The sequence below is a fragment of the Esox lucius genome, chromosome 17, assembly GCF_011004845.1.
Source record: "Esox lucius isolate fEsoLuc1 chromosome 17, fEsoLuc1.pri, whole genome shotgun sequence".
Lineage (NCBI taxonomy): Eukaryota > Metazoa > Chordata > Actinopteri > Esociformes > Esocidae > Esox > Esox lucius.
In genome coordinates, this window is record NC_047585.1 from 38,759,568 (window position 1) to 38,829,972 (window position 70,405).

Genomic DNA, 70,405 nt, shown 5'->3' on the forward strand with positions numbered 1-70,405 from the left:
GTAACTGTTGCCAAGTAAAGAAATAGTGGTTGCTATCCATGTCAACTCTGCCTGCTCCTAACACACTGTACTTCCTTCGGTCAACACTCATTTCAGTTCGCTGTTACCAATGACAGGAAGGAGTTGCAGAAGACACGTTAGATCAACACCCTCATCTCCAAGTCTACACCTGCCTCTGGCTGTACGTGTTCCACTGTATTTAGTGTCACTTAATGTTTATTTGTATTTATATATATTTATAACTACACCTCTGAAAAAGAGAGCACTGCACCTTTTTCTTTCCTTTCCAAAAAGGTTTTGAGTGAGGAACAGAAGCATTTAATTTGCATCCATCCATCTCCTTCCGCTTATCTGGGGCCGGGTCGCGGGGGCAGCAGTCTAAGCAGAGATGCCCAGACTTCCCTCTCCCTAGACATTTCCTCCAGCTCTTCCGGGGGGACATCGAGGCGTTCCCAGGCCAGCCGGGAGACATAGTCTCTCCAGCGTGTCCTAGGTCTTCCCCGGGGTCTCCTCCGGCGTTCAGGAGGCATCCGGAACAGATGCCCAAGCCACCTCAGCTGACCCCTCTCGATGTGGAGGAGCAGCGGCTCTACTCTGAGCTCCTCCCGGGTGACCGAGCTTCTCACCCTACCTCTAAGGGATCGCCCAGCCACCCTGCGGAGAAAGCTCATTTCGGCCGCCTGTATCCGGGATCTTGTCCTTTCGGTCATAACCCAAAGCTCATGACCATAGGTGAGAGTAGGAACGTAGATTGACCGGTAAATCTTCACCACGACAGACCGATACATCGACCGCATTACTGCAGAAGCTGCACCGATCCGTCTGTCAATCATTCAAGTGGAGCAGTTTAAGTATTCAATTTGCAGCGGTCTCCTAATTTTAACCCTTCTGTTCCTCACTCAAAACCTTCCTTTTCGACATTTTTGTAAAGGAAAGAATAATGTGTAGTGGTCTCTCAATGTTCTTCCGGAGCTGTATTTGAATGTGGTTCTGTGTACTGTAGAGTCTGGCATTTGAATGAAAAATAAGAATTGGTTCTCAAGTGACTTGGTTCTGTCATGTTTAAATAAACCATAAGTAAATGTGATATATTACACAAACCAACAACATAGCTTTTTTTATTGCACACATAACATTCATGCATAAGTAAAACACTGACAATATGGTATAGTGAAGTCAACTGTACCAGTTACATAGAAAACACAATCAGGGTATACTGTATGTATAGGCTAAATCCAAATGAGGTTAGAGATCAAGCCTGTTCACATAATCAAACAACAAGCATGAGATAACTCCTCTCAGCGGTATTTACGCTAGGAACTGGGTACGTTTTAGCATTAAGAGAGCTTAGTAGTATGAAGGGTTAGGAAAACATACAACATATTTGGATAAGTGAGTCGTGCCCTTTCGAACGGTGTGGTAAATAAGCAGCAGTAAGCAAGGCACACTAACATTTTGCACTGGTTTATTATTTTAAGGTTTTCATCGGAATGGCCGGCATTCAGCAAATTTCCTGTGGAAAGTTCTCCACCACTTGGTGGAATGTTTCCCTTGATGCATGCTGTCAAACATGAGGCCTTACTTGGCCAAATACAAACGTTTTACCGTTATAAGTTGGGGGGGGGAAACTGTTGCAACAGACGGGTGCCGTTTGTGTGTTAAGCTATGCTTTATGTGTGGTGTGTGTGTGTGTGTTTGTTAGTTGAATTTGATTTCCATGCCCTCACATTTCCATTCATATGTATGTACGTATGTGTGCCTGTTCCCATTTAAGAATCCTGCTGGGTACACAAAAACTGAACATGAACTTGTGGGCAATTTCATTGGTCTTCACATTGATTTATTTTTTGCTTAGGGCTTATGTATAGACTAAAAGTTGCAATTCTCGCACAGGATATAATTAAGGTGAGAGGCTGTGTTAAAGAATTATATTTAAGGGTTTGGGTTAGGTTTTTGGGGCTAAGGGGAGGATTAGGGGGAAATGGGATGTAGAAAAAGAATGGACAGAGATTCCTAAAATGCATACATTTTTTGTGGGCGTACGTAAGAGCATGTTTTGCACGTATGTAGTATATGTGCTGTTTGTTCATGCATGCGTGTGCATGTGCTAGCAGGAATATGTGCTCGTCTCTGGGTGGGCTTATCTCTTCTCCTCCACCAGCAGCTGAAGCCTGTCCTCTCCATAGCGAGGGGTACTCTGTCCAGTCTCCAAGGCCTCACAGTCATCTGTGAGAAACACTAGTTCCTGTGGAGAGGTCAGAATCAGGCTCAGGGGAACAGTATCTCCAGGTGTAGAACGTTTCTGTTTACATTTCAGTCACATTTTGTATAAGGTCAAGAGAAAATGTGTCTATCCACTCCGTATGGTCATATCCTATTACAGGTAGACCAGACAGCAAAAACAGATCTGGAACCAAGCTATAACAATTGCATTTTACCACATGCAGGGAAAGCTAAGACAAATACATGTTCCTTTAATATTCTGTCAGTGATCAGAGCTGAGCAAACATACCCTATAACAGATTTTGTTGATAATTGTATATAGGTTGGTGACTTTGAGCTTCAACAACACAATCCTGGGTCGCTCTTGGCAGGACTGTGTAGGATGGTTCAACAGAATATAGAGGAAGTCGCGGAGCTTGGTTGTGATGCACGAATTCTGTAGGGAAATTACAAAGGCATTGGAAAACCCAAGTATTATATTTATCTCAAAGGTTTTATGAGAAAATGTATGCACAAAATCATGTTAAACCGCTAAATTAGTCTGTCAGTGTCAATAAACAAATGTTGATATTGGCATCCAGTCACATTTTGGAATGCGTTTCTCAGATGAAACTTCTCTCACCAGCAACAGTTTTAAATGAGATAGGAGGCTACAACTTACGTGCACGTCTATAAACATCTTGGGCAAAACTTCAACGCATGTTTTCTGCAACAAAAAAGTTATTTCGATACATAAGAACATAATGTGGTAACGGCTTTATCAAAATTATGAACTTGAAATAGCTCACCGCGCGAGTATAATTGTGTAACTTTTCCAAAAGTTGCATTATTTCCTTGCTCAGTTCGAGCATTCGGGAATAGCATGTTGGAGGTGTACATTCCGCCAGCCAAATAAAACTGAAGACACAGAACAAACACGCGGGTCTCATCTTCCAATCGTTGTTGCGCTGGTCTTAACGGGCTTCTTCAAATTCAACTACGCAAGATTCAACTGTGTAAATTCAACTGTGCTCGGTTCAGAAATATTTATCGTTTGTAGAGCAACAAAAAAAATGACGATGACGTCGAAGATTAAGTAAGGGCAACATGGCGGGAAATGAAAAACATATCGCCCTCTTATTGATTTTTGGAAACAAGAGGCAGTGGAGTCTATTTATAAACAATATACAGAATGGGTTGCAATCCACATGTCACAGAAATGTACTGAACACACTTTGGAAGCATTTGTTTGGTTGATGAAGGATTATCATGTTAATTGGTAACTTGATCTGTTAATAGTTGGTATAGTAAATGGTGAGTGTTGTGAAAATTGGACATTTAGGCTTTTTAATGGTAATCCTTGGCATATATCCTATTTTCACAATATGCTACTAACCCTATAACCGGTTTGGTTTAAATCAAGTGATACCTTTTGGATCGCCAAACATTGTTGCCGGTGTAGCATGCCATGTACATCGGAGGAGCACACTAATATAGCCTACTACTCCTCAACATCATTTTAATTGATCTATCAAAATTGCATTCATTTTATAACATGCAGTACTGATACGGGTGAATATACGGTTAAGGTATTTCATAAGACATGCATAATTTGTCCTAAGAAAAATTAGCTGCCTAAATATAAAGCTTGCACCTATCTGGCTAATGTACCTTACCTGTTGACTACTCGGCATAATGAGACTTATCGTCATTCAGTTCATTGTCATCATGATATCACTATCACACGGCTGGGACCTGTTAGACCACACAGTGGAGAGTACGTGTCCCTGTCCCAGGTACAATCACATCCCCAAACGCATTTTAGATCTGGGACCAGGGTGTGGGGAACTTATTCTTGGATTGCACCTCCGTCACTCGGTTGTGTCGTTGCCATGGTCACGGGAGTTCAATATACGCCGCAGCCACATTGATGACGAGAAATTGAATTGAAGTTAATTACTTTAACCAGACTTAACTGACAGGTTATTTTCAGTTTCTTCTAAGTTACACTAAAGGGGCTCAAGAAATACTTCAACATTGCCAATGTAGGCTAATATCAAGTTGAATACAACGCTGCCATCATCATCATCGTCATATTATAAAATGTACTTAGACGGCAGTGTTTTCATCAGCATGCAACGTCAGTCAAGAATAGCTAGTAATGATAACGTTGATTAATTAGCTAAAATTCAGTGTGATTGGGTGACCAGACGTCCCGTTTTGCCCGGGACTGTCCCGGTTTCAAGCTGGGTGTCACGGGTCCCGACAAATATCTGTAAAACACAAAAAATCACTACCAAATTGACCAGGTTTTCACCACAATAATATTAATACTGTAATGTTTCTCATCAAAGCTCAAAGCACCCCTCCGTTACACCAACCACAAGCACGCATGAAGACCAACACGCGTGCATTAAGCGCATACATGTGCGCGTGCATTAACGTGCGGTTACACCTCCGGTTTAGTGGTTTGAAAATGTGGTCACCCTAGTGTACTTCCTTCAATATTCATTAGATATTTAACATTAAACTGCATCGAAAATCTATTTTATGTCATCAACATTTTAAATAAAAGGTTTAGCTACTAATTGTCTTTATTTGGCTGCTGTGTCTATATAATGTTAGTGACCATGGCAACAACACTACAGATTGACAGGGGTTTAATCCATGAATGGGTATGCCCAGAATCTAGTGTCAAGTCTTTGCCTTGGTCCTCTGAATTCCCCAGTAAACTCAAGGTCGGTCCATGGGGGCCACCGAACCCTTCTTCAAATTAAGGAAGTTTCTCTTCTTCCTCTTACAGTCGGTGGTCCCCTGCGTGCTCAGGGGATCAGGCGGTGAGCGGAACACAAACACCCTCTCTCCAGTAGTGGGGATGTCCACCATCACCGCACCGCTAGCTGAACCAAAGGTGGAGGCTGCGGTTGTACGTTGGGAGTCAAACACAGTTTCACTGTTCACCGATGCACCTCCCACTGAAATCAGAACAGAGTCTTGGAGCTGCTCCGAGGCTGGGGTTCGGCTCGTTCCAGTCACAACTGGTTTGGAAGCAAGTTGTTGTGGAGTGAGTAGAGTAGCTCCCTCCCTCCCCTTTTCCTGGACCAACACTGGCATGATGTCCCTAGGAGCCTCAGGTCTGGGATTCATGAAAAGCCTCTCCAACAGACTCTGCCTCTTCTCCTGGAACCTGGAGAATGGACAGGAAGAGCATTACATTTGCTTAGGTTTTATAAAGTGTGTGTTTACAGTCTTACAAGGGGTTCATGACTGCATTTTTGTTTTTTTAACTAACATGCATGTTTCACTTTGTTGCTATGTGTCTATTGCTATTTAATTCAGTTACAGAAACAATGGCGGTCAACTCAGAATCCATGTTTAAATTGTATTATTATCCATATTTATATTCCTTTAACTTAATGAAATTCATACAGACCAACCTGATGTCACTGTCAACATCTCACCGACACCATTCTGAGTAAATGGGGACTGAAGTGAAGCCCTGGATAAAGTGTGTCCACGCTGGAAATAAAAGATCAGAGGCTTGTTGCTACTCACTGGTTTTGCTCCAGGATTGTTGAGTGGGCTGAGACATTCCTCCCAATCATTTCCGCCCTCAGTCTGACCAGCAGTGATTTGCCCGCTCCCTCTGGCCAACTGGTAAACAAAACCCGGAGAATGGAGAAAAGTTTAGTTAAGAATACATCATGAGCAGTGTATTTTAGTCAAGTATACATCATAAGAAGTGTATTTTAGTCTAGTATACATCATAAGCAATGTTTTTTAGTCTAGTATACATCATAAGCAGTGTGTTTTAGTCTAGTATACATCATAAGCAGTGTGTTTTAGTCTAGTATACATCATAAGCAGTGTGTTTTAGTCTAGTATACATCATAAGCAGTGTGTTTTAGTCTAGTATACATCATAAGAAGTGTATTTTAGTCTAGTATACATCATAAGCAGTGTTTTTTAGTCTAGTATACATCATAAGCAGTGTATTTTAGTCTAGTATACATCATATGCAGTGTATTTTAGTCTAGTATACATCATAAGCAGTGTATTTTAGTCTAGTATACATCATATGCAGTGTGTTTTGGTCTAGTATACATCATATGCAGTGTATTTTAGTCTAGTATACATCATAAGCAGTGTGTTTTAGTCTAGTATACATCATAAGCAGTGATTTTAGTGTAGTATACATCATATGCAGTGTGTTTTAGTCTAGTATACATCATATGCAGTGTGTTTTAGTCTAGTATACATCATATGCAGTGTGTTTTAGTCTAGTATACATCATATGCAGTGTGTTTTGGTCTAGTATACATCATAAGCAGTGTGTTTTAGTCTAGTATACATCATAAGCAGTGTGTTTTAGTCTAGTATACATCATAAGCAGTGTGTTTTAGTCTAGTATACATCATAGTGTGTTTTAGTCTAGTATACATCATAAGCAGTGTATTTTAGTCTAGTATACATCATATGCAGTGTGTTTTGGTCTAGTATACATCATAAGCAGTGTGTTTTAGTCTAGTATACATCATAAGCAGTGTATTTTAGTCTAGTATACATCATAAGCAGTGTATTTTAGTCTAGTATACATCATAAGCAGTGTGTTTTAGTCTAGTATACATCATAAGCAGTGTGTTTTAGTCTAGTATACATCATAAGCAGTGTATTTTAGTCTAGTATACATCATAAGCAGTGATTTTAGTCTGGAACATTGCATGTTGTACTACTTAAGCTAACCTACAATGTAATCTCCCTGGTGTCCTGAATAGACAGGCCAAGTACGAGAAGGCCTCATTCCAAGAACACTGTTCACACCAACGATCAGTCCAACAGAATCTTGGGAAGCCCAACAGGATGCTGATAGAAAATGTCCTGCACCCCTCGCAATGTATCACAGGCACATGGGAATTAGCTTTGTCAAGCTTAACTGTGACAAAACTGAACTATTACTACTTGGTACAAAATCCACACTAACCAAAGCCGGCACCCTCAACTTCACTATTGATGACACTGTTGTATATCCTTCCCCTCATGCACGCAACCTCAGTGTCATACTGGACTCCTTGCTCAGCTCTGAACAACACATGAAACAGACAGTCAAATCCTCATTCTTCCACCCCCGCAATATTGCCAAGTTAGTCTTCCCTGTCCCGCACTGCCACTGAAACTCTAATACATGCACTCATTTCTGCCTGTCTTGAATATTGCAATTATCTCCTTTCTGGCATTAACTCTTCATCTCTCTATAAACTAAAACTAGTTCAAAACTCAGATGCAAGACTTCTCAAAAACTCCAAATCATGGCAGCACATCACCCCCATCCTACAAGTACTCCACTGGCTCCCTATCTCTAAACACATTGACTTCAAAATTCTTCTTCTCATGTATAAAACCCTCCACCAACTTGCTCCACCCTATCTCTCGGACCTTATTCCCCAATACCATTCCTCCAGGTCACTCCGCTCTGCCACTGCTGGCCTCCTCATCATCCCTTGATCCAAGCTGCGGAACTTTGGAGACAGGGCTTTTTCAAGGGCTGCTCCAAGATTTTGGAATGGACTTCCACAATTCTTCCGTGTCTCTAAATCTGTTGCCATCTTCATCCACCACCTGAAGTCTCATCTGTTCAAATAAGACTATCCCTAGCCACTGCCCTATGTTGTTCGATGTCCCCCCCCCCCTTTTTGTTTTTTTAGCTACCATTTTCTCATTGCTCTATCTGTAGTTGTCTGTTATGTATGTATTGTAAAGCGTCTTTGAAAAGCACTATAAAAATGTTGTGTATTATTATTATTATCATTATGGCAGGAAATTTACTTTTTGGTTCACCAGCCACTGTGGATGTCCAAATTTTACCTGCCACTCAACATTTTTACCATGAGAAATGACAGAACACAAACACATGCATGTTTCAAAATCTTAAAACAACATGTATTGAAAATGCATTTCAAAGAACAAACATTAGAAAAAGGTTTGTGTGTGTGTGTATTTATACACACAGTTCCCATATTAAATGAATTTGTCTGCTGTTTGTCCGATGAATGCAGACAACAGTGCGAACAGTACATTTGCTCCGTTTGTTCGTCATACACTAGCCAATCCCGCACCTTTTCGGTGTCATCCTGTCGCCACTTTTCAGAAAATAAAAATGTCTTCTTTGCTTTGACAAAGTAAGTTTTCTTTGGCCGATATTACTTTTAACACTGCTGGACTTTTATCACAGCAACATGCCGACAAATGTCTGCTATCATGCTAGCTAGAAAGAAAGCCAAATGCTTATCTCCGCCTGTAGCTATAATCATTTACCGCAACACCAACGCAACGAGCAGATAAATACGGAGCCAACGCTCTTGCCAACTAACTAAGTGAACCATTCATGATATGCATGGTTGAATATCCAATCAGAGAGAGTTGGGGAGAATCTGGACATTCATTTGAGTTGATTTGTGTTCTATGTGGTTTTAGTGGAATAGACTATTTTATGTAAATCCATGGCACCCGATTTCGGTATAATAATTACGAATTGGCTAAAACGTAACATATGTTACGAATGCTATTAAAACGTATCATATGTTACGAAAGCCAGACAAACATATCTTATGTTACGAATGGTACGGAAACACATGATATGTTATGAACGCTACTAAAACGTATTATACATAACAAGTTTCACAAAACATCCAAGCCATGTTTCAAACATCCAGGCCGTGTCCTGCAACGTTCAGCTCCACAGACAGGCCACCTACTCACTGCTCCATACAGGGATAACGGGTTTGGAGGGACAAGTAAAGAGCTTACTCTACGCTACAGGCCAAGCCCCAATGGGCGACGCCCAACTCATAGAATTAACTATCGTATTTTAATGTTACAGTTAGGTTAACATTAGTTATCACAGCACTGGAGTTAAGGTTTGGGGCAGTGGCGTCGTTAGGCCTGGGCGTCCGGGGCTATAGCCCCAGCTCTTTTATGAATAACCCCGGATCTGAAATTGACCAAAAATTATAATAAAAAATACCCCTGATCTATTCATCTATAATTCCAATACAAGGAGACTAGTAAAACGTAAAAATAGACAAGAATCAGTCAGGAAGTATAAGGAAGGAGCAATTGTCTGAGGCCACCACCTGCACAACCATTCCCTTTTTGGGGGTTGTCTTGCTGTTGCCTCTCCAGTGCACCTGTTGTCACTTTCATTAGCTCCAAAACAGGTGGCATTGATTCACAATCACTTATGCAGATTGATATCCCGAAAATTTAACATTCATGAAAAGTAAAAAAAACATACCCTGACAAACTGCAGACTTTAAATTTAAACACTGCGGAACAAAACACTCTCATTGCCAGACTAAGGAGCTTCTCCATTTCTTACCTTGGGTTCTGCTGCTCTGTGGACCCCAGAAGGGTAGGCTGCTTGGGACAGAGGGCATCGATGAGGGAGAGCAGCTCCGACTCTGGGAGAGTGGGGAGGAGCAGACGGAGAGCCTCCAGGAGAACCTCAGTTGAGATCTGGCTCTGCCTTACCAACCTGGCCGCGAATTCCAGGTCCTGTGGAGGAATGGATAGAAGAGAGGGAAAATACAGTGTCTTTATGACTGTCAAACAACAGGAGAGGCATCTCAGAGCCTACACCTGGACTAACTCAAATAACAGGAGAGGCATCTCAGAGCCTACACCTGGACTAACTCAACTAACAGGAGAGGCATCTCAGAGCCAACACCTGGACTAACTCAACTAATAGGAGTGGCGTCTCAGAGCCTACACCTGGACTAACTCAAATAACAGGAGAGGCATCTCAGAGCCAACACCTGGACTAACTCAAATAACAGGAGAGGCATCTCAGAGCCTACACCTGGACTAACTCAACTAACAGGAGAGGCATCTCAGAGCCAACACCTGGACTAACTCAAATAACAGGAGAGGCATCTCAGAACCAACACCTGGACTAACTCAAATAACAGGAGAGGCATCTCAGAGGCAACACCTGGACTAACTCAACTAATAGGAGTGGCATCTCAGAGCCTACACCTGGACTAACTCAAATAACAAGAGAGGCATCTCAGAGCCAACACCTGGACTAACTCAAATAACAGGAGAGGCATCTCAGAGCCTACACCTGGACTAACTCAACTAATAGGAGTGGCGTCTCAGAGCCAACACCTGGACTAACTCAACTAATAGGAGCGGCATCTCAGAGCCAACACCTGGACAAACTCAAATAACAGGAGAGGCATCTCAGAGCCAACACCTGGACTAACTCAACTAATAGGAGTGGCGTCTCAGAGCCTACACATGGACTAACTCAAATAACAGGAGAGGCATCTCAGAGCCAACACCTGGACTAACTCAACTAATAGGAGTGACGTCTCAGAGCCAACACCTGGACTAACTCAACTAAACTAAAGTCAGAGATTCACAGTTCTATGATGGCTAGATCACCTGGTCACAGTTAGAGTAGAGCCTCTTCAGCTCCAGTTGCTCCTTGAGATCCTCCATAGCCTGACTCCTGGCGTTGGCTTCTTGTAACCTGGCAGAAACGGGATGGAGGTATGGATGGACAGACGGGTAAAGGGTTAGGGTCACATTTGAATGAAATCAAAGGGATCCAGCTTTTGTAACATCAGACATAAGACATACATTGGTCTGCATGCTTAACAGCTCTCCATTTCATATATAGTGCACAGATTTTGTCCAGAACCTCTGTCTTGCCCTATGTAGGTAACAGTGTGATTCTGGATACATCCATGGTGCACAGTGAGTAACGCCCACCTCTCCATCTGCAGACTGGTGACCTGATCACATTTGTATAAGGCCTCGTGTAGTATAGCAGCCATGCGGCTGTCACGTTCTATTCGGAACAGCCTCCCATCTTCCTCCTCTCCCTCGTCTTCATTTGCAGAGGCGTCTGAGTGTTTGGGTAGTTTGTGTTCTGGAGGTTTGCTTGGCCCAGTTTCCAGACTCTCCAGCTCTGCGTGCTCTCTCTGGAGCTGGTGCTCTGCTTCTTCCAAACCCTGCCGTCACACAAAAATGAATAGTGGATTGATGACATTGAATTCATTTGGGGTTTCAAGCCTCTTCCTCGAAGAAAATGTTGGATTGGATTCTTCTCTTTGCTTGTCTTCATTCAACCCTTGCTTTCTAAAACAACATCCTTCGTACAACTCTAGCTACATTCGACTTAGAAGATAGTGTTAAAACTAATGCAGGGAGCAACACACATCGATATACAAGGCTCACCTTTACTTATCTCTTTATTTGCTGATCATCAGCTGTTGTTGATTCTCGAAATTGTGTAGCAAATTCTATTTGACGAACAAGACTAAAATGAGAATAATGTCCTTAACCTGACGACACTACAGTTCTTTAGATTGCAGTAAAGTCATAACTCTAATCATATCTCTAACTAATCAGAGTATCAGAAAGTCACGTGGGTTACAAGGGAACGCCCACTCCTGATGACCTCAGCTAGTTTTGTGACCACTCAAGCTGAACCGCCAGAGGAGACCAGGAAATCCCTGAGGATTTTGCTTGTCTCACAGGGCTTCAGTTTGCCGGCTTAGTCAGGATATAACCTAGACTGAAGAGCCAGCCTTGACCCATCTACATTTGGGACCAATCGGATGGACTTTGTGACTGGGGAGTCCGTTCAGATCCAGACCATACAACCAGCTGCATGCTTCAGTGCCCTACCAGATAGTGGTTCTGGATGCTCTGGGCTATGGGGGCTGAGGCCAGACTCCTGCTGGCACGTAGCTCCTCTGTAATGAGGCTCTGGACGGTGAGCAGGGCTCTGGATGTCTCCAGGACCCTGGTCCTTCTCTCAGCCTTCTGGTAGTGGAGTGCAGCCATCTGCACGGCCAGGCCATCCACCTGGCTCTGGAGCTCAACCTCCCGCTCACCTTGCATCTCTTCCAGCACCTTTGACGTAGAAATCAGAGGGTGTTTTTAGGACAGCTGGGGTCACAGTTAGAGTCCCTTGCCGGCTAGAGAGTTGACTAAGCTTGCTCTTCACCCTGGCAGGTCCTCAGTCTGGCCTAGGGCCACATATATTCAACGTGTTATGGACTAGTTAGGTAGGCCTAGGGGAACGGACACAGGGACAGTATGTTAATCAGTTGACTGGCAAACCTAGACTGGCCAACGTATCAGCTTATGGACCAGTTTGGTAGGCCTAGGACACAGGGACAGTATGTTAGTCAGTAGACTGGCAAACCTAGACTGGCCAACGTATCAGCTTATGGACCAGTTTGGTAGGCCTAGGACACAGGGACAGTATGTTAGTCAGTAGACTGGCAAACCTAGACTGGCCAACGTATCAGCTTATGGACCAGTTTGGTAGGCCTAGGACACAGGGACAGTATGTTAGTCAGTAGACTGGCAAACCTAGACTGGCCAACGTATCAGCTTATGGACCAGTTTGGTAGGCCTAGGACACAGGGACAGTATGTTAGTCAGTAGATTGACAAATCAGATTCACAACAGTAGTTACAATTGATCAGCTACATCTTCTCTGTAATGATCAGCGACAGCTTCTCTGTAATGACATTTTAAGGTGATTCTTAAATATCATAAACAGTGATTATGTTTTTCAAGTCCAAGGATGTGATTCAATTTGGCAGCAAATAACTGGTTCTTTATGTCTCCAAGTTTGATTAGGGAATATCCAGCTTTTAACAGCTGGTATAAGTACATGTGAGAAAGTGTATTTAATCTAGCAAGAAAGTGAATAGCAAGAGGGTTGTGTTAAAGCTTTCTCCATTCATCAATTGCCCCACAACCTAAATTTAAATTAATTGAATTTTCCCCTAACCTTCTCCATAATGGTGTTCTCCATCTCCTTTTCTTTCTCGAACAGCTGGATTCTGCCTTCCATCTTCTTCCGGAAGAGCAAGAGTTCAGAGGGGCCTGCTCTCTGTCTGTCCTCAGTGGATTTCCCTCTTGGCCTTGTTTTGTTCTGGAAAATACATATAGAAGTCAGTTTAATAACGGGGGGGAAAAATCTATTTTCTCTTCTCTTTTCTTTTTATTATTAGTTGCCAGTCATTAGTTTTACTAATTACCACTATTAAAATAGGATTTTTCATTAATAATTTTATCCTCAGAGAAATGTTGTGTTATCCACGGAGAAACCTTGTGTTAACCACGGAGAAACCTTGTGTTAACCACGGAGAAACCTTGTGTTAACCACGGAGAAACCTTGTGTTAACCACGGAGAAACCTTGTGTTAACCACAGAGAAACCTTGTGCTATCCACGGAGAAACCTTGTGTTATCCACGGAGAAACCTTGTGTTATCCACGGAGAAACCTTGTGTTAACCACGGAGAAACCTTGTGTTATCCTCGGAGAAACCTTGTGCTATCCACGGAGAAACCTTGTGTTATCCACGGAGAAACCTTGTGTTATCCACGGAGAAACCTTGTGTTATCCACGGAGAAACCTTGTGCTATCCACGGAGAAACCTTGTGTTATCCACGGAGAAACCTTGTGTTATCCACGGAGAAACCTTGTGTTAACCACGGAGAAACCTTGTGTTATCCTCGGAGAAACCTTGTGTTATCCTCGGAGAAACCTTGTGCTATCCACGGAGAAACCTTGTGTTATCCACGGAGAAACCTTGTGTTATCCACGGAGAAACCTTGTGTTATCCACGGAGAAACCTTGTGTTATCCACGGAGAAACCTTGTGTTATCCTCGGAGAAACCTTGTGTTATCCACGGAGAAACCTTGTGCTATCCACGGAGAAACCTTGTGCTATCCACGGAGAAACCTTGTGCTATCCACGGAGAAACCTTGTGTTATCCTCGGAGAAACCTTGTGTTATACCCTTTCTAGAAGACAACTGTTTTATGTTTTTGTGCTTTTTATGAATAACTTAGGGGTAGTGCAGATTTAAGTGATAACGCAACATATTCAAGTGATCTTTACATCTAAGCAACCAGTAGAGGGCGTTGTAAATTAGCATAATCAGCCATGCTTTTGAAATACTCCCGCTACATTACCTCAGGCTGCTGCGACGGCTCAGTCTGCTCCTCCAGCACCTCCTTCCTCCAGGAGGTCAAAGCTGTCTGCAGTTTGGAGCGGGACAGAGCGTGCGGCACCACCAGGCAGTGGTCCATCCGGGACAGACATTTCTGGAACTCCAGCATCATACGCAGCAGGTCCTCGTCGGACAAGGTGAGCTGAGACGAGCACAGAGACCTGGAGGGAATGACCAGACAACACGTCAACACTCACCGGTCACTTAGTCACGCGTGTATGGACGAACTTAGCGCAAGGGACACGGGTAAATGACAGCCGGCGTACCGGAAAAAGGCCCGTGCCCTGGCCCTCATCTCCAGCTGCGCCCGCTGCTCTCTCATCATGCCCTGGCGCAGGGAGTCCCTGGAGGCCTGGAGGATTCTCACGGCCCCCTTTCCCTCCAGGTGGAGCCTCTCCTGGGCCTGAGAGAGAGCGCTGGTGCCAGCCCCCGCGGTGGCCCCCGCATCTGGCTGTTGGGGGGGCCCCAGGGCCAGCAAAGCCTGACTGGCAGCCTGAATCACTTTCACCTCCGCCATGGAGCTGTGGATCAGCCGCATGGTGACCTAGTAGGTGGGAACATGGGTCAAAGGTGGGTCCCCATTTTAATAAGCTAGTAACTTTTCTGCTGCTATATGAAGACTAATGTATTATTGTATTTAATTTATAAAATGTATCATTTTGGGGTGTTTGTGCAATAAAAGGCACATTTTATTTATTTATTACAAGTTATTGTAATATATTATGTGTATAGTAGATGAATTGCAGCAACAGTTTTCATAAAAAAATATGTTTGCCCCCTAACCTATCTCCCACAATGCGTGGTTTCATATTGCTCCAGGAGTGGACAAGGTGGCGTGGTTTCATATTGCTCCAGGAGTGGACAAGTGGGCGTGGTTTCATATTGCTCCAGGAGTGGACAATGAGGCGTGGTTTCATATTGCTCCAGGAGTGGACAAGGAGGCGTGGTTTCATATTGCACCAGGAGTGGACAAGGGGGCGTGGTTTCATATTGCTCCAGGAGTGGACAAGGAGGCGTGGTTTCACATTGCTCCAGGAGTGGACAAGGGGGCGTGGTTTCATATTGCTCCAGGAGTGGACAAGGTGGCGTGGTTTCATTATGCTCTAGGAGTGGACAAGGAGGCGTGGTTTCATTCAAGGTTACCTTGCGGATGTCGGCAGCTGCCTCCTCATCCAGGTTGTTGATGAGCTCCCCCAGCTCCTGGCACTGGGTGGTCAATAAGCTCTGCCAGCAGAGGAGGTGCTGAGCCGGATCCACCTCTGCCCTCTCCCCCTCCAGACCTCCCCGAGATAGGGCAGAGAGCTCCCTTTGCCTCTGCTTGTGGCCCTGGAGCTGGTTAGGAATGTGAATGAATGAACAAAGCTGACTTTCCATACATTTCAATAGATAGTAACCTGAATACTCCACATCATTGTCCCCTGTGGAACAGCAAAAAAACTTTTATCTACTTCTGTTCATCAAATGTAAAGCCTGAAAGCAAGACTGTGGATGTCGCCATTCTACTACTCTCTGCTGATCATCTCACCATGTCTGAGATGAGTTCCCTCCTCTTCTTCACCAGGCCACAGTGCATGGCCCTCCTCTCACGGTTAAGAGCCTCATCCAGTCGCTGCTTCACCAGAACCAGCTCTTTCTGGACCTTGTCCAGCTGCTGCTCCCTCTGCTCCTCGGACACATCGCTCCCCCTAATGGAGCAGAGGAGACGGCGCAGTTTAGGAATGTACAGTTGGAGGAAATCGAGTTATTGGACCAGGTCACAGTTTTTCTAAATTATCTGTCCTAGTTTGGGCAAACGTAGGAAATGTTAATACATTAGAAACAGAATGAACAGAACAGGCATCCTCAAGTCAATCATTTGTTTGTTATAGTCATTGTATCTGCATGCATGTAATCCTTCTCAATAAGTGCTATAATTACAGAGGATCACGTAAATATACTACTAAGAGTAGCCCACAACGACTAAAGATAAGGAAAGTAGGAGACGACACAAGCTTCACAATCTGCCATACGTATAAAATGTAGGATCATAGGTTAAACTAGCCTCCCATGTTCCTTGAAGCAGTTCTCCATTTGGCTGGAGGTCTTGGAGAAGGTCTCGGAGATGAGGCCTTTTAGGCTGTAGAGACTGTGAACCAGGAACCTCCTCTGGGCGTGGCGTTCCCCTAGCATGCAACGCTGGTTGGCCAGGACCACGTCCAGCACCTCCTCCAGTTGATTCTGCGCAGAAAACAAAGGGATTTACAGTTCAGATTGTATCATAAGAGATAAGAAGTAGATGGATGGATATTGGATAGGATGAGATGAAGAACAGAGCAGAAGGGATGAGGCCACTAGTTTTTTCCTTAACAGATCTCCATCCTTTATTCATACAGAGTGTCCGACTGAGAAACACAGTTACACAAAACAGTTACATTCAACAACAATACGTTCATTTAAAATAGCTCTACATTTTCAATTGAAACCAAGAAACCAGCATTCCTTAACTATTGCTTAAGTATTTACCATTTCTCAAACATACCCTAAAAAAGCATCTCCTTAAGTTGTGTGTTTAAAAGGCTGGTGGCCCAAAGGTTAAAAGAGGATTGGAAAGGTGGCAGGCAAGGTGTGTGCGTGTATAATTAAACAAACACAAGCACGGCACAAAATTCTTATTCGAAGGGTTTTCTAATAAACGAGAACCAGATGTACTCCCACGCTCCCTAGTCTACCTGGCAGGTGAAGTAGTCGTGCAGGAGACTCCGAGCCACGTTCTTCTCCAGCTCGCCCATCCTGGTGGCCTCCTCCAGCTCCTCTGAGAAGATCTTGTGCAGCTCTACCCTCCTCCACTCCACTATTTGCCTCTGAACCCGAGCCGAGGCCTCCTCGTGTTTCACCAGCAGGCTGCGCTGGAGCTGACTCTGGTTCAGCTTGTGGAGCTTCTCCAGGAGGACACTCACTTGGAGAAGCTCCTGGAATGTCAACCACATCTGGGTTAAAGGTCAAATTCCGATTCAACTTGCCCCGTTCAATGGAAACCTGGTGGGCGTTCAGGATTTTGCTCCGTCCCACCAATAAAATACTTGTTTGAACCAATCAACTAATCATGGTCTAATTGAAATAATACTAGCTATGACCTGCTTTAGAAGACCACCTAACAACATCCTGCTCGTCATGTTCGGAGGGGGGGGTATTCCTCCATCCATCCGTACCTGTTGGTCGGCGTGTCGAAACAGCACCTCGGCCTGGGCCTTCTCCTGGGCCTCCCTGCGGTGCTCCGCCTCCATCTGCTCTCGGGTCTCCAGGTTACACTGGGCCGCTAGGGTGGCCATGCGCGCCACATGCTCCTCCTTCAGCTTGCCCTCCATGCCCATCAGCTGGCCGTGGAGTACGCTCAGGAGGCGCTGCTCGGCCTGCTGGGACATGTGGTTCTGGGAGCGCAGTGAGGCCAGCAGGGCGGCAATTACGTCCTTGTACATCTGGACGCGACTGGACTCGAGGCTGGAGGTGGCCTGCAGCAGGCTGGACATTTCCAAGCTGGAAAGGGGTCAGATGCATATTACATACCTTGGACAGGGTGAGGCCTGATTTATACTTGAAAATTAGAAAGCAGCACTGAACACATGTAATTGAACTGCTGAAATGTATCATACTAACTGGCCAACAGATTGTCACATGGAGTTTTTAATTGGGTATTTGGTGTTAACCCATTCCTTTAAATGTTAAGGTAACTTGAACTAGAATTTTGTTGACAGTCTCACTATAATAATTGGAGTATTTCAGAAAATTACTGATTAATAAAAGAAAGAACACTGGTCTTTAGAAATAAAAACATTTATTAAACATTTATATAAAAAGCATGTCAGCAGGACTCTTAGTGAGCCTTATATTTACTTTTTCTTTTCCTGTACAGACATTATTGTCTGGTTACTTATAGTAATCAAGAATACCATTCTGTAATCACAACTAGGAATATACAATGGAAACCCAATAAAGCTCAATGCACAACAAGCTAATAGCTAAAAAATACATTTACAGAAGTAAATGGGGCATGCTTCCAGATTGTTTAGGTTGAAAAATGTGGTCTTTCTATCTTGAACAGTTGAAGGGATACTGTTTTAGGGTTCGCTAATTAGCCAAATTATGCTAACAAATACAGTCATAGATGATAAATGTTTAAATGCTTTAAAATGGAATAGCCCATGTGAAATAAAGTTGGTTTTGTCCCTATTGTTTTAACAATTCAAGAGGCAATTTTAGAGAGTTAATTAATGCAAGCCTACCACAGAATGTCAGAGATGCTACATCAGTGCATTCTTTTAAATCTTACCTAAAAACTCAATTCGATAACATGGCTTTTACAAATATTTTATCATTGTGAATTTAAATTTTGTTTATTCTTTTTACTTCCTTCACTTAAAAAAAAGATATACTTTTTTTATATATGTTCAAATTATTATTTTAATGTATTTCAATTTTTATTGTGTGTAATGCACTTGGTGTAATTGTACTAGAAAAGTGCTATAAAAATAAAGTTATTATTATTATTATTATTATAATGTCATAACCAAATCTCAACAGCTACTTTCAGTCTCACCAGCATGATTTTATCAAACATGAACATATTTTCTAAGCCTTTATTATGACACAAAAAAAGGTTATTTGAAGTAATAAAGCATTACATCTGTAAGTGTTGACATACTTCTCCAGAGCTTGATACATGTTCTGGGGTTCTTCAAGCACCATGATGTCCACCATTTTGTCTTCAAATGCTGCCTCTTCTTTGACCGTCTCACTCATGTTGCACACTGCATACTCAGGGTCTGAATCGCCTCGTTTTTTCTATAGAAAAACCAGAAATATAAGAAAAATGTACGATGTCTATTGTGAATGTTTTCAAATGGAATAAAAAAAAAAAAATCTATCAACCAAATAGACAAGGAAAAAGGAATCTCGCCAAAGCTTTAAAATAAAGGACAGCATTTCTTTACTTCCATTGTTTTTTTTGTTTTTTATGGCTGTGTTGCGAACCCTCTCATTGTCATGTAGAAATCGAGTAGGCAAGACGGCACAAAAAGACGTACCTTAGTAAAGCTAAAAACCGAGGAAATAGACATAACAACATACCCTTTGCTGCAGAGAGTTTTTCCTGGCTCGAGCACATATCAGGTTTATGGCAAGAAATCCCAGGGACAGCAACAACAAGGACAGGAAGAAACCACAGACAAACCCAGCGAAGTGGACACCGTGATTGGGGTAAATCTGAAAGAGTAAAGTATAGCTTGTCGTTATCAATAATAGACAACAAATCACTTTGAGGAGCATGCTCAATACTGTGTTCTGATCACTTAGATGAAAGGTCTGGAAGGTGAAGCGGGATATTTTACTAAATAAATCCATCCTGATTTACCTTGTCCGTGGAGTTCAGCCTCAGGGTCAAATTAGCCACCACCGGACCAAACATACTGACGTCATTCTGTGGAGCATGAGCAGTATAAAGTTACCCTGGAATACAGCAACGTAACATCATTTAAAGGGCTGCTGACGGTGAGAGACCAAAACAGCAGGTACAATAAAAAACTAGCGAGTACAATACCAGCGAAGCGTTGGAGAAAGTGAGGAAGGCTGGCAGGTCCAGGACCACGCTCTTGTGACCCTTGATGAGGGCCGTATAAGTGACAGTGTACCGAGACCCAGCTGTAAGAACACAACCAGAGCAATGTGAAAATCCAGATCGATCCACATTTACCACAGAAAATGGATCTGGAATGCACTCCAATCGACTGTGTTCTCTCCGTGACAGAACATCTGTATTTAACATAGATAATTGCTATATCACAAAGTTCTATTAACGCCACACCGCTGCCAGCTGGACACTGTTCGCCCGGAGTGGAAGAGTGGACAGCGTCGATAGAGTCCACCAGTTGCCCCATGAATTAGAAAAATCTTAGATCTTAAATCATCATTATTCGCTATTCACCTTCAACATGACGTTTAACATTCAAGTTGTTTAGCAGAAACTCTACCCCAGAGTTACTTGGCAGTGGGTGCAGACACTTTCGTAGTTTCTCATACTTATATTGTATCTACCTGGCAGTGAATCGATGGTAAAGGTCTGGAAGCCTTTCTCCACCACTGTCCCCCCACTCTGCAGCGGTGCTATCCCAGAGACAGAGTCCCTGATGGCCAGCTGGGACAGGTTGGTGCCCCCTGGAGGCCCGATGTTGTGGATGAGCAGAAAGAACGTCAGATGAGGGAACTCCGTGCCCTCCCCGACCTGTGTGCCAAATTGATGACACCGAGCACATGGTTTAGGTGGACACAAGGTTTACCATGACATTTGGTTACGAAAATACATGATTGATGAGGACGTAATCCGTATGCTGCTTGATCATACGATATGACCGCTAGGAAGCGTTCCTCATTCTGATGGCAATGCCGCGTGGGCACATGTATACATTTTCTATTACACTGGTTATTGCTATTTGTCATTCTGGTATGCTTTGTACTAGAACGACAAAAAGCAATAACCAATGCAAAAGCCCATTCTCTACAGAGACAACCGCACTTGCCTGGGCGCATTTGTTAAATTTAAGTCCAAACCCGGCCGGTTGTGCAGCACTCTCAGTCTGAAAGAGAAAAACCCATAAGTGAACGGCCACAGGATTTGTTTTAAATTCTGCTACCAAAAAAGCAAGCGCAGCAACGTGTTATTAATTTCCATTAAGACCGGACCACAACCCCCAGGGCTGTGTGTTTGTATGTCAGTGTACCTGAGGCAGAGCGTGCCCAGTGATGTGTCTGATGAGGCTGCTCCGTCGGCGCCGGGCCCCACGCTGCACCATGTTAACCAGGTGGCTCACGGAGGCATAGAAGGGCTGTCCCCAAGGACCTGGTGTCGGGGCCCCGGAATGAAGAGGACCCCGTTCAACACAGAAAGCTGAGGGTCCACATGGCCCCTGTTGTCCTGCGGGGTGACTTTAGTTAACACGGAATAGTGTACAGGAACTTTAGGAATCCTAACTTGGATCAGATGGAATATTTTAACCAGGGTAATTAGCCAGTTGTCACAGCCTACATTGAGACGGTCTGTCTTTTATCAGAATATAATCTTATAGGATTAAAATGTTTCTGAGAGCATAAAAACAAACCATTCATCTTCACAATCGGCTCCGCTGATTTTACACCAGGGTTACGACGAATTGGTCCAGGCGAGTACTTTTGAGGGGGCAAAAATAAAATAAGAAAAACAACAAATGACAAATAAGTCACCACATACATGGCAAGTTGAGATACTGGTAAACTACTTGTTGGACCATGGGACAGGCACAGACATATAGGAATTGTACTTACCCTTGGTTTACCACTTTCATATTGGTTCTGAGGAATTCCCCATGACAGTAGGGCATTACATAACGCGGAATGTATGTTGTTGCTGTCCCCCCGGAAAGCGGATTGACATGTATTTTCACTATGGCTAAAATTATGGAACCCATACAAATAAATAGATCGCTGTTGTATCCGAAATAAAGGCCTATATTGTAGTTGAAAACAAAGGAAAACACAGCATACCGTGATTAGCCCTTCCACGAAGATATGTACCTGAATCATTCGTTTGTGTCCTATAAAAACTTTCACTACTCCTGAAATCCCGTTACATCTTGAATCCTCTCGCTATTGTGTCCGAAATTCACACATACAATGGAAGCATTGTAGGTCTAATATTTTTCTCATAACACGGCTTTGTTTTACAGTTTGGTGGCATGCAAGACACTCAAAATGTAAGGCGAAATAGGTTGTCCGCTGTAAAAAACGATTATTATGGAAATGGGTCATCTAAACTTCCTGAAAGACTTTCCCAAAACTACGAAGAAAAGGACAAGCTCCACCCCTAAACGTGCGTTTTTGGGAATTCGTGTATTTCGTATCTTAAAATCTGTTTAATGATTGGTTACTTCGGATCAGTTCCGACTGCCACAGAAAAGTTACTTTGTAAAGTCGTTGTTTTGGTTAGTTACCTTGCTATTATATCTATAAGTTATTACTTTCTCACAAATAATTTTTAGACCTAAAGTTGGGGTTGTTTTCTGAAGAACGATGTATTACGTCTATAGCCGTCATCGGTTTGAGTTGCTGTCCTGATTTTCTTTCAGAAGTAAAATATGTAATTTTTCCAGAAAGAATTTGCGTTTAATCTTGTATTTTCATCGTTGGCACTCGGGAATTATCCAAAATGAACGACCAGGAAATTATAACGGAATGCTCTAATGATGTTTTTGTTCACTTCGCCGAGTCTCTGCACATATTTACTGGATTGTTAACCGTATCCACCGTATGCGGGGGGTTCTCTGGAATCATAGCTGCAGCCCTCCTGTATGTGTTTTGCCTTAAGCCTATGCTACTGTCTCGAAAAGTAGGTTTTAGATATGTTTATTATCAAAATACTGCATGCCTGCTCTGGCAATAATAACGGTAATAATCAATTTGTGATGACGTATGTAAAAGAGCATTTGGTTGGCACTCTTTCACCCAATATGTTATAACAGTTTAACGGACTGAGTCTGTAATCAGTTTCAATATACACCCTATGCACTGACAGTTTAAAAACTTGTTTTGCTTTACTTTTCTCAGGGCTATGACGCCAGAAGACTATTCGAGGTGGACGACCTGGAGAGAGAAAACCACCCAAGTGATTGTGTCAGCAACAGCAAGAAGGGTGTCCAAAGTGACTATGTCAACAACAGCAAAAAGGGTGTCCAAAGTGCCACGGCCAATGAAAAAGTGAATATGCTGTATTTGTTATAGAAAATTAATGTGCTTAAATGATAGAAATAAATATTGCAAGACATATGTAGTTTATATGCTTTAACATTTAACTAGCTTTCTGAAAGGATTCCCTGTGTTTATTCATTTACCAGGAAAAGAAGCAACCACCAATGAACAGCGACGTGGCTGCTTTTGCATCACGGGCGAAAGTTGTGTACCCTATCAACCAGAAATACAGAGTAAGACGATGTACTTATTTATATAATTACATGGCCTTCATACCAAAGACGCTTTACAATCTATAATAATTTTAATTTTGTCTAATCTGAGAGCATGGGATCTGGTTAAAGGGGGAAAAAATTTCGGGGAAACTTTTGACTTTGAGTTGAACTGCTTCTGAATGAGATGCCTCTATATCAGCCCTTAGCAGATGGCGCCTCCAACCCCTCATTGCACGAGCACTCCAAGCTACCTGTCCTCACTAATGGAGAGTCCCTGTCAGGCTCCAGCAGGGAGTCGCTGAGCCAGGACCAGGACAATGACGACAGTAGCCAATTCATCTCGTCCTCACTGGTCCCCAAAAGCCTGCAGAATGAAAGCTTCACCCGGGTGGCCAACTACCCCAACACAATCTATCAGGCTGGGTGAGCTGATGGGGACCAGATAGTTCAGTTTATTAATGTGCTTTCTGCTATTGCATTTCAGCTGTGTGCCTTCAAGGGCACACAGTTTTACTATAAATACAAACTAACGTAGCCCTGTGATCGTCCTAGTTTTGAAGGCAGGATCAGTCTGTACTGTCTGGCCCTGCAGGATGTTCAGCAACACTGTTCACAGGCCCAGGAGGAGAAATGTTTGGTCAGTCACAGAGCTTGCCTTTTACCTTAAGTAGCAAACCTTTTTGTAAACTGTGAGTGCAATTTTCAAGAAATGAACTCTCCCTTATGTTCCATTGTAGCTCTTTCTCAAAATCCTCCGAATTCTACTTGGCAATCGTTTTCCCAAGGATAAAATGGAATCAGCTTTTTACAACAATATTCTTCACCTACAAGAAACGGTACAATCTTCATCCAAATCCTAGCACTGGGTGTGCAAGCGTAACATGATTTTTCTCACAAAGCGGCTATTTTGAGTTCAAAAATTAGAATTTGACCCTTTGTTGATTATCTCTTTTTAGGACCTGGATTCATTGAAAAGAGACTTGTCAGCAGGTCTGTTTGCCTGTCAGAGAAATAAAGATCCTGGAGAAGATTGTACTCTGGAGGAGATTGAAAGAACTCAGAAAGACCTATTGGAGCATGGCCTTCAAATGGTACACTTGTAGACCAGATCAAAGCACAATACACATTGTATGTAATTAATGAATCTTACTGTCAAATTTGAACTATATTATCTTCTCTGGCAAAACAACACATATATAATTTCACGGCAATGCATTTGTCATTTTGAGGAAAGAAACGTAAGCTAACGAATCCTGACCTTCACCTTTTGATACTTACAAAATCTGAACTTTTGTGTGGAAATGTTTGATGTATGTCTCTCTCCTCAGACGAAGGGTTTTAGCAAGCAGGTCGAGAGCTTCTGCCAGAGTCTCCTGGGCAGGTCCAGTGTGCTACCCAGGGATGAGGCCCAGGAGGTCATCCGCACCGCCATTTACTGTCTCCTCTTGGTGGAAAACCACCTGACAGAGACCCAGGCTGCAGACATGAAGGTGTGATACAGTGAAAATGCCCCTGCAAACAGAAATCAGTCATTGGGATGAGCCTGGAACTAAGTAGTGTAGGTGGATGTGTTTTTCCGTATGCCTGTCCAGTGTAATTCCCATCCCTCATCCTACTTTCTCCTCTCCCAGAGGATCCAGGAGAGGCTGCTGTGGTGGGAGGAGCTGAGAGGTCTGCTGCAGGCCAAGCCGGCCCTGCTGAGACGGGAAGCGTCCCTCAGGCACTCCCTGGTGGCCCGAGGCCTCGAGCAGCTGACCAGTGATGGGCATCTGACGTTTGCCACCATGGAGACAACCTTGATGGAGCTACAGGCCGCCCTGACCGAGGGCCTCCAGAACTGCAGTGAAGGTGACACAAGCAAGGACGCATCTGTGCATACACCAGCTTGTACAAGCATGCACACACACACAAACACACACACACACACACACATACAAACATGTTTAGTTAATATATAAGTGCACTGCTAAGCAGGTTTCTGACATAATTGTTCACACGTGCCACGAACTCCAGATAGCCAACCAGTGAAACAAAACTCTGGAGCGTGCTGACCTCCGTGAATGTAATAGAATACTCTGGAGTGTGCTGACCTCTGTGAATGTAATAGAAAACTCTGGAGTGTGCTGACCTCCGTGAATGTAATAGAAAACTCTGGAGTGTGCTGACCTCCGTGAATGTAATAGAAAACTCTGGAGTGTGCTGACCTCCGTGAATGTAATAGAATACTCTGGAGTGTGCTGACCTCCGTGAATGTAATAGAAAACTCTGGAGTGTGCTGACCTCCGTGAATGTAATAGAAAACTCTGGAGTGTGCTGACCTCCGTGAATGTAATAGAAAACTCTGGAGTGTGCTGACCTCCGTGAATGTAATAGAAAACTCTGGAGTGTGCTGACCTCCGTGAATGTAATAGAAAACTCTGGAGTGTGCTATCCTCCGGGAATGTGATAGAAAACTCTGGAGTGTGCTGACCTCCGTGAATGTAATAGAAGGTTAAAACAGGTATTGGAATTGCGAAAACAGTTCCTAGAGGGTGTAATGTGTCAAGTCTTCATAGTGACATCTTTGCTACCAGCTATGCCCACTGGGAGGTTTTGTACTCCTCTACTACCCTATTGAACTTTCTTCCTGAGGAATATTGGGTTGATCTTTTTATATTATAGCATGTGACCTAGTTCCTAATCATAAATGAACTGGTTTGTTAAAATAGCGTATTGAAGAATGCTCTCCCTTACTAAAAAGGATGAATGGAACAAATGAAATCATAAGTGATAAGCAATTTGAGTGCTCTAACAATAACCACTGAAGACCGCCCAGTAGTGATGAGAAAATACGATTGAATGTTTGTACAGATTTGGGGACGGTACTGTTGGCAAACACCATCTACTTGACCATGCAGTAAATGTTAGGTGTGGAGTGATACTCTGAAGAGTGAGTCATTTGTGATTTCTGGTGAAATTCTGTGTACAATCAGCAACATAGTGCAGTAATGATGCAGTCACATATTAGGACAACAACAACCTTTCTGATGTAGAATGCAGGATGAAGACCAAGGAACTTGTGTATGAAAGGTGCAAGAAGATCGATTCCAAGAAGAAGAAGCTCCTGAGTGCTCACAGGAAGGAGAGAAGCTGTGCCCTGGATTCTGCACAGGCACACAGCGACCCACAGGAATTTGTTAAGGTCAGTATTGCCCTTTAGTGGCATTAATTCCTTGTCGTGTGTCAGCTAATGTTAACGGTTGTGCTAAACTGCTTCTCCACCGGGGCTATTCGCTCACTTCACTGTAATGTCCCCTTTGGATGTGTGCAATCTGTTGAAAGGCACAATGGTTTTCCTGTCCCATTACGTTGTTAATGATTCTAGAAAAATGCCTCTCCAGGTGTATCAAGAGTTGCTTTTGAGACAGAGGAAGCAGAACACTGACCTGGAGCTGCAGCAGGATGGGAAAGTGACAGAGATGGTGTGTGACCTCTGGAGGGTAAGTCGTGACAGTGGTGTTCACCTAGATTTAGCAGCACTGCCAATCCAACTGATTACTAATGGAATATTGCCTGTGGCTGTCCTTCAGAGGCATTACGCCACCTGGTCCAAGAGGCTCGGTGATCTGACCAAAGACATCTTCCTGCCTGCTGTCCCTGGCCAGTCCCAGTTGTCCACGGACCAGTGCAAGAGGCTGTGGCTGGATCTGGAAGGGGAGTTGGTCGGACTCCAGCAGCAGGCAGAGGGCCAAACCAGACGGCAACTGGAGGGCCTACGAGCCCAGCTGAAGCAGGATGGACAGGTAGGCACATTGTCGGACACAGACATGCAATAAATAGAGCGGACTCAATTACTTGTTCTTATACATGACTTTGTATCTGTTCTACTCGATGCATGTCTATGTGGACCTTTGTTGCAGTCTTCTGGACAGGCTCCAGGATTCACTTCAGGGTCATACGTTTTAGGCATCATGCGATAGAAAACTATGAAATGGTCAGGTGGTGCTGCTACACCAGGTCCTGTTACAACCACTGGTTTTCTTTTCTGTTTTGAAAAGGTTTTGCTACATTGTGCTGTATTTCTGTTTGATTGACCCGTTCCAGGTATGGAGTGAAGAAATGGCCCTGATTCTGTCCTGCCTCCGCCACCTGAGTGATCAGCAGCTGAAGATCCTCAGAGGCATGGTGGTCAGACAGAGCTACATGCTAAATAGGTGACACAGGGGAACCTCTGGTGCCGGGAGGTAGAAATGCATGCAGCAAATAGACGAGCCATTGCCACAATAATTCTTAATAATTCTTCTTATTTGTTGCCTTGCCTGGCTGATGTGCCAGACTACAGAATATTTAGGAATATTCACATAAAACTGAATGATTTAATAATATATGTTTGAAATTGATATGTTTAAATTGAAAAAGTACTTTTTTAAATTAATTAGAAATATCTCAAGACTCATCGTGATATTTCTGTCCAGCCACGTGGGGATGCTGATCGAGAAGAAACAGCACCTCCTGCTGGCAGCAATTCAGAGGCACTTTGTGGCAAGACACTTCTGTCTGAGGGTGCTGAAGGAGATGAGGCTGTCAAAGCTCAAGGTGATGTCTCAAGGGGCCGACTCCAAGGCCATGTTGGCTCTGGATGATCACAATCAAGGCCAAGCCCCAGTCAGCTCAGCACTGCCTAAAGACCCCCATCAGGTGGGTCACTGACTAACAAATAGCATCGTTTTTTTGTCTCATATCTTCTCACAGCCGTACAACCAGCAAAAGCACAAGGGGATGAGGACGCTTATTTTGAATTTGTCCAGTTCATCAATACATAGGTAACCAGGGCATGCAAATCTCTGTTCCATCCCAGTGCTAGCATGTTTGATTCAGCTGGTAAATTAATTGCCACAACCATGGCTGGTTAAATCAGGTGTGTTAGTGCCGGACAAGAAATGTGGAAACTGGGTTTCCCTCTGGATAATAGTTGTGCACTTTTTGTGGATTTTTCTTGGCAAATTTTTGTTTCACAATCACATTCCAGGAAAACCAGCTGTCGCAAGATTTGAACGATCAAATGAACAAATAAAATGGAGACAGCTATCTGTCCATCTTCTGCTGTTTTACCCTATCAAGATTACCTTGTTGCTAGGCTACCTGTCTCCGTGTGTCCACGTGGCCTAACAGCCACCTCTCTCTGTGTCTCCGTCTCCCCTCAGGACTCCAGTTCCAGTGTTGCCGAGAGGCACCTGGGCCCAGAAACGCAGCTGATTGGCCACAGCTTCCAGCAGGAGTTCCTGTCGGAGCTGGAAACAGCATCCGAGCTTCTTCAGGCCAACGCCCAGCTGCTGGTGGGGCACGCCCTCAGCCATAGCCTCCGGCAGCAGATGGACCTGACCACGCCCACCGGCCCCCAGCCGGACCATAGCAGGAAGGTATTCAAGCCTTTGGGGCATTCAAAGCTGATTACATTGCAGTTCCCACAATGTCTGGATAGGCTATTAACATAACAGCAAACAAAAATGAGTGTCTGATGCCTGACTGCATTGTCAATAATGTGGCATGCCACAATCGATTGATGTTAAGATGGGTTTTAAATGGTTGTTATTGCTCTGTTTGGTCCAGAGCCAGCTAACAGAAGTGGCCTCAGAGAGTGTGTATGTGACCTGGGATTCCCTCAGCACCCTAGTCACCAGCTACTATGCTCAGATCCAAGACATCACAAGGAGTCTTCAACAGCAGCAGCGTTCTAACTGGGCCAGAGGTCAGATCTGGATTTTTTTCAATTTTATGTTTTATATTAATGTTAATGAGATGCAGAGTTTGTGTAACGTTAATGTTGTGCATGCAGCTTTAATTCATGAATTGATCTCCAAATTGATGCAACTGTTTCTGTCCGTCACAGAGGAGGGTGAACGACGAGAGAGCAGCACTCAGATGAACAAGGATCTGTTAAAGGAGCTAGCCAACTGGGAAAGAAAGCCCATGTCTTCTGAGTTTCATCAGAGGTACATTTTCTCTATTCATCTCAAACTGTTCCCAACCACTTTAAAATACAACAGTTTAGTTTTTTCCCCTTCTAGAAACCATATATTTATAGTATATTATACAATTTAACTGTAAACCAAGTAATATTATTGTGTAGTTGCCAGTCCAAAGAAATTGGGATAAAGCTCTGGAGAAAATTCTAATAAGTACAGACATTGCTTTTTATGGAATAAATGGGCTATTATGGACTGTATTCCTTCTCAAAATATAAGCTATATATCCAAGCACCACAAAAAATTGTATTTTGAAGGCCAAAACTTGAATTTCATGATTGTGGCTAACTTACTATAGATGCTAACCAAACATCACTGATCTGCATCATTAACCTAGGACATGTATATAAAAGGTGTTTGCACTGTTAGTTCTACCACAGGCAGGTTGGTTTACAAAAATGGGAATTCCGAAACACACACTGTAAAAACCTTTTATCTAAGCTATCTAATTAGTTGACAAGGCTAACTAGAGTCATAAATACATTGTTTCCCCTTGTAGACGCTAGAGAGCTGAACTCACCAATTTCTTTTTAACTGTTTCTCTAGAAACCAAGTAATATAGTAAAATACAGTATAATAAGTACTTCTTTTTAAACCAAGTAATATTATATTGCATATTTGAGCGACTACTCTAGTCTGGTGGATGATCTATATGTGCAATGTAAATGTTCTATGAATATGGTTAACAAGACAACTAACATGGCAGACCATAGTTTAAAGAACATACACTGTCGCTGAAAGCTATCAGGATACGGGAAAGTTCTCAATGTGTAATGGTAGCCTGTACTACCTATCATGCTAACAGGGTTGAACTGCAGAAGAAGAGGATGTTGGAACAATATGACTTGGAACAGGAAGTGGCATGTGAAACTCTGAGGAGAAGGAAGCTGGCCCAAGAACAAACCATGGAGATATTTAAAAGACAGCTACAGGTATGAACAATATTGTGGTTCATCATTAAGACATGCTTGATGCGGAACCAGAGAAGGTTCATAAGAGGTGCCAGACATTTTATGCGAAGAGTTTGTTTTTATTTTTTAACAAGGCATACTGCATTTTTGTGTTTGCTCCATCAGGAGGCAGAAGAGGCCTTCGCAGCAAAACTGTCCTCCTTAGCACGGATCCCACCATCCCGCAAAGAGCTAATCACTGAGGATGACACCATAGGTAGTATGCATAGTAATTCAGTCCATCTCAGGGCAATAGCGCCCTCTCTCCTAAATGGTTTATTGCTTTGGACCGCAGTGAATATATGGCACTATAGACACATAGACACTTGGTGAACGTCTCCTTTTGAAAATATGCAGTCTCACATTCTTTCTTTTTTGATACTGAATACCGTGGTCCTCCCCACTGGGTCTTTGTGATTATTGGTTGTCACACGATTACAGGGGAGGAGGAGAATCCGACACTGAATCCAACACTGTGGAAGAGGCGAGAGAGGCGGGAGCGTGAAACTCTGCTGACCAATCCAGCGCTTTTGTTTTCATAGCAATTGCAAATGCAACCTTTGGGAGGACGGTTGACAAATGGAATTCATTTTGAATTGCTGAAAGTGTTTTACTCTGTGATGGGTGGTTTGTTGTGGTGCAGAATATTCATGTTCGTATATTCATGTGTTATAACATTTATTTAAACCTCTATGTACATTTAAAAAATGCTTTTCAATGTTTTTAATTCCAAAATTTTAATTAGTGAACCTCGGGTTAAATAACAAATATTCTACAGTGCCAAAAAAACATTTGCCACTTTAACTATTTTTTTTTAAACATATTTAACTTATTTAATAAAGTTAGTGCAACACCCAATGCATATTGCCGCTTAACATTCAATAACTGGTTATGTCCCTTTTGACTGTAATGTCTACAACCAAACACTTCCTTTAAGTGTTCACCAGTCTGTTACTGTGAACGTATCACGGCCCATTCTTCCATACAGGATCACTTTAACCAAATGTTTGAGCTGCTTCAGGGTCCTCCCACAACATTTTCTTAAAATTTTCTTGACTAGGACATGACAAAATGTTAAATACGTTTGAGCAATAATAAATTGTTCTGCATGACAGTTTTGCTTCTCAGATGACCTGAAATCCTCCTTTAGAATTCTACTGAATTCATGGTTCCTTCAATCAAAGCCAGTCATCCAGGCCCTGAAATAATTGCTCAAACCATCACACTACCCCTACCATGCGTAACCACAAAACAATTTAGGGAGGAATTAAGTGAGGAATATTACCTATATGTTGCCTTTTACTTTCTTTCAAACGTGTATAAACAGTTGCCATACATTACCTGGAATGTTCCGTGAATACACAGGATACAATAGTGATATTACTAATGGAAAAAAAACACATTTACTAAAACCATCCATTCATTGTAGGGATCGAAGTGGGTTCCATCCTATAACTATTTGATATATGAATTCCTATATGGCTGACAGGTGAAACCGACCAGTATGTTGGGTTTGATTCCAGTGAGAGTGCATCTACTCAAGAAACGAAAGCTTTCCTCTCCTCTCAGTCTAATGGAATTTTATGGGCCTTTATGGAGGCTAATGTTCACTAATGGTGACAGGTCCACAAGGACTGAACCACACGACTGGATGGGTGTGTGCGCGAGTGCCTAGTTCTAACAGGTCCTTCTAGCCATACACCTTACAGTTAAGCCAGGGCCGGCTCACCATGTATATGCTGTATATATTTATTATTTTTGGGGGCATTATTATTATCATGTCAGTCACTGACAGTCACTGAACTAGCCATGTCTTACCATTTTTATCCTAATGTAATAGTCACAGCCAAATACTGACCGGCATGGGAAAGAACCTGGTCTGAGAAACTCTAAAATCACTTGTATAATATTTCTGCACAATGGTCAATGTCAAACGTTTTTACACAAATAACGATTTGTAAGTTGGTCTATCCATGTTTGCTTTTTTATTTTTATTTACACTGCTGTCTTTATAAGTAGTGTGTAGGGGAGACCGGGGATGGTTGTAACATTTTGGAAATTTCTGTCTGTATCTTGAAGCTCTTTTAAGCCAGTGCATTCCAAATTGTATACAAACTAGTTACATGTGTCTGCTATTTGATGGCATAGCTGTTATATCTTTGACACAAACATAAAATGCGTAGTTTAGTCTCAAACACAAGGAGTGCAATATTACAATTCACCCCATAGCCTGGGTTAGTTGTAACATACCCTGGGGTGAAATGTAACATTATGATATACCCTGGGGTGAGTTGTAACAATATATAAAAAATTATGATGACAAGAAATGTATATAGAAATCTTTTTATTCAAAACTTCAATTACTTTTTAACATAATTGGTGTGTGTGTGTGTGTGTGTGTGTGTGTGAAGTATGTTAGTTACTGTCGGTCATAGTAGTGAGACATTGGAACATAATACATTTGAACAAAATGAGCATTACTGAATATTAGTTTGTGCTTGTTTGTTAGCGTCAGTCTAGGCATACCAAAATTCAATGAAAACATATATAGGCCTACAACTAAAATTTTGCATATAGTAGGTTGTAACATTTTAATTGTTGTTACAGCTAACCCAGATTCTTGTTGTTACAACAAACCCAGTCTCTTATAATCATGAACTAGCTTACCTTACAGCTAACAGGTAAAACATTATCACTAACAACTTGCATGAAAGATGTCTAGATAGACACACAATAAACATAATTTAAATTTGTTGAATTTAATTACATAGCTGGCAATACTATCACAAAAATGTATGAGGTAAAAAAAACAAATTCTTATCTCAAAATTAGTTTTTTCCTTTTAAGAATGGTTGTGTCTGCCACGGGGTGATACTTCTTCACATGTGAAACAAGGATTAAATTGAGCATGTGCAGACTGAATCAGGTGATTCGTAACTTGTTCCTGATTAGAGAAATTGGAAGTGTTACATTGTGTTACATATGTTACAACCATCCCCGGTCTCCCCTACTTATTACAACCTCCTGAAAATAGCATTTATTTATTTAGTCTAATATTTCTATTGTTGTACTGTTGTGATGGAACAGGCAAGTGTGAGTATTTGGTTTTACTCACACTTGCCTGTTCCCCCATCCTAATCTCTCCTAGGGTCCCCAACATGCTAGTGCCGGCACTGTGCCTATCTAAATGTCTGGAAGCATCAATTATAAAAGCATCAATTTTTAATTTGTTTTTTCTTTCGTACAAACACTTTAGCAAACTGACATGGAAAGAATCATACACAACATCACAAATATATGTTTTATTATCTAACTGATAGGGCTTTATTAAAGACCAGTACGTTTATGATAAACTTACGCAGCCGTTCACATTTACATTTCAGGTGTTATGCAGCTATTCCATTTGGAGAGATAATGTATAGCTGAATGGCGGCTTTTTTGAGGTTCCCTTGGGGATTGGAAGGACTGGTGCGAGGATGACCTGGTTTCTAATTGTCTCCTCTCAGCCTGATCGTTAGCTACCCGTTTTAACAAAACCGATCCAACAAGACAATAAACTCGGTGGAATTAATAATTTTTTGACAGGCAATGTATGAATCTACAGACTAGTTGACGATCTGAGCTCTTCTTGAATATCCTGATGTCAATGTAGTTATTTTAACGGGCGCAAGAGCTGCTTTTGACATCCAACGAGTCTCTGGCTAGAGATAACAGGTAAGTCAAGTCCGCCTGCGTGTCCTTTCATTTAAACTAGTCTTGATAAATTGTTTGTTTTTAAATAGATTACAGTGACCTTTCAACAAGCGAGTGACGACGATTTGTGAAGTTTACTATGATTCCGCGAATGCTTTATGTTCTACAAATCGGTTTAAGGGTCTGAGATGGTTTCAGAAAAAACAATACTACAATAAAACCCTGCAGGTAGGGTATACAATTTAGTATGAATGAGAATGCATTTGAAAACTCATCGCATTTTAAGTAGGCAACTATATTTTCAATCTGGTTCAATTCAAGTTCATGACTGCTCCCTGAGCAAGGTCTCTACATAGCATTCAGTGTTTCCCCGTCACGGATTCATCTGGTCAGTTATTTTAAGGTTTATAACAAGGTCGGCTCATGGTGAAATAATTAATTTTATGACGTAGAAATCCAAGCACAACATGTTTCCGGGGTTTGAATAAATAAAGAAATAACTGATATGCTTCATTACTTAGTTAGATTTGACTGCAAATGATTATTATTTTTTTAATAATTCCACTACTTATTTAACACTGAGGTATTCAAGTGGTAATAAGTTTGCTGTGTTTCAATAACTATCCCAAAAACGATTTCCAACCACTTTGATTATTCTTACATTTCCTTCTCATATTGTTGTTGTTGACTGGAAGGAGAAACTGGACCATGGCCAGCCTGCAGCAGGAGTACCCCCTTGTTCTCTTGGGGATTCTAGAGGAGCTGGCCGCTATGCGCCACTGGCTCTCCTTCCAGGATCTGTGTCGAATGGTCAGCACCCGCTTTGACTTGCAGCACCTTATGGAGCTCAGGAGCTTGCTTTTCTCTGCAGCCTGCCGTGACCCCTGTTTTCCAGCCACACTCTTCAGAGACAGGGTTTCCCCGAAGGGATTGGGGACATCCCCGATAGGTGTGGCAGCTGACATAGTCACCATATTTAACCTCATTCAAATGACGGGCGGGGCTCCCGAAGCCCAGCCTACCCAGCCAATGAAAGCCCAGCACGCCCCCAACATTAACCAATCCCCGGGGCCCTCTTTGCAGGGCTCTTTGCCCGTCGATGATGAGGCGATATTCTCCAGACGGGATAGGGTCCGCACACTCTCAGACTCTCAGACCATCTCAGGTCCTATCGACCAAAGTTTGCTTTGGCCCAAATCAAATTACTCATTCCGCAAGCGCGCCAGTCTCCCTCCCGACCCCCTCTCTCTGGTCTCCTCATCCCCACCGGGACGCGCCAGGGCCATGTCCTTCGACTGGCAACACAACACCCCACTATTCGCCGGAAGTGGTAGCATCACAGGCCAGGCCATGCAGAGCATCTATCTCCCTCTGGAGACAGACAGCGAGTCCTCCAAGGATTCCCTGAGCGGAGACTCTGCGCCCAGGGATCCAGGATCCGAGCCGGGATCCGAGCTGCATTCTTGTATGGAGAAGAGAGACATCTTCAAGAAGGACTTCCACAACCAGTCGCAACTTGTTCCTCAGGTGACCGTCAGTACTGAGTCGCAGACTCCAAGAGGAGCAGGAGGAAGAGGGAGGCAGGACCTTTTTTCCAATCGCAGCTTTGAACTCCTCTCCAACCCGTATCCGTCCCCTACAGCTCCTCGGCCTTCACCAGAGCGCCGGGCCAAACATGAAAGCCTAGACGACCTCCAAGACTCCACGTACTTTGGTCCAGGCAGTACTATTCCTGAGTGGTCTCCCGTCCACCTCCAACCGCCCAGGGCACAAAAGCCAGGATGTGCTGACAAGAGCCTCAGTCTGGATGACAGGGTCGTGGCCTTGAATGGCTCTGAAAGCTCACTTCAGAGGAAACCTACTCCCAGCCCCACCAACAGCACCGCCGTCGGGGTGGTGTCCCCTCTAAAAGGATGGGAGAGGAACCCCGGTCCTGGACATGGAGGAGCGGGCTTAAAGCCTTGCAGCACAGGCACACAGACAGACGCCATCCCAGACCCACGACGCCTTCGGAGCCTGGTGCATGCCGACCGCCTGTCCTTCATGACCTCGATGGACGACCCTGACACGATGGGTGAGGACGACATCAGCGCCATCTTCCGCTTTCTGGATGACATGAGCATGTGCGGTTCCACAGGGGTCCTCCATCCCCAAGACGGGGGCCCCTTGGCGGGCCAAGACACCCCGGAGGCTCGGCGCGGTCGCCTGGGCCAGCTCCAGAGGCTGTTCCACTCGTTGGACGGCAGTGATGACGGCGGCCTCAAGGCCAGTGTGTGCAAGCTGCTGCTGAGGATGGGCCAGATCGAGCGGCGCCTGGAGTCTCTGTCCGAGGTCAAGGCTGAAATCTCCCAGGTGCTGTCCTTCCTCCAGCGGCTGGACGAGAAGATGCAGCAGCAGGTTGTGGCAGCGGGTGGAGGGGGTGGAGGTAGAGGGGGCGGGAGGTGGCTGGGGCCATCCAGCGGGGGTGGGTCCTCCCTGGGTAGCCTTAGCCATCCACTCACTCCTGGGTCTGCCGGTTCCTCCGAGCCCCAGCCTCTGTCTGTATCTGGGCATTCATTTGGCAGCCTGGATTGGAACCGATGGGGCAGTAGCCAAGGGAAACTGGAGGCCAACGAAGGTCTAAGTGAGACGAAAGAGGGTAAGAAGGGCTTTCTCGGTCGGCGGGCCTCCAACAAGCCTGAAGATAAGAGTGGTGTCGACTCCAAGCGACCAAGTGTTGTCTCCAACCTGTCTGCCCGGGATTGGACGGTGTCATTCTCGAGGAGTAAAGATGGCAAGGAACAACCCAGTGATACAGGAAAGGTACTGCACAAATCTAATCTTTGTTAGTATATGATGTGTCTGTCCAGTGTGTGTGTCCATGCACAATTTGTTAAGGATTTGAGTTTTAATTGGGAGTTTGTGTGTGAGGAAGTATGTGAGTGTGTGTTAGGTGTGTGTGCTCCATTTGTTTTTAGGTCAGGGGTGTGCATTGTAAGGCAGACTTATGGTCTGATCAGTTATCTGTGTTGTATTGTTGTATGATGATGTTTAAATCTAGCCTGCTTAACTGATTTCTACTAGATTCGATAAGTATAGATTTAGATAATAAAGCCACAAAATGAAAACTGGAAAAAAAGTATTAGTATTTGGTCCTAAACCTTCCCTTATGTTCCTTGAGTTTGTTATTGCTAAAATACAATTTCTTTCCACTTTCCACTACTACCCTTTATCTACTGGTACCAAACTTGTAAAACACAGATTGAATATAAATAATAAATAGTCCAGTACAGGAATAGTGACACCCACATTGTTCCAGGTACATTAAACCTTTGCATTTGACCCTTCCCTTGGTCTGTGTAACCTTTTAACAGTTGGTCCAAGATACAAGCTGCCTCCTGATCCATGATGTTTTGAGACTTGCCTAGAGTAATCTGAAGTGCATTTGAACGTAATTTGACCTTTGACATCAACCTCTGGGCAAGAAATAAATGATATTATATGCAGTACAGATTTAACTAGGATGTCAGCTAGTATTTTCCCTGTAATATTCAGAGGTGAAGAGTTAATGATCTAAACATTTTATAAACTGACATTAAATGTAATTCACTTGTAGATATTAGCATTTTAGCTGAAACTGTGACCTACGGATACATACATTGTGGATGCATTTTAAGATAGCTAGGAGGGACAACCATGCCGCCCAGCAGTAGTAAGTACATCTTACTCAGTGAGTGCGGGTTTGTTATTTTAGATACTTCAAAAAGCTCAGGTTTCAGAATGATAGCCCTTGGGGTGGGACAGGTGAGATGTAATCAAATATTTGGCTAACATTCAAGCTAGTCAATCAGTCCATTCTTATTCTCACCTATAATTATTTAGGCTAAAATAACACAAATTTGAGGCCAAAAATATTGTCACCCTTACACTTTAGTAAAATAATGCAGCATTTCCATTCAATCCGTTAAAATAATTGTTCAATAATGCAGCACTACCATTCACAAGTTTGGGGTTACTTAGAAATGTTCTTGTTGTCTATGAAAACATAAATGAAATTAGTTTGAATTGGAAATATAGCAAAATGAATAGGAAATATTGTCATTGACAAGGATATAAATAATTATATTTAATTGAAATAATAATTGTGTCCTTCAAACTTTGCTTTCGTCAAAGAATCCTCCATTTGAAGTAATTATTGCCTTGCAGACCTTTGGCATTCTAGTTGTCAAATGGCTGAGGTAATTTCACCCCATTCTTCCTGAAGCACTTCCCACGAGTTGGATTGGCTTGATGGGCCTTTCTTACGTACCATACACTCCCACAACAGCTCAATAGGGTTGATATCTGGTGACTGTGATGGCCACTCCATTATAGACAGAATACCAACTGACTGCTTTTTCCCTAAATAGTTCTTGCATGGTTTGGAGATGTGGTTTGGGTCATTGCTCTGTTGTAGGAGGAAATAGACTCCAACCATGCCACAGGCTATGACATTGCAAAATGGAGTGATAGCCTTCCTTCTTCAAGATCCCTTTTACCCTGTACAAACCCCCCACTTTACCACCATGAAAACACCCCCAGACCATCACATTGCCTCCACCATGCTTGACAGATGGTGTCAAGCACTCCTCCGGCATCTATTCATTTGGTCTGCATCTCACAAATATTCTTCTAAAACTTAGATTCATCTGTCCATAACACATTTTTCCAATCTTCCTCTGTCCATTTTCTGTGTTCCTGTGCAACTCTGCCTAGCATCAATCACCACTTCACAATTGACGTTGAGACTGGTGTTTTGCGGGTACAATTTAATGAAGCTGCAAGTTGAGGACCTGTGTGTCGTCTGTTTCTCAAACTAGACACCCTAATGTATTTGTCCTCTTGTTGTGCAACTGGGCCTCACTCCTCTTTCTATTCTGGTTAGAGACAGTTTGTGCTGTCCTGTGAAGGGAGCAGTACACAGCGTTGTAGGAGATCTTCGGTTTGCTGGCAATTTCTTGCATGGAATAGCCTTCATTTCTCAGAACAAGAATAGACTGATGGGTTTCAGAAGAAAGTTATCTGTTTCCAGCTACTATAGCTGTTTCCAACATTCTGATCAATTTGATGTTATTTTAATGGACAATTTTATTTTTATAACAATGATTTGTTTTGACCCTTAACTGACACCAAACTTTTGAATGGTAGTGTACATAAATATTGATTTGTTTTGCAGTTGAACAAAACAAAAAACTGGAGAATTTACTACATGCTTGTTTATTCCACAAATAATTCCTAAAATGGCCCAGAAAATATTATTGGCCTCTCCTATAAGTAGTTAGAAGTTGCATGAGCCTGCAATATGAAAATGACTCATTCAACCAGTTTGGTAGGAGAGCTAGAAGAACCCCACTTCTGAGAGACGTAAAAATGCCTGACTGGAATTTGTCAAAACAATTTTTTCTGAATCAAACGAAAATGTCTTAGGACATTACCTGGCCTTTTCAACAGACAGCAGACAGCAGACAGTTGTTTACACATTAAAGTAATATGACCCATGGCTCTGTAATCATCAATCTAAAACTCATTGTTATTCTCTTAAGTACATTTTTAATTGTGTCCTGTCATTCACATCTTTGACCTACCTCACATCATCCACTGAATTCCCCCTTTCACAACTTTGACCATTCTCACACATCTTTCAATGCATTCCCCCTTTCACAACTTTGACCATTCTCACACATCTTTCAATGCATTCCCCCTTTCACAACTTTGACCATTCTCACACATCTTTCAATGCATTCCCCCTTTCACAACTTTGACCATTCTCACACATCTTTCACTGCATTGTCTGTTCCACACCCTTGAACCCCCCCCCCCACATGCAGACGGAGGCCTCAAACAACTCTGCCCAGAGTCACAACCTCCTCCCTCAGAAACAGTCCACCTTGGTGAAGCAGGTGTTCAGTTCCTCTCTCTTCTGTCAGAAGGGCAGCGGGTTGACCAACCCTGCGTTGTCGTCCAGGCTGCCCTCTGAGGGGAGAGGAGGGGCCCCGGTCTGGACTGTGGAGGAGAGAGAGGCCAGGATATCCCCTCTGGACCTTCAGGTACATGTTGACCTTTCTGACCTTTTCGTAACACTTAACAACAACTTTGGGCCATCTGGCAGGCTCATTCTGGCCTGTGGCCGGCACTTCAACATCCACAGTTTCCAAGAGGAAATGTTTTGTGGCATGTGAGAAAGTTATAATTTCTTATGCAGAGCTGGGCACCAAACCATTAGTCCATTCATGGTTAATTAACAATATTAACGTTTTCATTAATGATTTAACGTTTAAGTGGAAATGATTATCGGACTAATTAACTTCCGTTACATTTAACTTCCATTAACTCAAGTCTGCTAACCAAAAAACGTTTGTTTTAAAACCCTCTAGAGACCATTTTTGTTCCCGTCGGAAGTGGGGAATGAGACCAAATCCAATGATTGCTGTGCTGAATATCTAGATGCCATTTTCAAAGTCAAAAATGTATTTCTCTGCAGTAAGATTGCGTGCTAGTCTCAAGGCTTCAGTATGAAGATACAAGGGTGAAAAAAAAAACACTCTGCGTATTACTTGTGAGCATCTATTCGGGTGTTGTAAACATCATCTGTGATTCGCCAACAAAGAATGGCTCTCTAGTATCTGTAAAATGGATTGGCTATTCATTGTGGGCAGAGACATTCTAGAAATGGAGTAAATTCAACGTTACTTTACATTGTCTCGCCTTGACGGAAAAGGACGAATGTAATGTCATTTGACTTTAGGAAATCAGGAATCCAATGGAAAAAACACAAGCTTCCAGCACGTACAGTTGAAAAATTTGACACTGGCTGAATCTCAAATCGCATACTTGCATAATATATAGTATGCCTTTATGGGGTACTTTTAGGTGATTGCATTATTGCTTTTTGATTTACTAAAGATACCCCAAAAGCACTTTGTTAGATGATTTTAGGTGTTTTTAGAGCTAAAACCTTTTTTATAATAAAATGTTACTGTTTATCGCAATTACAATTTAACATATTCACGGTTAACAAACGTAACTTTTTGATTAACTGTGCACAGCTATACTTAAATGTACGGTATCTGTATGCTGCACATTTTCAAAAGCAAATGTTTTTTACCTAAGTCAAGATCATCACCAGATTATATTAAGACATAATAATGGGGTCATTCATGCTCATGACCAGTGGCATTATCCACTATAGCAAACTAAAAATGCATTATTTAAAAGTGCAACTGCATGAAAGCGCATTAAAAAATATGCATTATAAGTGTTACAGACCCCGGCTATCTGATAACTTGTGGGTTTGTCCCACAGGCCCAGGAATCTATGAACCCCAACAACCTGGACTTCTGGATGGAGGACATCTACACACCAGGTTACAACACACTGCTGAGGCGCAAAGAAGCCGGCCAACGAAGGGCCAAAGCCTGCAAACTGGGGGCGCTCATCTTCACCGCTGTCACCATCATCCTTGTCATTGTCATCCCCATCGCTGCCATGAGCTCCTGAACGTCTGATTAGTTGGCGGACAGGAAACCGTGATACAAATACCCACTTGATTGGTTTTGGTGATGACAGGATGGTGGGATTCTGAAAGCAGAGGGTTTTTTTTCTTCACTTATAACGGTATGTGGGAATAGTATGCTCTATGTTTGCCATGCTCGTGCACTACTATTTTTAGGAGGGAATATTAAAGAGAGATAAAGCTAAACTAATCCCAACTCTCTGTGAATCCTCCATGTCATTCCGGTACGTTATGGCCCCGAGAGCAATTATGGCCTTATCCTTCTGCAGAAAAAAAACGACCAGGTTAATTTATATTTATAGCACTACTTAAAAAAAAAAAACAGTCAAAAAAGGTTGATATGTAATCTGTCTTTGACTTAGTTTGAATGTTCCTATCATCCAAGCAACATGGTGCAGGGTTAATAACGATGTTCAATAAAACAGTGTTGTTGTTTGTTTGTCATAATGTTTTTCACCGCCGTTTTGTCATCTATGAGAATGGTTGTGATGTCCGCTATATTTCGCTGGCTAAGTCAGTGTCTTTTGATGAGAAACCACCCCTGGTTGTTGTTGTTGTTGTTCTCGATGTAGTTGTTGATTATGTTTTGGCCCTCTGGGATATGGGAAAGAAATCCTCTGCCAGGAACCACTTTAGGTATTCGCCACATAATTCAATTCATATGATACCACTCTACTGTTACCTTATGTGCACACAGACACATCACATACACACAATCAGGCCCTTCATACACATGTCACAAACACACAGTCAAGGTCTTTCATATACACAGTCACAATGTCTCTGATGGTCTGGGGAATGTGACACTCCACTTGGGAGGAATCATGGGTGGATCTACTAATACTCAGCTGCCATTGGGTTGGATAAGACAGTGGGGCAAGACTCCCCCCAAAACGGTTCTCCCTTTCTTCTCCAATTCTTGATCATGGTTATGTCTTATTTCATCAACTCTCAGTGGGCTCTGGAGAGTTGAAGAACAGGGCATGTGTCCTCTATACCACATCCCATGAAGCCTTTCTGCTTTCAATTGCAATGCTTACTCAACCAGGACGTAGGCTGGAATCAATGCAATTAAATGAAAACACTTCTCCACCTAAAGCCCAGAAATGCTTTGCAGATGCCTGACTTGCCATAAGGAGTCGCAATAGCACAACTCGGCAAAGCAACCATGTGCTACCATCTTTCCCCGCAACCTGGACTGTACTGAGAAAATTTGACGTCCTGTCCGGGAGTCCTGTGCACATTCAAGGTGCCGCGACCTGGATGTGAACTTGGGTTGCAGTGACCAGCTGCAGTGCGATGTAGTGTCTTAGGCAGCTGCACCATTTGTGAGCCCCAATGATGTAAGGTCTTATGTTTACTTTGTTGTGTTGGCTTTGAGAACTCTGTGCCCTCACCCACCTAGAGGATGTTCAAAGTGTGGGCGCAGGGGAGTGGGGTGGGGTCCCCTGCATGCATTGCTTCCTCTTAAGTGGATGTGTGTGGGTTAAGTGGTCCCCTTGAGTCAGGTCCTGGGTCCATTAGCATTCTTGTTTTGGTGCCACAGGAAATCTGCAGCCTTGTACTCAGCACAATTCACCGAGCCAGTAGGGATTCAGAATTACAGAAGTAAAAGCGGGTTTTTAGCCCACTCAACTTTGCTGAGGATGACAAAATGTATTAAGGAATAACATTATGACACAAGACCATCAGTATCAGGCTAGGTTTAGTGGGATTGCTAAGGAAACATAACATTCACAGATGGGGTACTATCAGGGTGTTATTTTTAAAAGGTTGAGTCCAACAAGCTAAAACTGGCATTAATAGCCACAGGGTTCTGAGTTGATTCAAATCCTTGATACAGGATTCAGTTTGTTATCGCAACATAAGCTGTGTGTGTGTGTGTGTTTAAATATTTAAATATAAATTAGACTACTTGAAGGTAAATTCCAAGGTGCAAGCTGAAAATACAAACAACTCGGTCTGAATCAGACACATTAGTTCATTAATAAAGACCCAATTAATAGTGACACAGCTATGGGACAGGCTACGGACAGATCAACAGATGAAGTCACTATGCTACCCAGAGTGGAAATTGCAAAGAAAATACCCAGTAAAATCGAATTAGTATCACTTCACCATAGCCAAATAATAAAGCATGACAATGAAAACTCACACATTCATTCATCATTTATTAGGATTGCATTTGCAGAATGATGGGAGCGGACATGTGGTGGACAGGGGTACTCTACGTCCTGTGAACTCTTCGCTGTGTAGTCACGTGGGTTGCTTCAGCCCCTTTGGTCTGACTGACCCTCATCTGACTGAGCTCCCTGTAAGAGACAACACACAGCCTGTAAACCAAGCATCCTGAAACACTCAGACCATTATCGGAAATTCAATAAAGCTACAAATTACGGTTTAGTCCCCAGAAAAACATTCATGTAGCCAGGTTGATGTTTCATTTCTGTTTGCTACACGATTCATAAGGGTTATTTCATAGTTTTGATGCCTTCGCTATTATTCTACCTTGTGGAAAACAGTAAAACTAAAGAAAAACCTTGAGTGAGTAGTAGCTGTGACCAAACCACCCCATAAGTTGGAAGTTCAGGGCCTCCCTAATGCTGTGGGACTTTCCTAGCGACGCACTGAAAGAGTCCTGTCAAAAGCATGATCCGCACTTCTAAAACGTTTTTGAAAAAGCAAAGCAGTACTTGTCAATAATACTGTAATATCAAGTATCTGACCGTGGTCCACACACACACACACACACATATATATATACACACACATATATATCAATACACACACACACAGATGCATATATTTGATACATATATTAGTAGTATGTGTTAAAGTCCCAATGTGAAGTTACACCTCACTTTTCTACTTGCTAGGGGGGTTATAAAATAAAATCTGTCATGATGTGAAATTGCTCCGTGATGTTATAAAGGGAAACTAGCCAAAGTATATTCCCCGATAATGTCAGGTGAAGGTCTGCCAACTTAAAAGCTAATACTTTTTAATAATTTACTGTCACAAATCACCTGGCAAGGTTAGAAGGCCTGCTATAAGACCAAATGACCACTTGCAAATTGCAAAGTGAATATTGCGGTTGCACTGCTCTCCTGTCCAGACCGGTGACTCACTGCTCTCCCTGCCTGTTCTGTGGATCGCACGGGTCATGACAGCCAGGTCAGAACCAGACATACAGTGGGAAGAACTTGAAAGTATTTGAAACACTGCCGATTTTGCAGGTTTTCCCACTTACAAAGCATGTAGAAGTCTGTAATTTGTATCATTGGTACTCTTCAACTGTGAGTGACGGAATCTAAAACAAAAATCTAGAAAATCACATTGTATGATTTTTAAGTAATTAATTTGTATTTTATTGCATGACATAAGTATTTGATACATCAGAAAAGTAGAACTTAATATTTGGTACAGAAACCTTTGTTTGTAATTACAGAGATCATACATTTCCTGTAGTTCTTGACCAGGTTTGCACACACTGCAGCAGGGATTTTGGCCCACTCCTCCATACAGACCGTCTCCAGATCCTTCAGGTTTCGGGGCTGTCGCTGGGCAATACGGACTTTCAGCTCCCTCCAAAGATTTTCTATTGGGTTCAGGTCTGGAGACTATCTAGGCCACTCCAGGACCTTAAGATGCTTCTTATGGAGCAACTCCTTAGTTGCCCTGGCTGTGTGTTTTAGGTCGTTGTCATGTTGGAAGACCCAGCGATGACCCATCTTCAATGCTCTTACTGAGGGAAGGAGGTTGTTGGCCAAGATCTCGCGATACATGGCCCCATCTATCCTCCCCTCAATACGGTGCAGTCGTCCTGACCCCTTCACAGAAAAGCATCCCCAAAGAATTATGTTTCCACCTCCATGCTTCATGGTTGGGATGGTGTTCTTGGGGTTGTACTCATCCTTCTTCTTCCTCCAAACATGGCGAGTGGAGATTAGACCAAAAAGCTCTATTTTTGTCTCATCAGACCACATGACCTTCTTCCATTCCTCCTCTGGATCATCCAGATGGTCATTGGTAAACTTCAGACGGGCCTGGACATGCACTGGCTTGAGCAGGGGGACCTTGCGTGTGCTGCAGGATTTGAATCCATGATGGCGTAGTGTGTTACTAATGGTTTTCTTTGAGACTGTGGTCCCAGCTCTCTTCAGGTAATTGACCAGGTCCTGCTGTGTAGTTCTGGGCTGATCCCTCACCTTCCTCATGATCATTGATGCTCCATGAGGTGAGATCTTGCATGGAGCCCCAGACCAAGGGAGATTGACAGTCATCTTAACTTCTTCCATTTTCTAATAATTGCGCCAACAATTGTTGCCTTCTCACCAAGCTGCTTGCCTATTGTCCTGTAGCCCATCCCAGCCTTGTGCAGGTCTACACTTTTATCCCTGATCTCCTTACACAGCTCTCTGATCTTGGCCATTGTGGAGAGGTAGGAGTCTGTTTGATTGGGTGTGTGGACAGATGTCTTTTAAACAGGTAACGAGTTCAAACAGGTGCAGTTAATACAGGTAATGAGTGGAGAACAGGAGGGCTTCTTAAAGAAAAACTAACAGATCTGTGAGAGCCGGAATTCTTACTGGTTGGTAGGTGATGAAATACTTATGTCATGCAATAAAATGCAAATTAATTATTTAAAAATCATACAATGTGATTTTCTGGATTTTTGTTTTAGATTCTGTCTCTCACAGTTGAAGTGTACCTATAATAAAAATTACAGACCTCTACATGCTTTGTAAGTAGGAAAATCTGCAAAATCGGCAGTGTATCAAATACTTATTCTCCCCACTGTACAGGTAATACAACTACCTCATGAAGCTGGCTGAGAGAATGCTGAGTATACAAAGCTGTCATCAAGGCAAAGCGTGGCTACTTTGAAGACCCTACATTATGAAATGTATTCTAATTTGTTTAACACTTTTGTAGTTGCTACATGATTTCATATGTGATACTTCATAGTTTTGATGTCACTATTATTCTACAATGTGGAAAATAGTAAATCTACAGTAAAACCTGAATTAGTAGGTGTCCAAACTTTTGACTGGTACTGTAAATGGTGGCCTATTTCTTAAAATACCTTATCCGGGTTTTTTGGGGCTAAGAGTGTAAACATAGCATGTACACTGATTAGAGGAGAGAGAATTTCAACACTTAAATGAGGCTTGAGGACGTGTAATATTTCCAGAGCCATAGAAAGGGCCTCCTGCTGTAAATAATAGATAAAGAGTTGTTGGTATTGACTGAAAAGACAATGTATCCAAAAAAGTCTTAATGTACAGGCAGCAGTAGATGAAGAATAAGACAATTAGAAGTGTACACGAGAGCCTATACGCCTATTTGTCTTTGTTTGGTACAAACACACGGAATTGTGTGTCAGCATGTGTGTTGTGTTGGGTAGGAGTGTGCACGTTTGTATGTTAGCGTGTTCTCACCGCCGAGCTAATGCAGGACCCAGATACGTCGGCATGGGCTGATTAACGACGCGGCGGGGTGAGTCCCATGTGTGCCCGGACCAGCTAAAGGAGGACAAGCTGCAGTGACGGACGACACGCCTGAAAATGAACTGGCGTTCCACCCTCCATGTCCTCGGTGTCATAGGGCCAAAAGTATTGAACAATGACACCTTGCACCTTCCTGTAATATATTCCTTTATTTGTTTTACAAAAGTAAGGCAATTGGGCTATGTTCCATGTTCTACTAATGTGGTTTTCGCCTCATTGTACGTGTAAGTTACACTCCACCTCGCATGGTGGCGGTAAAGCACACATACGGACATTCGGCGGTCAGAAACCCTGGCCGAAGAAACGCCTTTTTCCTCCGCGCCTGGTTTTTGAAATACTTAGCTAGAGAAGTTAGAGCACGCAGGCGTGGCATCTGATGTTAGAGACACAACGTAGCCTGCTTAATTCGTTATTAATTATAAATTGTGATAGAAGTTGCATCTTACAGTAGCTGGACACCGTCCTAAGACGGACGAGGCGTGTAAGTACCAACTCATGTTTGTTATTGTGATCGGTGTAGTTTTCTAGTAGTTAACTAACTACTGGTATCTGGCTAGCCTGCCTTGCTTAATGTGGAGGCGAGTCCGTTTCTATCTGTTTTGTTACAGAGTGGACAAAAACCTTACACTAACATTTGCAGCTAGCTATTCCATATATCGTATCTTTGTTCCTCAGGGACTAAATATATGGTCACTGAGGAACAAACTTACTAAAAAACGAAAGATCCCTGCTGAGTTACTGTTACGTGTCCTGATCGTTCTGCCGTGTCCTTTTGGCACCTTGGTTTTACCAGGACATGGAGTCCATTGTGATGAACCTGCACAACCAGTTCCAGAGTCTGAGTGCGCACGCCGACATTCTCAATGAGGGCATCGAACCACGTGAGTCGAGTTAATAACTTGTTGAACATACCTTTCGGTGAGAGATGGCGATCGGTACTTTCTCCCTTCCGTTGTGTGGTCGATGGCTAGTTTTCAGCGGACCAGTAACTCTGGAGCATCGCTGGTGTCAGTGGTTCTGGTACCTGACATGTTAATGTTTGTGTAGTAGGTGGAGGAAAGGATAATTAAGACCATGCCTAAAATACTTTTGGCATTATTGCTCCAGTCTTCCCCCTCCATACATGATAAACAAAATATTGAGGAGACTGACTTCAAAAGCAATGACAGGTCTATAAATGAGTGGACAGCGGGTATTTGAACCAAAAAACATCCCCTCTGTCCAGAGTTCCCTCTGTCCATCCGTGACTCTGAGACTATCCCCATCTTCCAGCAAGCATCAAGACTGATCTGTTCAAAATCGCCTACCTGTAGCCACACCAAACCCCACACTCTCAATCTCTGTTGGTTTCTCATAGTATTTATATTGTTTCTGTTTGTTTTCTGTTTCCATGTCATTATTGTACAGTGTCTTTGGGTCCCTAATATGTGCTATATAAATATAATGTATTATTATTATTAGACTTCATCCAGATGGCTCTGAACTTTGAGGACTGCAGGCGGAAGTGGCTTCAGCGGGAGGAGGAGCTTGGGGCCTGCAAGGAGGTGCTAACCAAGACGGAGACGGAGAGAGGGTCTCTGGAGGTCAAGCTGAAGCATGCCCGCAACCAGGTGGATGTGGAGATCCGACGGCGCCAGCGGGCTGAGGGGGATTATGAGAAACTGGTTGGTATACACTTTTACCGCTTCCCTTTTAACGTTATGGCGGTTTCCCGTGTGCCAAGTTCAATGGGAGAATGCTGTGGAACGTAGCAAGTGCAACTGTCATGGAGGGGACGGGTGTTGTCAGGGTAACATGTTTCTGTTAGACAGTTTCGCAGAGCTTTGCCTTGCTGAAAAAAAACACCACTCTGATTTGGGTTCGTGTTTGTTGTCAAGTTGCTGTCAATAAGGAAGGGCAACATTTAGCTCCCTAAGTAGTTATGAATGAGGGGTTCTCTAATCACGCGCTATTTGGTCGTGGGTAATTCTCGCGCCTGTGCGCCTCTGTGTAGGAGCGTCAGATCCAGCTGATCCGGGACCTGTTGGTGGCAGAGAGCTCCAGCAGCAGTGTCCATCTGAGCGAGGAGCAGCGCTCGGCTCTGGCCTTCCTCAACGCCCACTCGCAGGCCGCGCAGGCCGCCAAGAACAACCCCAACCTCAACACAAGCCGCAGGTACCTGTCCCCGACTGGGCACTTGTCAGCCATTACCGTCAGCAATGTCAGGGCGGGCTGCGTTCATTACAGCATGCAGCGCCAAGTTGTTTTACAGCTGTTTTGGGACAAAATGAGTAAATGCCTACTCCTGTTTTGTTCTTGGTGATTCGGGCCAGATTATTCAGATTCAGAGGAGCTGTCGTAACCAAGTCCTCTGTTGTGTCTTTCAGGTTGGCCACCATAGATGAGTCTGCTTCCCTGTTGTCGGACATTAGCTATGACAAAACGGATGATTCCCTGGTAAGTGACTGAACATGTGTTGAGCCGTCACAAGAGACATGGATAAAGTGTTCCAGATTAGTGTCGGCGTAGATGTAGCCACGCTAGATATTATCTATAAAATGTTACAGGGGGTGTCCTGTGTGGCAGTATCTATTTAATCCTGTTTTCACTGTTAATTTAAATCTTAATTGTGGGAGTTGTCATTGTTTGGCCTTCCCTTTAGGACTGGGACTCCTCTGTAATGAGGACAGTGAGACTCCGGAAGCGCCAGAAAAGGGTGAGTGAAAAGTGACCTCCTTCTACCTCAGTTTAGAGACAGTACATAGATCATAGAAATGTGCACATTTGTCATCATGTGTGTGGGGTTCTATGTACGGGACTTATTCCGGTCCATTGTTTCCCACAGCGTTCCTCCAGAAACCTTGCTGAGCCCCCCCAGCAGGTGGTTAAGAAACCCCGCTCCACTGGCCGCCCGTCAGATAGGGTACAGTCATGTTTTTCAACGTTTCAAAAACCAACTCCAGTGCACCAATGTTCTTGTACGTTTGACTGTGTATGTATTCGACCTCAGTCGAAGCTTGTTGTCATTTTGGGAAAGTATATCGTTTACGCTGCTGCTTTTTCTTCTCCGTCCGTCTGTTTCCTGTGAATCACGCGGCGCGTTCGCGCCTACACGTCCTTGCAGGTGAACGATTCCGTCGTGACCAAGACCACCATCACAGTGCCTGTCAATGGAGGTCCGGTGGAGGCGGTTTCCACCATTGAGATGGTTCCTGGTTACTGGACACGTAGCAGGAAGACCACTGGTGAGACTTGTGTCCCTGTCCACAGCCTGGTCCATGTTCGGTCACACTTGCTTCCAGAAACGTTTCGGTCACACTGCCCGTAAAAGTTCCCTGTTGTCTTTACATTGCTTTGTCGCGTTTGTAATTTACAGTTATTATTATTTTTCGCCCCTCAAGGTTCAGACACTACTACTACTACTATCGACCAATCAGAGGCCACTTCTGAGGCTCCCAGCACCCCGACCAGTGATGCACCGCCCCCAACCAAAACCCCTAGAGCCAAAGTCGGGGCCCGAAAACACGAGTTCCTTGGCAGAACGGTAAGTGTCACTTTAGCTACATTGCGTTGCTGAAAGTTTAACCTGTCATATCAACCCGTCTGTAGTAGATTCTGGAACACGTGTTGGCTGGGAGCTCCTGATGGCATGTTCTGATATGGTGTCACTAACCTCTGTCCCGTCCCCTTTTCTCAGGTGATCAAGTCGGAGTCCTGCGTGCCGTGTGGAAGGAAGACCAAGTTTGGAAAGCTCTACCTGAGGTGCCAGAACTGCAGGCTGGTAGCCCACCCTGAGTGTCGTGACCGCTGCCCACTGCCCTGTAACCCTCTTTTAACAGGCAGCAGCCCTGCCAGGGGCAAAGAGGTATTTGCACTTGTGTGGTTCTGCATTATGGCCAATACACCATGGCTAGAGCAGTTCCTATCCCCTATCCCCGCTGAGTTTCTGGATGAAGCCCATACCTGTGATATATTGGCCGTATCCCACAAACCTTTGTATATCGTGGCCGGTTTATAAGGCATCCCACCATGATCTGTATTCAGGATTCACTGTGATTTGTCTGTTATGGTAATAGTGTGTAATGTAGTGTCTGTGGTGTTGCAGCCTAGCTCCCTGGTAGACTTCGCTCCCATCACGGCCCCCATGGTACCAGACCTGGTGGTTCACTGTGTCAAGGAGATCGAGCTCAGAGGTTTACGTGAGGTGAGCAGCCATTTTAGCACGTACAAAGTCACATTTTGGCACTTTCACTTTCAAAATGATCTTTCATAAGATAACATGATATAACCTTTAGACAGCCAATACTTTCGATTGTTATGGTTTCTAAATGTGTTTTCCACATTGTATTTCCTGTCACTGCACTTCGATCCAGTCCGTTAAAAATCCTTCGCGCTCTGTCTCCCGTGTTTTCCACGGTTTTCAGGCTGGTCTCTACCGTGTGTCGGGCGAGGGGCGCATCGTCAAGGAGCTGAAAGAGAAGTTCCTGAGGGGGAGGGTGGTGCCTGCCCTGGACAAGGTGGAGGACATCCACTGTGTCACTGGCCTCCTCAAGGACTTCCTGAGGAGCCTCCCTGAACCCCTCCTCACCTTCCGCCTGAACCGGGCCTTCATGGAGGCGGCCGGTCAGTGCTTGGCCGTTGACTCTCTTTAAGGGACATTTAAAAGGTTGCTGTCGTAGTGGAGTGCACACCAAGAGCTCTGAAGGGTTACTAGTTGGGACTGTTGTTGAAGTGTGCATTAAACGGAATGGTTTTCCCAACTAACAGGATTGCTCTTGTTTTTTTTATTTTTTATTTCCTTAAATTGAAAGGAGCCTTTGAAGCTCTGAATAAATCAGCCGTCTTGTCTTCACAGAGATCCAGGACGATGGCAATAGCAAAGCGATGATGTACCAGACCATCAGTGAGCTGCCCCTACCTCACAGAGACACTCTGGCCTACCTGGCTGTCCATCTGCAGAGGTTTGTCACTGCTTTAAACTAGTAAACGGTGGAAACGACATCACGCAGGTTTGGTTGAGGGGCTTTCAACTGGATAATGAAATGTTGGACACAGTCAGTCACCATCAGCATGCCTTCGGGGTTTTAACAACTGCTTGAAACGAAGTTACTTAGACAGGCAGACAGTAAGTTACTTAGACAGGCAGACAGTGAGTTACTTAGACAGGCAGACAGTGAGTTACTTAGACAGGCAGACAGTAAGTTACTTAGACAGGCAGACAGTGAGTTACTTAGACAGGCAGACAGTGAGTTACTTAGACAGGCAGACAGTGAGTTACTTAGACAGGCAGACAGTGAGTTACTTAGACAGGCAGACAGTGAGTTACTTAGACAGGCAGACAGTGAGTTACTTAGACAGGCAGACAGTGAGTTACTTAGACAGGCAGACAGTGAGTTACTTAGACAGGCAGACAGTGAGTTACTTAGACAGGCAGACAGTGAGTTACTTAGACAGGCAGACAGTGAGTTACTTAGACAGGCAGACAGTGAGTTACTTAGACAGGCAGACAGTGAGTTACTTAGACAGGCAGACAGTGAGTTACTTAGACAGGCAGACAGTGAGTTACTTAGACAGGCAGACAGTAAGTTACTTAGACAGGCAGACAGTAAGTTACTTAGACAGGCAGACAGTGCAATTAGTGCTGCCAATGACAACAATGTGGGTGTGTGATAGCAATTAGGGTGATAAAGGCTTAATATGAGAAGTGGAAATGACTAACTTAAACATATTGCAAGTAGATTAAATATTTACATTTCGCCAACGAAAAACTGGTGTTTCAATCAATGATCTTGTAGTGGAAGCCGTTTAGAAAACAAAAGAGAGCTCAGAAGAAAAAAGAAAGTGTTCATATTGGAATTTTGTGCCCTTCTAAAAATTGTTATACAAATAACTAATAATTACCTGAGAATGACCTGAGGTCAGTCAACATTTACACCACTAGGTGTCTGACCTGAGGTCAGTCAACATTTACGCCACTAGGAAGTGATGGCCAAACACTGCTTCATTAGCATTATTTTTGCCGCAGGATATTATGCTGGCAGCACGCAGATTTTCTTTATCACAATAAAAGTCATCATAGAAATGTATAAGGCAATATAGTTAATCTTGTAGGTAAAAAAGAACAGACAAGAACAGTCTTGGAAAGGACATTAAACATAAAATGTAGAGACTTGATTTTTAACTATATTGCTGTATATGTTTCAATAATGGCTTTTATTTTAAAAAAGAAGTTAGCACTGCTAACATTATATCCTGCTGCTAGGAGAACAGTAATGAAGCCGCGTATGACCTGATGTCAGTCAACATTTACACCACTAGGGGGTGTAATTACACCATTTGGGGACCCAATAATTCCTCTGTAATGAAAAGCACTCAATATTGCTTCTCCTAACCAGGGTAACTAGCTTGACTCCTAGAAAATTTAATAGTTATCTGCTAAATAGTTAGCTGCAACTGGGCATCCAGTGTTCTCACCATGGTGTTCAGCTACTTGTTTTTTTTTGTCATCTTGTTTGTCCTGTGTTTCCCACAGGGACGGGTTTTCCATGCCTTTATATTACAACCCTGAAGCAGGCATGCTGATGATACTTTGCTTTTTAAATCCCTATGAAGCTGAAACACTCAATGTATGACTTCGCCATGTGCTATGGCGCTTTGATCACGCAGCTGGGGCCGTGTGTCGCTAAACCAGTCACGTCTGGGTTTCTTGCCATCTTCTTGGGTCCAAACGCGACTCTCTTTAAATTCCTCTCTGTGAAATGTTCTGGCCGGTTTCTCCTCAGGGTGGCGTTGGGTGTGCTGGAGACCAAGATGGACGTAACCAATCTAGCCCGCGTGTTTGGGCCCACCCTGGTGGGCCACGCCGTCCCAGACCCGGACCCCATGACCATCCTGCACGACACCAGCAGACAACCCAAGGTAACAGCCGGAACAAATGACCCCTCTGCTGATGGGTAAGATGTCATACCTTGGTATTTCTAAAGTACGCGGACTCACGCCAGCTGTGAACGGTTTGCCTCGCTGCTATTATCGCTTGAGTGCTTAATAAGGATGATTTCTTGCAGCAGGGAGACGAGTTCTGTTGGTCTCCACAGTTAGCCTCCTCCGGGTATTTGTTGATGGATCCGGTTGTGTGCAGGTGATGGAGCGCTTGCTGGACATCCCTTCCGAGTACTGGAACCAGTTCACCGTCGAACAGCAGGGCTGCCCAGAAAACCGGGTCAAGGAGGACCGCTACAACACTCCCGACCACAAAGGTCAGCTGGGAAACGCGTCCACACCTGGCCGGTTGAATACGGTGGTGGGAAATTGGGGGTGGGCGACGCGTCAAGAAGACCTCTCCCAGTCCGAATGAATAAACTGGGTCCTGTTTGTTGGTTCTGTTCCCCCACCCAGTGAGCATGCTGGGGCCAGTGACCACGCCCGAACACCAGATGACCAAAACGCCCTCCTCCAGCTCCCTGTCCCAGCGTATGAAGCAGACTCTGTCCAACACCAGCATGTAAGCGGCACGCACTGCCCATCTGGCCTCTGCCCCAAATCTTATTGCACATCTCAAATCGGTTGTAAATGAGCGTGCTCTCATTGTGCTTCGACATGCTGGCAGCCCTCCAGGAAGTCTTTTCAAAGCACAACCCACTGAAGTTGAGCTCTGGTGTCACTTTGAAGCCTGTAATGATGCCGCCTACCATATGGGGCGAGGGCACCCCCGAGAGATTTTTTTGCCACTGACATAAAATGGTGGCAAATGTATAAAATAAGCTGTATTATAAAGGGTTTGGGCTTAATTTGTGATCTATTAAGCTATGGGCTTGTTACAGAGTCTAAGATATGTATTAGTCTGTGTCTCTGAATGTTTGGTCTGGGGGTTTGTTGATGTTTGTGGTAGGTAACAAACTCCTGTTGTGCCAGAATCATTTACTAATGTCTAGTTTAAACAATTGGCTCAACAGACACTACATTTTTATACTGTATCTAATTACTCTGATGAATCACCCTTCTGTCTTTTGTGCTTCTCCTTTCTGTGTTTTATGCTGTACTTTTATCTGGCTTTGAATGGACATTTACACAGCAGTAAACTGTTTTTCTTCACAGTATTTGATGTTCATGCTTTTTTTTTTCTTGTATAATTTCACAGATTTGGAAGCAAAAGCAAGGCATCTTCTAGTTCAAGTCGCCAAGGAGGTTTTTTTGCCTCCCCTCAACTGAAGTAAAGGTCCGGTCATGGTGTTATGGGAGACTATATCATTTTATACTAATATTTTTTTTTTGAAATCGAATGAACCAATACTGTGGTCAAAGAGCAAAACTGTTGTCATGTTAACATAGCCACTTTATATGGGACAACCACTGCAAAATTAAGGTTTTATACTGTTTTAAATCAAACATACTTTTAACTATTTTTGAACTGTGCAATATTTAGGTATTACTTTGGGTAAACTTTGAGTCCCAATTTCCATCAGTAGATGTTCTATAGATAGACTATGATCAAACATTCAACAAACTATTTGTTAATAAGCAACTGTTAGGATAAAGGTTAAGGTAAGGGAAAGTAGGTAGGATAGTTAAAATGTTACTAGCACTCAGTAGTTTGTTTGTAGAGCATCTACAGAAACACTTGGGACTGAAAATAGTGTTTCTTTTACTTTAAAGAATGAAATTCTTCTTTGTTAGATGGTGCTTTTTTTATATGGCCACGAGAGGTGTCCAAAGAGAGAATTTTATCCATGGTTACATTCTCTTAAAAAAAAAAAAAAACTGCCACAGCTGGTTAACAATCTGGGTGGCTGGGTAACCTATTGGTCGAGAGCTTTGGGACAGTAAATTAAAGGTCGCTGGTTGTACAAGCAGCTGAACAAGTCAGTTGACCCAAATTGCTCACAGGTTGTTTCTGAAAAAAATGACTTGTTCTCCGTCATACTGACTTGGTAAAATAACAGTCCAAAACATTATGAAAGTTCTACCTTGTGAACATCTCCACTCCATGTTTGGTTGAAAGTGACTTAAAAATAGATTTTCATATTTTCACAATTTTCTTTAGCAGATGTTTGTAATGGCTGTTTAATGAACACTTAACCATGGATTACGGTTTCTCTTCGCCCATAGTGTGCTTTTAAGAGGTGAAACCATCTAACAGGTAAAATAATTTATGTCTACTGCTCTGAACTAAACTACTGTGGGAGACACTGTTTTCCATCAAACATATTTAAATTACTCTTAACAGATTATGCAATATTTAATTCAACTTAAAATGGTAATACCTTACAATTGATTTAATGTTAAACTACTGTTAAACTAAAATTAATTTCTATGTTTATTTTAGACTATAAGATTTTTTTTTCAAAATAGCAGGGGCGGGCCACTCTGGCCCATGGAGGGCTGAAAGACTTTTGGTTTTTCTAATTTTCTAATCAACGGCTAATTCAGACCTAGCATGTTACGTTTACGTTTTATAGTAGACACTCCTAACCAAAGCGACTTACAGTAGGGTGTGCACATTTTCTGGACTGAATCGTCCATGGAATCAAAACCAAGGGCCTTGCTCTAGCATTGAGCTGCACAGGATGCCTCAGTGACTATTATTATCTAGCTACTAGAAACAACCAAATAAGTGTTTTGTCACTAAAGTCCCGGAGATGCCGACTCCTGCTATGTAAGGATGTCTATATTTCCAATCATTCATCTGTATGATCCAGCTAATCATTTAAAAAAGTAACTTAGTCACTGCAATGTTGCTAAATCAAAGTCAAGTGCATTTGATGACCTCTGTGTATGGTTTCATCCAGTTTCATCAAGTCCAGCTTTGGTGTTTGAAATGATTTCCAATCATGTCTGAAACTTTTTAGTGTTGTGTTAAATACAATAAGGTGTGTTCTATAGACATAAGGTAGTCATATCATTCCTATACTGTGATTGTAATCACAGAAAGGGATGACATTAGCATTTGATAGGACAATCTCTTGAGCTTAACCAGTAACTTTCAATGTGATCTAGTTTTGAATGTTTTGTTTTTTTTATTTCATTCTTTGTTTTAACCAGTTTTATTCTGTAAAATAATCAGGCTTACATTAGTAGATAATACAGTGGAGGCAATTTCTATAACTGTTAACCTTCCAACCTAGTCTATATACAGTGAAGTTGTAGTGGCTGTGTGTTGGATTTAGAATGTTCTGTTTTCTAAAACAAATGGTATGTTATTAATGCTGCTATTAATTAACATCTTTAATCCTAACGAACTTATGCTGCGTGTTTGTCTTTCATGAGTTGTCATAATTCATTTTTGTCACGATCTTTCCACAAGGTGGTGCAATCGGTCTATCAATGACACCAATATGAGCAGTAGGAGACTCAGATTTTGGTCAAAATGATGTTGCTCTGTAATCAGTAATCAGCAATTATCACTAGTTCAGTTATTTGTCATTAACCAATAGTAATGTTTATGTCGTTGATTTGTCTCTGTAGTAAACATCACCTCCCATATCCTAAATGGACTTCCGTCAGACCTCAAGTGTTAACTATTCTGCAATCTGTTCTGCAAACAATTTGGTATAGGATGTTTGCTGAGAGGGAGCAGGAGTGATTGAGAGAAGAGGGGCGGTTTTCTCTGAGAGTTTGAACCAGCTGCACAGCAAATCTGTTTATTCACTCCAATTTGGCATCAAACACAACAGGCTGCCAATTGCCTGCTACTGCTGGGGCTCCCCATTAAAACAGAATGTATTGACGCCTTAAGAGCAGAGCACATCACAAAAAAAAAAAATTCTCCTGCGCTATCATTTGCACTTCTCATCCCTGGCTGGCTGTTTACCGTTTTTAGTTTTTCTTCTTACCAGCTGCTGTCAGACATGCTCGTCAGAGTGGCTCATTACACGCCCAAATGGGCAGAGAAACACTACCATGCCTGCCCGCCCACCCATCAGCGCATGTGGCCTGAGCATCTCCTGTCGCCCAAGAGAATGACTCAGACAGTTAATTGACAAACGTCTGCCAAGCTTGCCAGCCCAGAGCCAGTCTCTGCCCATCGTGGCTGCAAGGGACAGATATCATATCTAAGCAAGGAAATGCAGCAACATTGTGGTGGCCAACGTGTGCCTTTTTGGTCTGCTGTTGGCGTTTGTCGACAGGATTGAAGAGGTGTCAATCAAAGTCTAGGAAGCCATAATGAGGCTTGAAGATCTAAGGAAATCCACCTGAAACATAGACCAACATTTTACAATTGCCAACAACCACAGTTTCAAACATCAATTAAAAAGGAGGAAAGTGCTGGCGAGTCTATAAATCGCAAACATTTTGGTGGGACAAGAAGTCCTTTAGACTAGTTCCTAACCCTTTTCAGCTACAGTGCCACCAACAGAATTTTGCTCAGCACAGGGTACCCCTGAAGTACCCCCTCATTAACATTTTTACTAGTAAGCATAGGGTGCTGTGGGTTTTCTCAATTACCCCCAGGGGTTGTGGTGCACCTGGTTGGGAACCACTGCAACAGAGGGCTGTAGAATACCCACAAATGAAAGAGATGGGTATGTATGTAAGTGTGTGTACAGAGGGTATACTTTTAGGGTGACCAGGCGTCCAGGATTGTCCGGGTCTCAACCTGGATGTCCCGGTTCCCGACAAACATTTGTAAAACACAAATGTTCTGGTTTCCGACATTCACTATCAAATTGTCCCGGTTTTCACCGCTATAATAATAGGCTAGTAATAATACTGTAAGGTTTCCACATACGAGTCGGAGCTAAACGTAGAACTGTGTAGCAAAGTATCAATTTTAATCAAAGCTTAAAACGCCGCACCGCTCCACCAATCACAAGCACGCATGATGACCAACATGCGTGCATAAGCGCATCCATGTGTGCGTGAATAAACGTGCGGTTCCACAAGGGTCCCGGTTTGGGGGTTTGAAAATGTGATCACCCTATATACACTGCCAAGTGCGAAGCACTAGTTAGCCTTAAGACATAGCTACCAGGCTGATGGCCTGAGGAACCAGCAGTGGAAAACAAAGAATTGCCATACCAGCTTATCTGGGAAATGGTGTCGGTGGTGTTATGGTTTAGGCATACATGGCTGTCACTGGCGTCGCACAACTTAAATCCGAACGGACAATTTGCATTAAAAAAAAACCCAACTCAGTTTGGGAAAAAGCTTTGACTTCCGGTAGTGATTTAATGCAAACAATTTGTACTAAACATAAAAGTCTAAGTGACACTATAGCCACGACTGGAATCAGACCATTGGCCAACAAATGTAATAACAATTTAAATGTAATTTAGGCAAATTAGGGGCCATGGATTTGTTTTGTTTTGAAAATGGAATTACGTGATTCGCCAGCGGCTGGCTGACTGTTGTACTGTACATATTTGGAATTGTAATAGGGGATTGGTTGTCTCTGGCGCCATGGGTTGGATGGGTCTAATAGGCATAATTTGGCAGCTCTCCTTGAAACCCCGGGTGGGTCTGCAGCAGCTGCTGAGGAGAACAGCTCAGACTGGCTCGTTGTGGTGAAATTGATGACAGTGTGTGCATACTCAGGTATGAAGGAACCATATTCGTGTCAAAAAAGGAACGCTGACAGATCAACCTCAGAACTTCAATGCAATATCTGAAACAAAACTTTTCAAATGGCCCTTACAGATGTGAGATTGCTAATGGAGAGTATGTGCCCTGGTCATGGCTGTTTTAGGCTACGTCCAAAAAGTAGTGAAGTGTAGGTCTATTTTGTTTTTCTGGCCAACTATGTAGGGATGATATTGGACTCATATTTAAAGCATTAGCAGTAACCTATTAGAAAACTCGCAAATTATTTTTTCACTGGATGAGTGTGTAGGATCTGGAAGTCATTCAAACAATAAGTAGGCCTACGTACAGATGCTACGAGAGGCTACACATGGAATTAAGTCAACTTAAATGAACAATTATAATATTTTATAACTACATAAAATACCGCTAATCTCTTGTTTGAATGGGACTCCAAAGGTACTTGTGACTCTTTTTCATTCATATTTACAGTATGCGTGCGTAATTTAAATAGGCTACATGAGCAGTTATTGTGAGATTACGGAGAGCACAAAGTGTGTAGTGGAGGTGGGATTTAACTTCCTGTTTGGATCAGTGGAAGTACAGCAATACAAATCCCTCAACACAAACAGACACATATGAATAAAACAAGACGACTTCTGACACTCTTCTGACTCTGACGTATTAGAAATGACAGGTCTTCAAAGAATGACAGGTTGCCTGAGTGACAATCCGGGCCGCCCAGGCCAGCGGTGCGTGCATTAGCACACCGCTGACATCCAGGGGAGTTTCCACCGCCAGCTTTCTCACGTTTTATTTATGGCTCGGTGGGACTAACGCAGTATGCCCGCACACACGGACGCGGAAACCAGATGCCAGTTCGAAACATCCGCTCGTATCTTCGCTTAAGGACAGGAGAAACCTGTTTACGTAGGCTATAACGGAGAATGGTTTGGAGCACCGTCACCCAGATAGATTGCTACTTTCAAGAATTGGCTACATTTTAGCCTTCAGCTTGAGACTGGTGACAGGTTATCACACTTTTTTACAGGACGTCATGGCACCTAAATAAAAAGTAGCAAAAGTTTAACGGTAAATTCAACTCAAAGTTTATGAATGAGCTTCCTATCCATGAATTGCATCTGTTTCATGAAAGAAAGAGCGAATAATCTTCAATTATTACTGAAGTGTAAACTTAAAACTTTGTACTAGCCTTTGGAGAATTAACACATGGCATCAGCTAACGGATGGATAGCAATATCTATGAATATGTACACCTATATATGTTTCTGTCCTATGAGTTTTTGATTGGTTTCCCTGTTTAGAGCCAGCTCAAAATCCAATAATCAACATTTTCCATCTGTACTTGATATGGTGACATTTATTGATCTCTTGCCTATACTCTTGTACATTGTGTTGTGATTGTATTTGTCTGTATCTCTGTGTTGTCCTGCAACTTGTTTTGTCTTTGCCAAGTCATCATTGTAAATGAAAATTAGTTCTCAATTAACTTACCTGGTTAAATAAAGGTTCAATTAAAAAAATCAGTGGGAGAGATCAGTCTGCAGTTTGTGCTCTCCCTCCTCTGTACTGGAGAGATCAGTCTGCAGTTTGTGCTCTCCCCCCTCTGTACTGGAGAGATCAGTCTGCAGTTTGTGCTCTCCCCCCTCTGTACTGGAGAGATCAGTTTGCAGTTTGTGCTCTCCCCCCTCTGTACTGGAGAGATCAGTCGGCAATTTGTGCTCTCCCCCCTCTGTACTGGAGAGATCAGTCTGCAGTTTGTGCTCTCCCCCCTCTGTACTGGAGAGATCAGTCTGCAGTTTGTGCTCTCCCCCCTCTGTACTGGAGAGATCAGTTTGCAGTTTGTGCTCTCCCCCCTCTGTACTGGAGAGATCAGTCTGCAGTTTGTGCTCTCCCCCCTCTGTACTGGAGAGATCAGTCTGCAGTTTGTGCTCTCCCCCCTCTCTACTGGAGAGATCAGTCTGCAGTTTGTGCTCTCCCCCCTCTGTACTAGAGAGATCAGTGCAGTTTGTGCTCTCCCCCCTCTGTACTGGAGAAATCAGTCTGCAGTTTGTGCTCTCCCCCCTCTGTACTGGAGAAATCAGTCTGCAGTTTGTGCTCTCCCCCCTCTGTACTAGAGAGATCAGTCTGCAGTTTGTGCTCTCCCTCTATCTCTCTTTTGACCCCCTCTCTATATCTCTCTGCCTTCTCTTTCTCTCCTCTCCCAAATGTAAATTCCTTTACTGGCATGAAAGTGTACATATTGCTAAATCATATAAGAGATAAAAAAAAAAATCACAATAGAACACCATTAAAGCAACAACAATAATCAGAAGAAGAATCAAGTGAAAATAATAAAAACATAATAATGACAACAGTAAACCACAAGAGCTCAGAACAGGTTTGGTCTGTCAGACACTGTCCCTCATGTTGTGGCGCATTGCAAAATAGTACCTTTCCATTACACAGCTGTCTGCCCTCCTCCAGAAGGACAGCTATCTGTCCTCCCCCAGAAGGACAAGTGTCTGCCCTCCCCCAGAAGGACAGCTATCTGTCCTCCCCCAAAAGGACAGCTATCTGTCCTCCCCCAGAAGGACAAGTGTCTGTCCTCCCCCAGAAGGACAAGTGTCTGCCCTCCCCCAGAAGGACAGCTATCTGTCCTCCCCCAAAAGGACAAGTGTCTGCCCTCCTCCAAAAGGACAAGTGTCTGCGCTCCCCCAGAAGGACAGCATTCTGCCCTCCCCCAAAAGGACAGCTATCTGTCCTCCCCCAAAAGGACAAGTGTCTGCGCTCCCCCAGAAGGACAGCTATCTGCCCTCCCCCAGAAACACAAGTGTCTGCCCTCGCCCAGAAGGACAAGTGTCTTATTCTCATTAGAGAAGTATTTGACGTCCTAGCATAACCATTGAGTCATGGTTTAAAAATTTGTCAGGAAATGCAGCTCTGACCCAGGTTTTGCTTTGTTGCAGTGGTGTTGCAGCTTTTTCTTTACAGGGAGACAGGTTTTCATGTGTCTTCCCTTCTCAATGGCAAGGCTATAGGCCCTGAGCCTGTTCTCTGTCTCTGTCAGAGGGTGGGGACAAAAGTCCACACTGCAGACCCAACAGTGTGCCCGGACAGCCTCCATCGCTACACTACAAATTGTGAAAAATCCTTTGTCACCACATCTTTAGGTTGTTCAAAATAGCGGCCACTAGGGGGCACTGTTGAGTTATGAAATCCATCATTGAATCAGGTGACTGTTGAGTCCTCTGTCCCCATGCTGAGGCTAACGTGGACACATTGTCTTTTCCCAGTGCATCAACTCATTAGATTTAAGTTTGTTTTTATAGTTGGTGGTGGTTTAATGAAAATACCTACATGTGTTCTTATCTTGCCAAATGCAAAGGTTTGTTTGAATTGAAAAAGTACACGCATGGGTAAATGGAGCCTAATTCATGGTTTGCCAACTTTCCTCCAGGGTAGAGCTCCCGGGTGAGCAAGCTTTTGTTCTAGACCTGTTTTAACACCCCTGGTTTTTACCAATCAACAACTCAATAGGACCTTGGAATTGGGGAGTTGAAGCAGGAATGATACAAAAGCCCAAATGCATGCTGGTTCAAAGGCAGTTTGGGAAGTTGGCCATGCCTGATGTAGTGAGTCAGATAACACTTCTCAAAGATGCACTCCAAAGTTTTTGTAAAATTTCAGCCAGCAGTGTTGAAAGAGACACAAGCAAAAAAAAAAAAAAAAAAACAAAACAGATTTTTGTTTACTGCTGCATCCGAATGTGTAACCAACAGTCCTGTCTTTACGCGGTCGGGGGTCGGGGGTCTCCTGGCCCCAGCGGGTGGAGTGGGGCACTCCCTGATGGGGGCCAGAGTGAAAATGTATGCACTCGACAATGCAAGTCCCTCTCGATAAGAGCGTCTGCTAAATTGCACAAACGTGAATCGATTCCATCGGGACACGACCCCTGTGAAGTCCACAGAACAGAACCGGTGAATGGGATCTGGACTTCTGTCATGGGAATTTTCATGGCAGTTGGGTCACAACTGAGTGGTTGTTTCCATGTTGTGTTGAAAACGTACCTACCAAGGATAAAGGATTCTTAGGCACAGGGAGTCACTTCACTGTGGGTCTGTTATACCCAGGCACACCGACATAGCTGGCCCAAAATGAAATCCCACAGGTGGCCCAACCTTCTGACGGTACCCGTGTGATTGAAGAAGGCAGATGGCAGCAGACTGCAGAGACTCTTGTGGAAAATACTATAATACACTGTAACTGCTTGACAGTTCTTGAATTGATTTTTTTACCAGGGATTTTTGTGTTGATTGGATTTTAGCTTTGGGTGCCTAAATTTTCCTGCAAGCCTGGGCTGTGTTCATGAAGAACGATGTTGAAGAAATGATGTCTAATAAGAAACACTCGGGTTGCCTACAGTGGTCCTGTGGTATAATCTGCCCTTCAGCATGGGTTCAAATCTGGTCCAATGCTCTTCTGTCTTTTCCAGCAGTCTCTGAATTTAATTGTTGAAAAAATACCCAAAACATATCTTAATAAAATACTTGTAACTTTGTTTTCCATTTCGAAACATTGTAGAAACATTTTCCATCGCCTGCTCTGGAGGACACGACTTGACCGTGCGTTTGCAGGTATTCCCGGTCCGGTAAAGTCTAAGACAGGCAAGAAAACGATGGGTGAATTTAGGGAACTCGTTTGTGAAGGGTCACAGACCATTGACTATTGCCCTGGAAAAAAATTAAATGGCCGGCATTACAGATCAATTTACCACAGGATTTGGACAATTTAGCTCAAGACTGTGTAATAAATTGGTCTCCTCTCCAGCATGGAGCGAGTCGTGAGGGCAAGCTGTGCAACGAAGGACAAGCCATCCAACGATTTTTCAATGGCTTTGGCAGATAAATATGAACCCCAGGGATGCCATCACACATAAACGTCCCCTGTTATGAAGTTGATACCAGTTGATACCGATGGGCTCGGGCCTCCAATGTGTCTGCTCACCTCTGACCATACTCCGCCAATTATGAGTCACATGGACATCCACTGCAATACGAATTAACATATTCTTTATTCTGAGTAATAGACAGGATGGTTATGCTTCGCCTTTCCCTATGTTCATTTATTCAGTTGGCACACACGTTCCATTATTATTCAGAGGCACATTGGCTATTTTTATTAATTTCTTGTTAATAGCTTGAGCAGACATGTACTAGCGGATGGAAAATAGTGTACCATTTTATGATGATAAAGGCGAACTTGGAATTCTATTTAAAAAGAATGAGTGACAAAGAAAAGGCATTACGGAGATAAGCAAATAGCAGGGCCGACTAAAGCAATGGAGAATTTACATCTAAGGAAAAAAGCCATTGTCTCATTGAGTAAAAGGGCTTGTGTGAAAATATGCTATGCAGATGGTATTTTAAACTAATTAAACTATTTCAATCAAGACGTTGGAAAGAAAGCTCTTTTTATGGGCATGTCTTTCTGGATCAAATTGGGAATGAGCACGCTGATGTTTTCGAGATGATTGATTAAGAATGTTTTCCGCACAAAAGTCACTGTCTCATTTCCACCCATCTAACTTTCACACTTTCAAGCTCATTCACTCTCTCACAAAAATGGAGGAACAATAGTCCATTTGTAGTCATTTACTGATCTATGTGGAAATCTCCTTCACATCTCAAATATGTTTAATCAAGAATCAAACAGGGAACAGATACACAGACATATACAAACGGTATCTACTTATTTTTTAAACGATAATGCACTCTTCCAGGAACCTCCCAATGTAAACCCAGGACCTCCCACCTTGCAATCCCTGGCACCAACCAATATTTACCTCTACGTACATTATTTCACTGTTAACCAATAAGCTGAGACATCATTTCGTTGAGGGGGCCTCTTCAAAATATGTTTTGCGGATATTAAACTATAAGAACTCATTTGTTGTTGGGGTTTGGTCTGTCCACCTAGAGGCCCTGATGCTACCTTTGGCAAGTGATTATGGGTCAGTGGGAAGACATTTTGATCACAGGGTGTTGGGAATAAATGGAGAGATGACGTATGCCCACTGGCCTCAGCATCACACCTCTGATGGGTGGTGGGCACGTGCTCATTAGCCAAATTAGCCATTCAGTAAATTCTGCTATTAAGGTACAGATATAGTCAGCTTACTCAACGTAATAAATGCTTTTTAGAGAAAAAGGATGCCCAATCCTGACTTTTTGTCATTTGCCTTTAGTAGAAAACAAAATGGCCACCTTTGGCCTTCAAAACACTACTGTACGTACTTTCCCCTCTCAGGCCCATCTGTAATCAATAGAGAGGAAAAACTGTCTCTCATTAACTGACCTGCCTCCTCTGATCCGTCTAAATGAGGTGAGATTAAATGCAGGCCTGACCCAAATGGTTTTATTCAACAACCAAGGGGCTCCCAAAAAGAAACCCGGCATACATAATAGCCAGAGAGGTTGTTATTACGCTAACCCTAATTGCTTTCTTTGAATTATAAAAAGGAGATTTTTCTTTTCACTCCTGATATCAAAGGCAAACCGGATCACACTCGGCAAATGGAGTGATGGAGCTTTCAAGTTGAGAAAATTAGAGAATTCTGTTTGGAGTTATTTAGCATGTTCTGTGTTGTGTTGGAGATTCACACTTGGCAGAGAATAAAAAGATTGCGGTTTAAAATTGCAATTTTGGGAAGAATAAATACCTATTATTATGGGGCTACTGAATGTATGGTCAATGGCCAAAGCAATTGTCAATAATAAACCAGTTTGGCAATGTGAATTGCATGTTAATTAGGGTTAGCGCTGAGATCAGAGACAAGATGTCAGAAAAGTTGGCACACTGCATAAAATGTAAATAAAAACAGAACGCAATGATATGCCAATTGTTTAAACCCTATATTCAATAGAAAATACTACAAAGACAACATATCAAATGTTGAATCTGAGAAATGTTTTTGTTTCTTGATAAGTATATGCCCACTTTGAATTTGATGCCGGGAATGCGATGCCGGGGACTGAGGCAACAAAAGACCGGAAAAGTTGTGTAATGCTAAAAAACGAAACCTAGCGGAATAGCACAACCACTAACTGTCAATAGTGAGGATGGGGAAGGGTCCACCACCCTGTGAAAAACTGCACGGGCAAATAGTACAACAATTTAAGAATAACGTTTTTCAACCTAAAATTGCAAAGAGTTTCATGGACACCGAAAGAGGAGAGGGACCAACCAGCTTCTTATCAGTGCACAGTTCAAAACCCAGCATCCGTGATGGTATGGAGGTGCTCATGGCATGGGTGACTTGTACATCTGTGAAGGCACTATTAATGCTGAACAATATATACAGATTTTGGAACAACATATGCTGCCATTCAGCCAACATATTTTTCAGGGAAGGCCTTGCTTATTTCAGTAAGACAATTTTTTGCACATATTACAACAGCATGGCCCCATAAGTAAAAGAGCCGGGTGCTAAACTTGCCTGCCTGCAGTCCAGACCTGTCACCCATTGAAAACATCTGGCGTATTATGAAATGAAAAATACGACAAAGGAGACCTGTTGGAAGAACTGTTGAGCAGATGGAATCCTGTATCAAGCAAGAATGAGAAAACCTTTCACTTTCAAAACCACCACAGTTGGTCTCCAAACTCTTCCAGAGTATTGTTAAAAGAAGAGGTGATGTAACACAGTAGTAAACATGCCCCTGTCCCAACTTTTTTGAAACGTGTTGCTGGCATCAAATTCAAAATGGGCATGTATTTTTCCAAAAGTAATAACATTTATTTTGCAAAATGTTATTTCAATATTTGATATGTCGTCTTTTTACTATTTTAAATTAAATATAGGCCTAAATGATGTGCATTTCATATCATTCTTTTTTTTTCTTTTTTTTATGCAGCGTCCCAACTTCTTTTTGAAAACGGGGTTGTATTTTACCTTGCTCTGTCTCTGCTTGTGTGGGTGTTTCTGTTTTACTGAGTGAGTCCTCACTACAAAAGTAAAAAAAATGGGGACAACGGACTGGTCCTCACTTTTGACAAGATGCTTTATCTGACTAAGTGTTAAGGTTAGAGTTAGAACTAGTCTTAGAATCAGGATTATGGTTTAGGTATTAACTTTAAGAGTCGGGTTAAGGTTAGGCAATAAGGTTTAGGTTTAGGAGTCGGTTTAGGGTTAGGCATTAAAGGTTAGGTTTAGGAGTTAGGCTGTAATAAACACAGAGACCGGAGTGGTGTGGTTCTAATTGCAGAAGCGCAACTGTCGATGTATTGTTGTACAATGGAGTAGGCAGGAGCAAGAACAGTAGAGCAGGTAGATTCAGCAACCAGGAGATCAGTCCTCGAGGGCAAAGGCACAGGCAGGGATCGACAGAGAGGAGAAAACCAGAATCAGGCAGGCAGGTCAGGATACCGGATGATCAGTCCGCGAAGGCAACAGTACAGGCAGGGATAGACGGTAAGAGAATCCAGGGGCAGGCAGGTAGGTTGGAATTCCGGGTGATCAGTCCGCGAGGGCAACAATACAGGCAGGGTTAGGCGGGAGGAGAATCCAAGGGGCAGGTAGACAGGTCAGGACGCAGGTTTCTGGATAGGATGGGAATGGGAAGGAAGAGAACAACAGGCTGGGAGTCAAAAGGCAAATATAGTGAGCGATACAAAGGCTTGGCAGGTCCACTACGAACAATACCTCACACTGGAGTGGAAGCAGAGCACAGGCTAAATAGAGAGATAAACAGGGCACAAGTGTTCAGTATTCCGGTGATTGGGATCTGGATGGCTGGGTGCGTTCATGCGTGTCGGGAAGTGAAAATGTAACGGTGGCAGGTGAGGAGCATGACGGGGAGGAGCTGGATCCGGAACGACGCGAGAACCTCACATAGGCATTAAGGGTTAGGTTTAGGAGTCAGGTTAAGGTTAGGCATTAAGGGTTGGATTTAGGAGTCGGGTTAGGGTTAGGCATTAAGGGTTAGGTTTAGGAGTCAGGTTTAGGTTAGGCATTAAGGGTTAGGTTTAGGAGTCAGGTTAAGGTTAGGCATTAAGGGTTAGGTTTTGGAGTCGGGTTAAGGTTAGGCATCAAGGGTTAGGTTTTGGAGTCGGGTTAAGGTTAGGCATTAAGGGTTAGGTTTAGTTGTCCGGTTAAGGTTAGGCATTAAGGGATATGTTATTGATTTTAAGGTTAGTGTTAGTCAGTGCAGGTTTGTTCCAGCACCTACTTTGCATGGATCTAGTATCTGTCACGCATTATTGGCCTACTCCTGCAGCCTCAACACCGCCTGCCATGATTGTGAAATCTTTGACTTTGTATTGTTCGCTATTCAGCGCTACCGATGTGCTTCATTTGCAACGTTTTGCACTCTTCCCTGAGTCAGCTGCCGTAGCAGGTGAAAATATTTGCTCAGCACCTGTGCCCCACCCCAAAACAGAACAACCCATTTTTCACTGTTCATAAATTACACCCACATACACCACAGCTCATATACCAGACCCTATAAACCACAGCTCATATACCACCACCTATATACCACAGCTCATATACCAGACCCTATAAACCACAGCTCATAAACAACCACCTATATACCACAGCACATATACCACCACCTATATGCCACAGCTCATATACCAGACCCTATAAACCACAGCTCATAAACAACCACCTATATACCACAGCTCATATACCACCACCTATATTCCACAGCTCATATACCAGACCCTATAAACCACAGCTCATAAACCACCACCTATATACCACAGCTCCTATACCACCTATATACCACAGCTCATATACCACCACCTATATACCACAGCTCATATACCAGACCCAATAAACCACAGCTCATATACCACCACCAATATACCACAGCTCATATACTAGACCCTATAAACCACAGATCATATACCACCACCTATATACCACAGCTCATATACCTCCACCTATATACCACAGCTCATATACCACCACCTATATACCACAGCTCATATACCTCCACCTATATACCACAGCTCATATACCTCCACCTATATACCACAGCTCATATACCTCCACCTATATACCACAGCTCATATACCTCCACCTATATACCACAGCTCATATATCACCACCTATATGCCACAGCTCATATACCACCACCTATATACCACAGCTCATATACCACCACCTATATACCACAGCTCGTATACCACACCTCCATATCTTACACCACCTGGTGCCTTATTGCTGAAGTATACCACACGCTGTTTGGAGAAGAATCCAACAGAGACATTAATAATCACTGCAAATTACAATTCCTTTGTTGTTATAGACAGCTGTGTTCCTGCGACATTGTTTTCTTTGTTAGTCACCTCATTCTCTGGGTATCTGTCCATCATCATCAAAGTGTTTTGCTGTCACTGGTGTACCACTGCTCTCTAAAGCTGAAAATAGAACCATATTGTTTAGCTAATTAATCTTTTGGTAGCTATTACAATTATAGCTATTTCTAAATGATGCATCATATTAACAAGGTAGCTCTTTAATCATTAAGTAGAAAAGTGTTGTATGTGTGCATATATGCTTAATTGGAAATCATTATGTGTTTGTAAGACATACAGAATAAATGCAGAATATGTCTGTTGGGTAAAATTGATCCTACTGAGACTTATGAAGCTTTCTCATTATTTTAAACCGTATGTTAAGTCGTTCCCACATGGCCTTCACATCAACTTGATTCATACCTACTTGTTTATCTCTAAATTGTTAAAGTTAGTATGTCTGAAGAAAGGTCGGGGGTGCGGTTTGTCATTAGGTATGTAAGTCAATTCTATTGCCACCGTTGAATAGCATGCAGCTTATGTCCAACAAAGCAGAACCCTAGAATCAAGGTGCCTAAAATCCTTAAACACCTAAAACTAGCCCCAATAGACCTGTTGGATTAGGTTTGTTTCTTTTATAAAGCTTCACAAGGCCACATAAAAAACAGGATACTGCCCTAAGAGACGCTAATCTCATCAGAGACAGGACG

The 70,405-nt window shown here is 43.1% G+C and overlaps 4 protein-coding genes across 8 annotated transcripts; 3 read left to right on the forward strand and 1 right to left on the reverse strand.

Moving 5' to 3' along the window:
• Positions 1–1,102: 1,102 nt before the first annotated feature.
• On the reverse strand, positions 1,103–22,099 carry LOC105016757 (limbin). Its single transcript, XM_020055719.2, has 26 exons — positions 21,573–22,099; positions 21,371–21,437; positions 20,993–21,186; positions 20,792–20,848; positions 20,310–20,496; positions 19,816–19,916; positions 19,630–19,695; positions 19,347–19,481; positions 18,922–19,061; positions 17,432–17,756; positions 16,952–17,191; positions 16,285–16,460; positions 15,769–15,928; positions 15,387–15,575; positions 14,510–14,787; positions 14,206–14,404; positions 13,016–13,159; positions 11,896–12,123; positions 10,975–11,216; positions 10,645–10,732; positions 9,578–9,753; positions 5,758–5,856; positions 3,012–5,389; positions 2,885–2,929; positions 2,513–2,659; positions 1,103–2,245 (listed from the first exon to the last, which is right to left on the reverse strand). Exons 1-23 carry the CDS (start codon positions 21,828–21,830, stop codon positions 4,936–4,938), a joined length of 4,203 nt encoding a protein of 1,400 aa, XP_019911278.2. The 5' UTR covers positions 21,831–22,099; the 3' UTR covers positions 1,103–2,245; positions 2,513–2,659; positions 2,885–2,929; positions 3,012–4,935.
• A 31-nt stretch (positions 22,100–22,130) lies between these two features.
• LOC105016756 (ellis-van Creveld syndrome protein) lies at positions 22,131–33,347 on the forward strand. 3 transcript variants are annotated; one of them, XM_020055720.3, is made up of 20 exons: positions 22,131–22,228; positions 22,851–23,000; positions 23,138–23,224; positions 23,406–23,629; positions 23,759–23,843; positions 23,944–24,042; positions 24,163–24,297; positions 24,535–24,696; positions 24,838–25,054; positions 26,239–26,387; positions 26,587–26,685; positions 26,776–26,988; positions 27,290–27,399; positions 27,661–27,883; positions 28,390–28,605; positions 28,796–28,934; positions 29,076–29,178; positions 30,017–30,143; positions 30,288–30,378; positions 30,603–33,347. In XM_020055720.3, exons 1-20 carry the CDS (start codon positions 22,163–22,165, stop codon positions 30,701–30,703), a joined length of 2,796 nt encoding a protein of 931 aa, XP_019911279.2. In that variant the 5' UTR covers positions 22,131–22,162; the 3' UTR covers positions 30,704–33,347. The 3 variants fall into 3 exon arrangements, with proteins under 3 accessions (XP_019911279.2, XP_010879089.2, XP_019911280.2); XM_010880787.4 differs by having other exon boundaries at positions 22,176–22,632; XM_020055721.3 differs by lacking the exon at positions 22,131–22,228 and adding an exon at positions 22,468–22,592.
• Positions 33,348–33,626: 279 nt separating this feature from the next.
• On the forward strand, positions 33,627–41,780 carry LOC105016755 (major intrinsically disordered Notch2-binding receptor 1-like). Its single transcript, XM_020055387.2, has 4 exons — positions 33,627–33,875; positions 34,550–36,656; positions 39,701–39,919; positions 41,175–41,780. Exons 2-4 carry the CDS (start codon positions 34,563–34,565, stop codon positions 41,367–41,369), a joined length of 2,508 nt encoding a protein of 835 aa, XP_019910946.2. The 5' UTR covers positions 33,627–33,875; positions 34,550–34,562; the 3' UTR covers positions 41,370–41,780.
• Positions 41,781–45,949: 4,169 nt separating this feature from the next.
• Positions 45,950–57,103, forward strand: LOC105016754 (rac GTPase-activating protein 1). Of its 3 annotated transcripts, XM_029113683.2 has the most exons (18): positions 45,950–45,980; positions 46,191–46,291; positions 47,689–47,776; positions 48,357–48,559; positions 48,889–49,049; positions 49,262–49,331; positions 49,537–49,590; positions 49,720–49,797; positions 49,999–50,119; positions 50,276–50,418; positions 50,572–50,739; positions 50,980–51,078; positions 51,299–51,497; positions 51,730–51,835; positions 53,657–53,792; positions 54,013–54,130; positions 54,270–54,375; positions 55,012–57,103. In XM_029113683.2, exons 3-18 carry the CDS (start codon positions 47,692–47,694, stop codon positions 55,085–55,087), a joined length of 1,923 nt encoding a protein of 640 aa, XP_028969516.2. In that variant the 5' UTR covers positions 45,950–45,980; positions 46,191–46,291; positions 47,689–47,691; the 3' UTR covers positions 55,088–57,103. The 3 variants fall into 3 exon arrangements, with proteins under 3 accessions (XP_028969516.2, XP_010879084.2, XP_010879085.2); XM_010880782.4 differs by lacking the exons at positions 45,950–45,980; positions 46,191–46,291 and adding an exon at positions 46,937–47,000; XM_010880783.3 differs by lacking the exons at positions 45,950–45,980; positions 46,191–46,291 and adding an exon at positions 47,244–47,376.
• The last annotated feature ends 13,302 nt before the right edge of the window (positions 57,104–70,405 follow it).

What these genes read in the sequence shown, in the direction of transcription:
- LOC105016757 (XM_020055719.2), bottom strand. Translation starts at nt 21,830, where the DNA reads ATGATTCAGGTACATATCTTCGTGGAAGGGCTAATCACGGTATGCTGT. An exon ending in TACCATCGATTCACTGCCAG is followed by an intron (nt 19,917 to 20,309) that starts GTAGATACAATA and finishes GTGTTCTTACAG; the next exon opens with CTGGGTCTCGGTACACTGTC. An exon ending in GCATCCAGAACCACTATCTG is followed by an intron (nt 11,217 to 11,895) that starts GTAGGGCACTGA and finishes GTGTGACGGCAG; the next exon opens with GGTTTGGAAGAAGCAGAGCA.
- LOC105016756 (XM_010880787.4), top strand. Translation starts at nt 22,453, where the DNA reads ATGAACGACCAGGAAATTATAACGGAATGCTCTAATGATGTTTTTGTT. An exon ending in GTGCCACGGCCAATGAAAAA is followed by an intron (nt 23,001 to 23,137) that starts GTGAATATGCTG and finishes TTCATTTACCAG; the next exon opens with GAAAAGAAGCAACCACCAAT. An exon ending in CTATCAACCAGAAATACAGA is followed by an intron (nt 23,225 to 23,405) that starts GTAAGACGATGT and finishes CCTCTATATCAG; the next exon opens with CCCTTAGCAGATGGCGCCTC.
- LOC105016755 (XM_020055387.2), top strand. Translation starts at nt 34,563, where the DNA reads ATGGCCAGCCTGCAGCAGGAGTACCCCCTTGTTCTCTTGGGGATTCTA. An exon ending in AACCCAGTGATACAGGAAAG is followed by an intron (nt 36,657 to 39,700) that starts GTACTGCACAAA and finishes CCCCACATGCAG; the next exon opens with ACGGAGGCCTCAAACAACTC. An exon ending in TATCCCCTCTGGACCTTCAG is followed by an intron (nt 39,920 to 41,174) that starts GTACATGTTGAC and finishes TTTGTCCCACAG; the next exon opens with GCCCAGGAATCTATGAACCC.
- LOC105016754 (XM_010880782.4), top strand. Translation starts at nt 46,953, where the DNA reads ATGAACTGGCGTTCCACCCTCCATGTCCTCGGTGTCATAGGGCCAAAA. An exon ending in AACCTCAACACAAGCCGCAG is followed by an intron (nt 49,050 to 49,261) that starts GTACCTGTCCCC and finishes TGTGTCTTTCAG; the next exon opens with GTTGGCCACCATAGATGAGT. An exon ending in AGCTCAGAGGTTTACGTGAG is followed by an intron (nt 51,079 to 51,298) that starts GTGAGCAGCCAT and finishes CACGGTTTTCAG; the next exon opens with GCTGGTCTCTACCGTGTGTC.